General features: G+C 41.0%; 1 protein-coding gene across 10 annotated transcripts; it reads left to right on the top strand.

Moving 5' to 3' along the window:
* Positions 1-3,204: 3,204 nt before the first annotated feature.
* Positions 3,205-48,150, top strand: LOC133577060 (catenin delta-1-like). 10 transcript variants are annotated; one of them, XM_072912477.1, is made up of 23 exons: positions 3,305-3,324; positions 4,131-4,186; positions 23,588-23,708; positions 25,859-26,022; positions 31,495-31,563; positions 31,652-31,771; positions 31,904-32,157; positions 33,608-33,889; positions 33,971-34,211; positions 34,282-34,504; positions 36,565-36,757; positions 36,852-36,969; positions 38,913-39,069; positions 39,205-39,222; positions 39,476-39,544; positions 39,622-39,749; positions 39,881-40,031; positions 42,033-42,219; positions 42,292-42,494; positions 42,581-42,622; positions 42,697-42,764; positions 45,114-45,168; positions 46,806-48,150. In XM_072912477.1, exons 4-23 carry the CDS (start codon positions 25,864-25,866, stop codon positions 46,856-46,858), a joined length of 2,790 nt encoding a protein of 929 aa, XP_072768578.1. In that variant the 5' UTR covers positions 3,305-3,324; positions 4,131-4,186; positions 23,588-23,708; positions 25,859-25,863; the 3' UTR covers positions 46,859-48,150. The 10 variants fall into 10 exon arrangements, with proteins under 10 accessions (XP_072768585.1, XP_072768584.1, XP_072768578.1 ...); XM_061930586.2 differs by having other exon boundaries at positions 3,323-3,462; XM_072912480.1 differs by having other exon boundaries at positions 3,323-3,462; positions 45,114-45,211.
* The last annotated feature ends 15,781 nt before the right edge of the window (positions 48,151-63,931 follow it).

The raw sequence follows: 63,931 nt of genomic DNA, 5'->3' as shown, positions 1-63,931 counted from the left end.
ATATGGGGTCCCACAGTACATTTTTGGGGTTCCACTTTTTTTTGTAAGCGTTTTGAAAACGAATGATAAATGTATGCATTGTCCTGTTATGTCTCACATTCTATATTGTGTTTTGGAAAAAGGTTAATGTAAACCTTACTTCATTCATTACAAAAAATAATACAAAATGCATATGCATACGTAAATGTATTCAGTTATAAACATTAATTCTCTTTCTTCTTTTCTTCATGGATATAAACGTTACTGTTGCCGCCCCAAAATCAAAGTTCTCTGGCTGAGGAGGACACATCTCATCTCTGCATATTTGACTAGAATCCACATTATTTGTATGTAGTTATTAATTGTATGAATATTTGGAATTTCTCCCTTTTATTTAGTGTCAAGTTGAAGAGACTCCAGACATCATTCTGGTCAAGTGTTGGATGAGCATTCCTCAACTTTCTCCGTCTTTTTTGCCACTTGTGCCATCTTTTTTGAAACATGTTGCAGGCATCAATTTCCAAATGAGCTAATATTTGCAAAAAAACCCAAAGTTTTCCAGTTCGAACATTAAATATCTTGTCTTTGTAGTCTATTCAATTGAATATAGGTTGAAAAGGATTTGCAAATCATTGTATTGAGCCTGGTTTTCGTCCTGGTCGTGGAACTGTGGACCAGCTCTATACTCTCGGCAGGGTCCTTGAGGGTGCATGGGAGTTTGCCCAACCAGTCTACATGTGCTTTGTGGACTTGGAGAAGGCATTCGACCGTGTACCCCGGGAAGTCCTGTGGGGAGTGCTCAGAGAGTATGGGGTAACGGACTGTCTTATTGTGGCGGTTCGCTCCCTGTATAATCGGTGTCAGAGCTTGGTCCGCATTGCCGGCAGTAAGTCGGACACGTTTCCAGTGAGGGTTGGACTCCGCCAGGGCTGCCCTTTGTCACCGATTCTGTTCATAACCTTTATGGACAGAATTTCTAGGCGCAGTCAGGGCGTTGAGGGTATCTGGTTTGGTGGCTGCAGGATTAGGTCTCTGCTTTTTGCAGATGATGTGGTCCTGATGGCTTCATCTGGCCAAGATCTTCAGCTCTCACTGGATCGGTTCGCAGCCGAGTGTGAAGCGACTGGGATGAGAATCAGCACCTCCAAATCCGAGTCCATGGTTCTCGCCCGGAAAAGGGTGGAGTGCCATCTCCGGGTTGGGGAGGAGATCTTGCCCCAAGTGGAGGAGTTCAAGTACCTCGGAGTCTTGTTCACGAGTGAGGGAAGAGTGGATCGTGAGATCGACAGGCGGATCGGTGCGGCATCTTCAGTAATGCGGACGCTGTATCGATCCGTTGTGGTAAAGAAGGAGCTGAGCCAGAAGGCAAAGCTCTCGATTTACCGGTCGATCTACGTTCCCATCCTCACCTATGGTCATGAGCTTTGGGTCATGACCGAAAGGACAAGATCACGGGTACAAGCGGCCGAAATGAGTTTCCTCCGCCGGGTGGCGGGGCTCTCCCTTAGAGATAGGGTGAGAAGCTCTGCCATCCGGGGGGAGCTCAAAGTAAAGCCGCTGCTCCTCCATATCGAGAGGAGCCAGATGAGGTGGTTCGGGCATCTGGTCAGGATGCCACCCGAACGCCTCCCTCGGGAGGTGTTTCGGGCACGTCCGACCGGTAGGAGGCCACGGGGAAGACCCAGGACACGTTGGGAAGACTATGTCTCCCGGCTGGCCTGGGAACGCCTCGGGATCCACCGGGAGGAGCTGGACGAAGTGGCTGGGGAGAGGGAAGTCTGGGCTTCCCTGCTTAGGCTGCTGCCCCCGCGACCCGACCTCGGATAAGCGGAAGAAGATGGATGGATGGATGGATGTATTGAGCCAGATGAGGTGGTTCGGGCATCTGGTCAGGATGCCACCTGAACGCCTCCCTAGGGAGGCTGGCCTGGGAACGCCTCGGGATCCCCCTGGGAAGAGCTGGACGAAGTGGCTGGGGAGAGGAAAGTCTGGGTTTCCCTGCTTAGGCTGCTGCCCCCGCGACCCGACCTCGGATAAGCGGAAGAAGATGGATGGATGGATGTATTCTGTTTTTATTTACCATTTACACAACGTGACAACTTCACTGCTTTTGGGGTTTTGTTAAGAGAATGATAATTGCACAGAATAGCCCCTTTTATCGCATAATAATAGTTGAATGTAGTACATACTTGCCAACCTTGAGACCTCTGATTTCGGGAGGTGGGGGGTGGGGGCGTGGTCAGGGGTGGGGCAGGGCGTGGTTGGGGGCGTGGTTAAGAGGGGAGGAGTATATTGACAACTAGAATTCACCAAGTCAAGTATTTCATATATATATATATATATATATATATATATATATATATATATATATATATATACATCCTGAAAATATGCAAACAAAACTGTGTTTAGATAATTGATACTTCAAATTTGCATAAATAAATATTAAGCAATATAACATAACTTGGCTTCTGAGAGCTTCAAAATGTAATGAATAAAATGCTAAAGTTGTTGATACACAAGCAATTATTTTAATAATTAAATATGGTCATTTTAAATGAATTATTATGATCATTTAAAATTTGTTATTTCAAATATGTTTATTTTATATGTATAATTATATGGCTGGATGTAATAAGGAGTCCGGAAAAATACAAATAAAAAAAAAATTCATTTTGATGTTTTTAGCAAAATATATTAAACATTTATTTCGGTTTTTTTTTTTTTTAATAATAAATATATTTATTTTTAGGTAAGATAAACACAATAATACAATTTATCTCTTGTCTGGATGATTGAGTTCTTGTCACCCTGTTGTCCTCCCGTCGTGAAAAAAGGCTGTCTTCACTCAGGTCCGCATGTAGCTGGAGGGGACGTGGACTCCAGCTGCGGCTGAAAATCGGGAGATTTTCGGGAGAATATTTGTCCCGGGAGGTTTTCGGGAGAGGCGCTGAATTTCGGGAGTCTCCCGGAAAATTCGGGAGGGTTGGCAAGTATAAAAAAAACTTGACACAACACTGCTACTTACATTGTAGTAGCAGTGTTGTGTCAAGTTTTTTTTTTTTTTTTTGTCGTGTGGCTGTGGAATGTTGTGTATTTCCAGGCTTCCTCCCAGGCTATTGTTCTTGGGCAATCAATGAAATGACATCAGCGTGAGCTCATGTGGGAGGAGGAATAAGGAGGGAGGCGGACACTTTATTCCGCCGCACAAGCGTTTTTAAATCCCACCAACACGATCGGCGTAGTAAAAATAACAAATAAGGCGGCTTGTGCAGTCACTTGTGGCTCCTGGCAGACAACGCGCAGGGACAAAATTCGGCGTGCGCGGATTTTGCGTGTTTTACGGTAAGTTAGCTCCGCCCCCATTCTTTGATAGAAAACTCTGTGATGTCGCCTGGCCGCTAGACGAGCTTGACCCACACACGCCGAGGCAGGAGCAGCCAAATAAACGGAATAGTCGGACGGGGAGAGACGTTTAAGACGGTAAGCACATGTGGGGAAATGGCGTTAAATTGTTACCGCCATGGCGTCGTTGTGAAAAAGAGTGCGTGCACTGCAGCGTTGATAAAAGGAGTGGTCAGATATTACCCCCCCAACCCCCCCCGACACGACTCACGATAGCTCGCTAACAAAATTCAACCCGTTTTTTGTTTTTTTTAAATTTTAATTTAACTCATTAAACACACTTAGATACCATTAGGCTATGCGGTGTTTACTCAAATAACGGAAAATAGCGAAAAGAGAAGGAAAACCGCAGCGCGGCTATGCTAAGGCTAGCTCGCCGTGCTATGTGGGTTATTGTGATGCTAACTAGGCAGGACGGGCGGAACCAGGTCACACTAAGTGCGGGGCCAGCATTCCACTCAAGTCGGCCCTCATTCCATGTCCAACCTTGTCATTTATCTCGGTGGGAGCCGGGTACGACACCGTGCGTGGCGGTGTTCTTTTGTTCGTGAGTCGTTTTAAAAAAAGAAAAAGCAAAAACAAGTGTCTGTGGACGAGAGTTGTATTGGTAAAGCAGCCCTGCTATTGGCTGAGAGTGCTAACAGTGCAACCGCTTCAAAGACAAACATTCTGCTGCCTTCAAAGAGGATCATGTGACTTGAGCTTTTTTTTTTTTTAACTGAATCTTTTTTTATCGCGTTTCCCAGGACGAGGAAGACCACGCACTGTTTGAAGGAGACCCCCTCCCGGATTGCACTGTCAGGTAAAATGGGACATCTACATTTCTGCCATGTTTCTTTGGGGGTGGTGGTCCTGTTGTGAACCTGTTGGGTGGGTCCCTCTGCTAACTTGTTTTGGTTGGAGATAAGTAAGTAAATAAGGCCGCGTAAGGTTATCCAGGATAAGTCCCACCTATCCGTGTCCACACACAACAACGCCTACCGTTTAAGACCCCCTTGATTGATTGAAACTTTTATTAGTAGATTGCACAGTTCAGTACATATTCCGTACAATTGACCACTAAATGGTAACACCCCAATAAGTTTGTCAACTTGTTTAAGTCCACGTAATCAATTCATGGTACAAATATATACTATCATCATAATACAGTCATCACACAAGTTAATCATCAGAGTACAGTGTTTCCCACAGGACAGGCATCTATTTGTGGTGGTGTGGTTGGGGGGTGGCGGCGGCAGCGGCGATGACAAAGAAGAACGCGGAGTTGGAATATAATTACATTTTATGTACATATTTATATACAGATTTGAACAATTAGTGATTCACTGAAATATATTTATTAATTGTGGTTCTTACAAAAAATATATCTTATCAAATATAAAAGCTAAAATGTCTCTTAAAGCTCTGCCCCTTTAATTAGTGAATACTAAATAATTTAACTTTAGCCTACTACTACAACCATATTATTTACCAGCAACATGAAGTGAAACAGAGGCAGAGGTGTCCTGCCACAGTCAGTCAACCTCCTCCTCCTCCTCCTCCTGCTGCTGCTGAACAGGTCGCACCTGTGGTCCGGACTGTAGGCCTACCTCCTCTCCAAGTCGAGCCCTTTTCGGCCGTTGAAAATATTTTTCTATACTCATCTGTGTGAAGGAGTGAACATCCAGAACCGCTCTATGTACAGTGCCGTCTAACCTTAAGCGGCAGCAGCTCAACACATGCAGGGTTCAACGTTAAGGTTTTTTTCTACTTGCCCGACTTCTCAAATCTATTTGCCCCAATATTTTTACTTGTCCTGCCTAGGTTTTTTTCTGGCTGTGTAGTGCTCATGGCTTATATCTTACTAAAATTCTTCCCGTTGACTATTTACAACACTACACAGTATTTATTATTATTATTATTATTATTATTATTATCTATAATTATATTTAAATGGCATTGCATACATGTAAAATTAAATGCTATTTCACATTATTTGACCAGTAGCAGTTACACCCATCTGAACAGGTCAGCCACCTGTTTAATGGCCAAAACATTAACCTGGACAACATTTTAACAGCTGGTTGGCTCAGATTTTATTCTTTTCATTGCATTCACATGCTGCAGTGGACAGTGGACAATTTAGCTTCAGTCCATGTGTGTTTATTGACAACAGGGTTATAACCTGGACACGTTAGCTCGTCGGTATGAAAACACGTGACTGTTACTACGTGCATGAAGCAGCGTCAGGCTGCTCACCGTCAGTGAAACGCTCGGTGAAATCGCGGATTAACGTTAAATATGTGACGAGCCGCGAGCGATTCAGCTATAACCTATCTACCTATATTACCCTCGTATTTTGATCCCGTCCGTCCCTCTTCTTCTTCTTCTTCTTCTGGCCCACCAGGTGAATTAAGTGCTATTGGCGGAGTTACAATGCATAGTAGGCTACCGCCACCTACTGCGCCGGAGTTGTAACTACAAGCAACATTCACAGACAGTCCCATTGCTTTTATGAGCGGTCGAGCGAGTCAAAAGCCGAAAAATCCATTTGTGGCGGACGTAATTCTTTCATGGCGGGCCGCCACAAATAAATGAATGTGTGGGAAACACTGGAGTATATACATTGAATTATTTACATGATTTACAATCCAGGGGGTGGGATGAGGAGGGTTTGGTTGATAACAGCACTTCAGTCATCAACAATTGCATCATCAGAGAAATGGGCATTGAAACAGTGTACCATATTTCCTTGAATTAGCGCCCGGGCGGTAATTAATTTAAAACCTCTTCTCACTCCGGCGCTTACCAAAGGCATGCGGTAAATGTAGGCATGCGCTTATAAATTTGAGTGCTTAAAGGGGAACATTATCACCAGACCTATGTAAGCGTCAATATATACCTCGATGTTGCAGAAAAAAGACCATATATTTTTTTAACCTATTTCCGAACTCTAAATGGGTGAATTTTGGCGAATTAAACGCCTTTCTAATATTCGCTCTCGGAGCGATGACGTCGCATCGGGAAGCAATCCGCCATTTTCTCAAACACCGAGTCAAATCAGCTCTGAAAACCAGTAACTAGTTACTAGTTACTTTATTTCAAAAGTAATCTAGTTACTTACACCAAAAAGTAATGCGTTACTGTGAAAAGTAACTATTTAGTTACTACTTTCCCCCCCCCTTTTTTTTTAAGGCTCCCATTAATGCCCTTTTAGCCTTCATTTCAGTATTGTTATTGCACTAGAGAATAATACAATGTGTTGATCAACTTGACATGCATTTGCATCACTGAACTCAGAAAGCAATGTGGTCTACATACAACACACAAAGACAAAGATATGTTTCAAAGGGCCAATTTATTTCAGGCCAGAACAAATTGACACAACTATTTTAAATAGCTGCAACATAATGGCACTTTAACTTTAAGTAGATAGGATCTTTGATCCAAGACACAACTTACATTTAACTAAAATGTTATTTTCTTTGTGGTCGACAAAAGAAAAGTATTGAGAATGTCTCCATGTTAAGAAACTCGACTTCTGGCTTCACCATGATGTCTTGTTAGTTGTTATGAGAGTAGCGTATGTGTGTTTGTGTGTGGCCCATTAAGATATGACAGCATGTGAGGTGAGTGACGTCAGTGAGTGAGTGGGCGAGAGAGGTGAGGGAGCGGCCACAGTGAGTACGTGCAGATGCTTTAGCTTGGTGGATGGCTGCGTCCAATAAAGTCACAAAGTTGCAACAAACCGCCGGCCTCGTCATTCACCCTCAGCTGTAAAGACCCACTTCCGGGTAAAGTGACGGTTGTTAGCCTCGAAGTACATAGGCCCTATAGGAACGTCTCCCCCGCCCCCACCCACACAAAGCACGCCTTTTCTTTTCCACCGCAGCGCTCCAATAAAACACACTCAGATCTTCTGTTTCTAGCCGATACTGCGTTATTTTACGTTATTTTTTATGTAGTAACGGTAACTGAGTTACTGAATATAAAAAAATAACGCGTTAGATTACTAGTTACCGCCAAAACTAACTTTGTAACGCGTTAGTCCCAACACTGCTCATGTGAAGCAAAAGGAAGGTCGTGTCAGAGCAATGACTGAGCCAGCACAACACCTGTGTAAAGGTGAATGGCAGAACAGTGCTGTGGAGTTTCTCACTCGGTGTCTCTTGCCGTTGCTGTGTTGAAAGTGATTGTTGTTGTGTAAAAGTGCCGTATTTTTCGGACTATAAGGCACACTTAAAGGGGAACATTATCATCAGACCTATGTAAGCGTCAATATATACCTTGATGTTGCAGAAAAAAGACCATATATTTTTTTAACCGATTTCCGAACTCTAAATGGGTGAATTTTGGCGAATTAAACGCCTTTCTATTATTCGCTCTTGGAGCGATGACGTCACAACGTGACGTCACATCGGGAAGTAATCCGCCATTTTCTCAAACACCGAGTCAAATCAGCTCTGTTATTTTCCGTTTTTTCGACTGTTTTCCGTACCTTGGAGACATCATGCCTCGTCGGTGTGTTGTCGGAGGGTGTAACAACACGAACAGGGACGGATTCAAGTTGCACCAGTGGCCCAAAGATGCGAAAGTGGCAAGAAATTGGACGTTTGTGCCGCACACTTTACCGACGAAAGCTATGCTACGACAGAGATGGCAAGAATGTGTGGATATCCTGCGACACTCAAAGCAGATGCATTTCCAACTGGACTGGCCAGATCAGCTTTCAGGAAAAGAGAGCGGATGAGGGTATGTCTACAGAATATATTAATTGATGAAAATTGGGCTGTCTGCACTCTCAAAGTGCATGTTGTTGCCAAATGTATTTCATATGCTGAAAACCTAGTTCATAGTTGTTAGTTTCCTTTAATGCCAAACAAACATATACCAATCGTTGGTTAATCGCCGAATTCGTCTCGCTTTCTCCCGTGTCGCTGGCTGTCGTGTCGTTTTCGTCGGTTTTGCTTGCATACGGTTCAAACCGATATGGCTCAATAGCTTCAGTTTCTTCTTCAATTTCGTTTTCGCTACCTGCCTCCACACTACAACAATCCGTTTCAATACATGCATAATCTGTTGAATCGCTTAAGTCGCTGAAATCCGAGTCTGAATCCGAGCTAATGTCGCTATAGCTTGCTGTTCTATCCGCCATGTTTGTTTGTATTGGCATCACTGTGTGACGTCACAGGAAAATGGACGGGTGTATATAACGATGGTTAAAATCAGGCACTTTGAAGCTTTTTTTAGGGATATTGCGTGATGGGTAAAATTTTGAAAAAAACTTCGAAAAATAAAATAAGCCACTGGGAACTGATTTTTAATGGTTTTAACCCTTCTGAAATTGTGATAATGTTCCCCTTTAATGCCGCAATAATATTTAAAGCACAATGAATCATCCCGGGAGTTATTTTTGTTTCGGCCTGAAAAGGCAATTAAAAAATAACATTAATACGGCCTGTTAGCAGGTTTTCTTAGCTCATGATTTGTTTCTGAAATGTTACTCGTACAACTGCATCAAAATGACTCATATTTGACACACGCAGCTATATTAATAAAACATCTTTTCAAAATAAAGCGCTTTGAAAGACGCAACTCCAACAACAAAAAGTCAGCTCTCCACCACTACAAACTAACACAATATTAATAATAAGAATTGCAATTATATAAAACGTAGTAGGTACGTGACTTACCCGGCGGGAATTCTAGTCATATGGTTATTATTTTGCGAAACGAGTTTGACCCAGCGGTAAATCGAGGCATGTGCATACTATATACCCGGCGGCAATTCAAGGAAATACGGTATGTCTGACTTGGTAGGATATGTACAGCGAGCAGAGAACATAGTGAGTTCAGATAGCATAAGAACAAGTATATACTTTAGAAATACATTTGATTATTTACATTTGGTTATTTACAATCCGGGGAGGTGGGATGTGGAAGGGGGAGGGTGTTAGTCAAGGGTTGAAGTTGCCTGGAGGTGTTTTAGTGCGGTTTTGAAGGAGGATAGAGATGCACTTTCTTTTACACCTGTTGGGAGTGCATTCCATATTGATGTGGCATAGAAAGAAAATTACGAGAGTTACGAAGCCGCTTTATTATGAAGCTGGCTGTGGCGCTGTCTTTCTGATGTCACTTCCTGTGTGGGCGCGGTCTTTCTGGTGTCACTTCCTCCCTGAACTCAGTTTGTAAACGATCAATGAGTCCATACAAAGCTAAGAGGCGGAGATTCAAGAAATACACGGCGCACTTACCCGTGTAAAAATTTGTCCGAGGAGGGAGACCTTGGTTTAGTGTGGCTGAAACGGGGCTCAGGCTAAATCATTATTCGTTTAAGGGGTTATCCGACTTAGTGTAGACATGGCTTAAGTAAGTACATTTTATTTATAAAGTGCTTTTCACAGATAACATCACAAAGCATAGGTGAAGTAAAACAACAATTAAATTAAAACAACAGGGGCAACGTCATACAGAGTGGATTAAAATGATAGTTAAAAGGTGCATGAACTAAAAGCTTTACGAAAAAGAGAAGTTTTCAGATGTTTCTTAAAAATGTCAACACAGTCAAGATCACGGAGGGACTGGTGCAAGTTGTTCCAGAGTCTGGGAGCTATAGCCTGGAATGCCAGGGTTTTAAAATGAGTCTTTGGGATCTTGGCCTGAAGACCCTGAAGAGTAGGGGCATAACAAGTCAGTGATGTATTGAAGGGGCCCGCCATGCAATACACAGAAAGTCAGGACTAAAACTTTAAACTGTATGCGGAATTTGACTGGAAGCCAATGAAGACTGGATAAAATGGGGGTGATATGGGCTGTTCTGGGTGCACCGGTCTAAAGTCTGGCAGCTGCATTCTGTACCGTCTGAAGTCTCTTTAGCGTTGACTTGTTGAAAAGAGTGAAGAGAGAATTGCAATAGTCAATACGAGATGAAATGAACGTGCCAATGATCATTTCCAGATCCCATTTTGACAGCACATTTCTCACTTTAGAAATATTTCTCAGATGATAAAAACAGATTTTGTTGAGTTGTCAGCAGTGACCCTTTAACTGATCAAACACAACTGTCAAAAGTGTAACAGCATGACCCGCTTCTCTTTTTACAATCTTTCGTCTATAAATATATGATCTTATTGTTTGTGCCCTGCCAGTGTTAAGTAACAGATAACAGTCCGTCAATCCATTTCTGGCCTCATTTAGGGTCTGGGGTGAGCTGGAGCCTATTCCAGCTGTTTTTGAAGATTGGTTGCCAGTCAGTCACATACTGTATAGACACATTCACACTGTGTTGCACTAAATTACATTTTTAAAGTCTGCAATTAGCTTGATATGCATGTTTTTTTAAATGTGGGAGAAAAGTACTCAGAGATAAACCAGGCAAGAACGCATAAGGCATGCAGACTCCGTAGAGCAGGGGTGTCAAACTGGTTTTCATTGAGGGCCACGTGGCAGTTGTAACAGCGAATAATGTATGCATTTGCCGATGGATTTTATTATTCATTATGTACATTGTTTTAAGTAGACTGTCGATTTTACAGTAAAATCTTTACCGGTACATTATTTTTTTTATTTTTATTTTTTACAACATTTTACGGTAAATGGAAAAACAGTATGACTGTTTTTTTGTGGGGGGTTTTACAGAAAAAGCTGGCAGCTTAGTTGCCAGAATTTGTGTTAAATTAACTTTGGTTTTTACATTATATTGTTAATGGAAAACGGTACAAGTTATTTTTTTACTCTGCCAGTTTTTCTACTGTCAAAACAAATGAACCGTCTTTCCATTTACAGTAATAGACCGTTAAAAACAACAACCCTAGATTTTACAGTCAAAAACTGGCAGCCCAGTCAACAGAATTTTAACGCAAAAAACAGTAGTAGTTTTTTTCAATTTACGGTGATATGCTGTAAAGAACAACGTAAAATATATTGTCATTTTGTATTATTTTGATGGGTAGTTTGCTGTAAAGTATTTTTATTTAGACAAACATGTTTGGAAATTAAAATAATATACTGTAATATTTGTTGCAATATTGGATACTGTTAAGGTTTAAAAATGTATGGAATTTCAAGCAGTACATATATTTTTTCTGTCAAAAGGGAAAAGATCTATTACATTAAGTGAGAAAATATGAAGTACTTTATTGACACGTATCATTTCCAGGTGTTTGCGGGCCAGATAAAATGATGTCGCGGGCCAGATCTGGCCCCCGGGCCTTGAATTTGACACCTGTGCCATAGAGATTCAAAACCTAAACCACAACACTGACCCTTTATTGCTTTTTGTACATGAAGTACAACTGTTTTCATTTTAAATTGCGAAAAAAAAAGCAAAATGTTGTGTTTTCCAGAACTTTATTTTTTCATGGAACATTTAGCCCACCGAGAGTTGCTTTGATTGATTGAAACTTTTATTAGTAGATTGCACAGTACAGTACATATTCCGTACAATTGACCACTAAATGGAAACACCCCAATAAGTTTTTCAACTTGTTTAAGTCGGGGTCCACGTTAATCAATTCATGGTACAAATATATACTATCTGCATAATACAGTCATCACACAAGTTAATCATCAGAGTATATACATTGAATTATTTACAATCCAGGGGGTGGTATGTGGAGGGGGTTGGGGGGGGGGGGAGTTAGGTTTGTTTGCTATCAGCACTTCAGTCATCAACAATTATATCTGAGAAATGGACATTGTAACAGTGTAGGTCTGACTTGGTAGGATATGTACAGCGAGCGGTGAACATAGTGAGCTCAGAAAGCATAAGAACAAGTATATACATTTGATTATTTACAATCCGGGGAGGTGGGATGTGGTGGGGGGGAAAAAGTAAACATCTACCACTAATAGCTATTATGTTTTCTTATTTAGTTTACTAAATGTGTGTCTTTTAGTTGTCTGATTGTTGATGCTTGCTCCCGCCGCCGCCCGCAATTGAGGTGTCCAGGTTAAGCCAAAGGGGGCTAATGTCCGTGTGTGCACATGAACATGTACGTTTGCGTGGAACTCACTGGATTAGGGGGCTAACGCTTCAATCCCATTACAAGCCACGCTCTTCTTCACCCAGTGCTAGTGGAATCGCGCCGGCGTGTTTGCAAAAAGATGAACAACCGCTAATTATTGCACAATGGTCAGTGATTTTAAAGGGGAACATTATCACCAGACCTATGTAAGCGTCAATATATACCTTGATGTTGCAGAAAAAAGACCATATATTTTTTTAACCGATTTCCGAACTCTAAATGGGTGAATTTTGGCGAATTAAACGCCATTTTCTCAAACACCGAGTCAAATCAGCTCTGTTATTTTCCGTTTTTTCGACTGTTTTCCGTACCTTGGAGACATCATGCCTCGTCGGTGTGTTGTCGGAGGGTGTAACAACACGAACAGGGACGGGTTCAAGTTGCACCAGCGGCCCAAAGATGCGAAAGTGGCAAGAAATTGGACGTTTGTTCCGCACACTTTACCGACGAAAGCTATGCTACGACAGAGATGGCAAGAATGTGTGGATATCCTGCGACACTCAAAGCAGATGCATTTCCAACGATAAAGTCAAAAGAAATCTGCCGCCAGACCCCCATTGAATCTGCCGGAGTGTGTGAGCAATTCAGGGACAAAGGACCTCGGTAGCACGGCAAGCAATGGCGGCAGTTTGTTCCCGCAGACGAGCGAGCTAAACCCCCTGGATGTCTTGGCTCACACCGTCCCTTATGCCACCGAAGATGATCAAGAGAAGAATATTGACCCTAGCTTCCCTGGCCTGCTGACATCAACTCCAAAACTGGACAGATCAGCTTTCAGGAAGAGAGCGCGGATGAGGGTATGTCTACAGAATATATTAATTGATGAAAATTGGGCTGTCTGCACTCTCAAAGTGCATGTTGTTGCCAAATGTATTTCATATGCTGTAAACCTAGTTCATAGTTGTTAGTTTCCTTTAATGCCAAACAAACACATACCAATCGTTGGGTAGAAGGCGATCGCCGAATTCGTCCTCGCTTTCTCCCGTGTCGCTGGCTGTCGTGTCGTTTTCGTTGGTTTCGCTTGCATACGGTTCAAACCGATATGGCTCAATAGCTTCAGTTTCTTCTTCAATTTCGTTTTCGCTACCTGCCTCCACACTACAACCATCCGTTTCAATACATGCGTAATCTGTTGAATCGCTTAAGCCGCTGAAATCCGAGTCTGAATCCGAGCTAATGTCGCTATAGCTTGCTGTTCTTTCCGCCATGTTTGTTTGTGTTGGCTTCACTATGTGACGTCACAGGAAAATGGACGGGTGTATATAACGATGGTTAAAATCAGGCACTTTGAAGCTTTTTTTAGGGATATTGCGTGATGGGTAAAATTTTGAAAAAAACTTTGAAAAATATAATAAGCCACTGGGAACTGATTTTTAATGGTTTTAACCCTTCTGAAATTGTGATAATGTTCCCCTTTAAGGTGACAAAAGGCAGTCTTGTTGCTCAAATGTGTACAATCACGGATGTCGTCTGGCAGGACTGAGTGAGTCATGCCGACTGGTCACAATCAGGTGAAACTATGAGACTTGTGGTGCGATCAGATGTTTGAGAATTGTGCCTTTTGACCTTTTTTTTTTTTTAAATCTTCTGCTTGACATTTTGAACACTTTGAGCTGTCATCAAAACATTGCCTCATTTTCTTTCTCATTTTTAAGGTGGCAGGAAGTTTACATTTCTATATTTTATAAATGGAGAGGTTGATATGTTCAATGTACTCTATGCCACATTTTGTACAAGCATGCTGGTGGATTCTGTTAATAATGTAAAAAAAATTTCAAATAATTTCCAGTGTTGGCACCAGTTTTAGTGTATTCGAGATCTTCCATAATTCCATGAAGTTTGAAATCAAACCAATGAGGCATGGCACAGAAGTTAACAATAAATCTGTAATCTTGCCTACTTCAAGACATGCTCCAAATTAATTTAGTCACATATTTTTCCTTAGTTACAGGTCACAGGTTTGCCTGAATAGCTTTGCGGAAGTCCGTAATTTTTACCCAGTTGTAGTTTATAAATTCCTTCTTTTTCTCTATTCTCTTGTTGTGAGGCAGACTGGCTTGTACATGCACATGCATGGTAAAAATCCTCTGCTGTTGCAATTTCCAATACAAAGTAGCATAACCTTTCTATCAGTAGACTTTATATGGAAGCTATAAAACATGGCTGACGGGGTGGAGACGCCTCTAGGAGGGGGCTTGACCTCTAGGAGGGCTTTTGTGTGTAAAAACGGCCTTCCACAAAATGGCGTGTCCTGAAGAGACTGTCAGAAAGCGGCTTGAAGATGGTCTGTAAAACACAATACATGCAAAATGTTGACCAAAGCACCAGCATTAAGTGTGATGTAGACCACAAGTAAGTGTTTTCAATGTAGAGGGAAAAAAATCATATCGCTTTTTAAAATTACTCAACACTTAGCCATTGTTGTCTGAATAGCTGCATTTTGATAAGTTTATGAAACTAAGCAAAAGCATAAATTATTGAACAATCAAGACAAAAATTTTTTAAGCTTTTCTACCTAAATGCCTCATGATCAACTGTATTACATCAGCTTTGCAAGGAGAGTCATGAGTCTTTCTTTCTTTAGTTTATTTGGAACATGAACACCCTTACAGCATGATACATCACACAATTTCATATCATTTCACTTTACATCATGTCCGAAAAGGAGTAGGAAGAAGCAAAGCTTATTTAATCCTACCTCTTTCCCCACTTCAGGGCGTTTACAAATACATAACTTCATTTACTGACTTTTTTTTATAGTAAAATGACATCCGTGAATGAGTAATACAACAGTTTTGTAATTAAGTCAGTCATTATTAACATACTGAGATGAAGAATATCTTATTTTCAATAAGGTTGAAAGTATTTCTCATAATTCTTCTTCTTAGTACTTTGTAAGCACTATTAATTTGAACAACCTCTTAAACTGGATCATATCAGTACAATGTTTAACTTCTTTACTTCATCCATTCCATCATTTAATTCCACATACTGATATGCTAAAGGTTCTAGGTGTTATATTTCTCCTCTTTAGTAGAGAAGAATTGTTGTACATTCTTTGGTAGCAGGTTATAGTTTGCTTTGTACAAAATTTTAGCTGTTTGCAATTTTACCAAATCATCAAACTTTAATATTTTTGACTCAATAAATAAAGTGTTTGTATGTTCTCTATATCCAACGTTATGTATCAGTCTAATTGATCTTTTTTGTAACACGGTTAACGAATGTAGCGCACATTTGTAGTTATTTCCCCACATTTCTGCACAATAACTCCGATATGTAACACTAGCGTGCAGTAGAGAATATGAAGTGATTTTTGGTCTAGAACATGTTTTGCTTCATTCATTATTGAAATGTTTTTTGCCACCTTTTGTATATTTTGTATATGAGATTTCCAGTTCATTTAATCATCTATTAATACTCCCAAAAATCAGTTTTTTTACCCTTTCAATGTCTACTCCGTCTATTTGTATTCATGTATGATGCTCTTTTCTACTGTTACCAAATAACATTATTTTAGTTTTACTGAGATTCAAAGTCTGTTTTTGTCAAACCATTTTTTAAATTTGTTAATTTCTTCTGTTATTATTTGTATTATCTTCTGTGTGTTCTCTCCTGAACAGAAAGTAGTTGTGTCGTCTGCAAATAAAACTAACTTTAAGTCCTTTGTAACTCTACAAATGTCGTTTATATAAAGATTAAACAATCTGCGTCTACACAGAAGGAAAAACAATCCACATTAGTCAGCTTCTTCTGACACTTCTTTTATGAAAGCAGAACAGAAATTAATAATATGAGAACAATATTAGAAACAAGAAGCATTTTGTGGTTGCATGATCTACAGTTGGAGCGCGAGTAGCCTGTGAGGTGCAAGAGAGCTTGCACGCTACACGCTCTGATGGTTGATGCCGATATGCAAAAGCGGAAGAGGGTTTCTTGGGCTTCCGCGGTAGCTCTCACACCGCTCACATTCATCTCTGATGTCGAATTCATAACATCCTGTTTGTCAGGATGTGGATCGAAGGGGAATGGTGGGGTGCGGGGGGGGGAGTGGCAGTGGGACAGCAGCAATTGTTTTCATTGTTCGGCGATAATCGCCGCCGAACTCCAAAGCCAGAACCAACACCTGCGAAAGCGGAATAGAGAAGTCTGAGCCACACAAAACATGGATGCAGCTCTGCACGCTTGACTCTTGTGCAGCCTCGCTCTTGTCGTAGTTCATGCTCGAGGCTGCACAAGCTTCTCATTGTTCCACCAATCTCCTCCTTCGACAGACAGCTGCGTGTTCCCTGTATGAACACTGAACACACAACAACTAGCCAGGAAATATCACTGTTTAGAATTCATCTAGTGTGAATGACAGCTATGCTCATTAGTGAAAAAGATAGTGTGTCGCTAACGATGATTGTTTACTCTGGTCTTGGGTTGAGATATGGCAGGAGCCACTGTAGCATTAATGTTTGGTGAACTGGTCACACGAAGGTCGTTTGCCTGTGCATGAGTGGGTGGGCTGTTGGGCCTAATTGATAGAAGACAATGTTAGGAATGCCAGATTAGTGTTTTATCTTTAATTTACTTCAACTTTACTTATCTTCCTCAGCACCTCCCCTTTTTTCGTTTGTTCTGGCCATGTCTCTCTGCTGGTTTGATTTGTTTGCAGCTCCTACTGCCTGTCTGTCTGCAGGGTACAAAAGCAGCCCAGTCCTGGTTGTGACCATACATGGGCATGTGTGGCACTGGATACCATGTATTCCACTCAGGTGGAAGGTCATCGCTCCAGGGCTTTTGCGTGACGTGCTCTTTTGATCATCTGCTACCTCACACATGAGTAGTGGTTTTGGTTCTTCTTGTAGCTTGCAAAGCCACTCCTTGTTTTCTCATCACACCGTCCTGCTTTCCTCTCTCTTCCCGCACTGAGCACACCCCAAGCATGGATTTCTTGGTGTGTTGACTCATTCATTAGACAGATAGACATACAGGAAGAGACACTCAGCTGTCTCCATCTTGACTGATAAATCATTGTTTGGTAATGTTTTGTCAGACGTCATCCCGGGCAGCTAAAACTGTAACTTATTTGTCACCCTCTCATATAAAATTCCCCTACTGTGCACAATTGTGACATTCTAAGGATGTTGTAACATCCTGAGAAGGTCTGTCCCTACAGCCTGTTTATGATCACCAAAATTAAAAAAAATCCGTCATCTCCCTTACTTGTCTGCTACAGTTTTGTACTACACACCCTGTTTCCATATGAGTTGGGAAATTGTGTTAGATGTAAATATAAACGGAATAGGGTTGTAGTTGCCCGGAGGTGTTCTTTTAGTGCGGTTTTGAAGGAGGATAGAGATGCACTTTCTTTTACACCTGTTGGGAGTGCATTCCATATTGATGTGGCATAGAAGGAGAATGAGTTTAGACCTTTGTTAGATCGGAATCTTGGTTTAACATGGTTAGTGGAGCTCCCCCTGGTGTTGTGGTTATGGCGGTCATTTACGTTATGGAAGTAGTTTGACATGTACTTCGGTATCAGGGAGATGTAGCGGATTTTATAGACTAGGCTCAGTGCAAGTTGTTTTACTCTGTCCTCCACCCTGAGCCAGCCCACTTTGGAGAAGTGGGTAGGAGTGAGGTGTGATCTGGGGTGGAGGTCTAGAAGTAACCTGACTAGCTTGTTCTGGGATGTTTGGAGTCTAGATTTGAGGGTTTTGGAGGTGCTAGGGTACCAGGAGGTGCATGCGTAATCAAAAAAGGGTTGAATGAGAGTTCCCGCCAGAATCTTCATGGTGCTTTTGTTGACCAGAGAGGAGATTCTGTAGAGAAATCTTGTTCGTTGGTTGACCTTTTTGATTACCTTGGTTGCCATTTTATCACAGGAAAGATTAGCCTCTAAAATGGAACCTAGGTAGGTGATGTTGATGTATATGATAGATGACATCTACTGTGTTGGACAAGTGCAGAGTTGGTGTCAATGTAAAAGGAGGATAAAGTGCACAATAGCGCTTCTTGGAGACAGGCATGGACAAACAAAGATAATAACCATTAAAGCTACAAACTCAAAAAATGCTGTGTTCCCTGTAATTAGTGCTGTGTGAAATAATCCATTTGATCCATAGTGGATCTATCTGGTTTTTCATTTTGCAATATTGATTCACAAGGTATAATATTGATTAAACCTCGGCAGCAGCAGTGTCACGTGGACTATGCTGACAACAAGCCGTCCAGGGCAAAACGTAAGAAAGTGAGGGACTGACTAGCATAATATTATCACCCGACTCCCAGCGGACCGTGAAGACAAGTAATAATGGAAGCCAGCTTAATTTTTGTTGGCAAAAATGCACGGCTTCAAGCGGCTTGTGCTCCAAGTGAACCACACTACGGAATGATTATCCAACCTACAAATCTGACTGAATCTGAATCCGTACAATTGATTATGTTTGTACAAAGAGTCTTGTAAAATCATCACTGAAGAAAGGATGGCTCGGTGATCTAATCGAAAAAAATTTAAAACTTGACTCAAATCTTGTAACCAAAGACAAACTGCATTATTTTGATTATTTTTTCCCTCCTTTTTGATTGTCTCTCTACTAATGCACCATCACCTTGGAATACAGTACAGATTGTGTTGTTACATGTAGGAAGCCAGGTGTCGCAAAATATGACGGCTACCAGAAACCCAGCAGGAAAGTAACTCTATCCTAAAACTGAATCACTCGTTCAACAGTACAACGCGAGCAGCTTGAACCCCGTAAGAATTTTTTGTTTGGTCAAAATAAGTATGACATTGATCAAATAGTAGAGGAGGAGTTGAATGGAATAATTGTGCATTGGTTGAAATTTAGGTAAAGGGTTCAATTAGTTTTTTGCCCTACACAAGAGGTACTGTACTTTTGTCTACATACTCCATCACCCTGCACGCAGCACTGTTGTCTTGTGCGCCTACAAACCAGCCTTCATAATAAAATTGCTAGCCTGTGCGTTACATCTTGTCTGACTATGAGAAGAATATCTCAAATTTACTGTTATTAGTTACAGAAACAATATCGTAATGCAATTTGTAGTGATGGAGTGTTGCAGTGAAAGTACGTTTTCACTTGCAATTCATTTTTTATTTCAAAACTGTACTTTTAGGACTTAAAGTTTAAACTGTCCAATGTTTAAAAACCCTACTACAGTTGTTTTTTTGTTTTGTTTTTTACAGACTTGAAACATTTTTAATATTTGAGTGCAAATCTAATCTCGATGAATAGGTTTAGAACCATATGAATTTAAATCTAATCGATTTGGGGAATTGGCCGTAATGATGACAGTGTTTCCCACAGGGCAGGCATCTATTTGTGGTGGTGTGGTCAGGAGGCGGGGGGTTGCAGCGGCAGCGGCGATGACCAAGAAGAACGCGTAGTTGGAATATAATTACAACACTTTATGTACATATTTATATACAGATTTGAACAATTACCGTATTTTCCGCACCATAAGGCGCCCTGGGTTAAAAGCCGCGCCTTCAATGAACGGCATATTTCAAAACTTTGTCCACCTATAAGCCGCCCGGTGTTGTAAGCCGCATCTAACTGCGCTAAAGGAATGTCAAAAAAACAGTCAGATAGGTCAGTCAAACTTTAATAATATATTAAAAACCAGCGTTCTAACAACTCTGTTCACTCCCAAAATGTACGCAAATGTGCAATCACAAACATACGTATATCAACATGGACAGAGCTGCGTGAAAAAAGCCACCCGGCCTCTTCGCGTAAACTTAAACTTACCTTAACCACTCGCTCATCTTTTCTTCATCCATCCCTTCGAGTTAGCTTTTATGATGACGCCGGCTGGAAAGGTCTCTTTTGGCAAGGTCTTCCTTTTGAATATCACCATGGGTGGAAGTTTCTGGCCATTAGCATGGCAAGCTAGAACCACAGTGAAGGATGACTTCTCATTCCCTGTGGTGCGAATATTCACCGTACGTGCTCCCGTTGTATCCACAGTGCGGTTCACAGGAATATCAGTTGCTGTGAAATAGTAATCCGTGTGCGGATGGAGAGATTGCGTCTTTTCATGAACCGGATCCCTGACGCTTAGTAGGAGCCATTTTGTGGTCTTTACAGATGTAAACACACAAAGGAAATGAAACGTACGGTATATCCGCGCGCTTTTTCTTCTTCTACGCGGGCGGGTGGTTGCTTACAGTAGAAGAAGAAGCGCTTCCTGTTCTATGGGGGCGGGTGCTTACCTTGGCGGTTGCTTGCGTAGAAGAAGAAGCGCTTCCTGTTCTACCGGGAAAAAAGATGGCGGCTGTTTACCGAAGTTGCGAGATCGAAACTTTATGAAAATGAATCGTAATATTAATCCATATATAAAGCGCACCGGGTTAAAAGCCGCACTGTCAGCTTTTGAGTAAATTTGTGGTTTTTAGGTGCGGCTAATAGTGCGGAAAATACGGTAGTTATTCACTGAAATATATTTATTAATTGTGGTTCTTACAAAAAATATATCTTATAAAATATAAAAGCTAAAATGTCTCTTAAAGCTCTGCCCCTTTAATTAGTGCATACTAAATAATTTAACTTTAGCCTACTACTACAACCATATTATTTACCAGCAACATAAAGTGAAACAGAGGCAGAGGTGTCCTGCCACAGTCAGTCAACCTCCTCCTCCTCCTGCTGCTGCTGACCAGGTGGCACTGGAGCTAGTCGCTCTGTTTTGTCGTGGTCCTCTCTATAAGGCACATAAGAATATAAATTAGGACCCTTTTCATGAGAAAAGTGCATTTCTGATCTGACCCCGCTTTATTTTTCAGTGTTTGCTGAGTCTCACCTGTTCCCTCCGCCCTAATTTTTCTACTTGCCCGACTTCTCAAATCTACTTGCCCCAATATTTTTACTTGTCCTGCCTAGGTTTTTTTCTGGCTGTGTAGTGCTCATGGCTTATATCTTACTAAAATTCTTCCCGTTGACTATTTACAACACTACACAGTATTTATTATTATTATTTATAGTTACATTTAAATGGCATTGCATACATGTAAAATTAAATGCTATTTCACATTATTTGACCAGTAGCAGTTACACCCATCTGAACAGGTCAGCCACCTGTTTAAAGGCCGATCACAGTTGAAATCTTGAAATGAAGGGCCTTTAATGGCCAAAACATTAACCTGGACAACATTTTAACGGCTGGTTGGCTCAGATTTTATGCTTTTCATTGCATTCACATGCTGCAGTGGACAGTGGACATTTTAGCTTGAGTATTAATGTAGTATCTGAAGCACCGTCTCCACGTGTGTTTATTGACAACAGCGTTATAACCTGGACACGTTAGCTCGTCGGTATGAAGCAGCGTCAGGCTGCTCACCGTCAGTGAAACGCTCGGTGAAGTCGCGGATTAACGTTAAATATATGACGAGCCGCGAGCGATGCAGCTATAACCTATCTACTTATAACCTATATTACCCTCGTATTTTGGTCTGTCCGTCTTCGTCTTCTTCGTCTTCTTCTTCTTCTTGCCCACCAGGTGAATTAAGTGCTATTGGCGGAGTTACAATGCATAGTAGGCTACCGCCACCTACTGCACCGGAGTTGTAACTACAAGGTAAATTCACAGACAGAGTCCCATTGCTTTTATGAGCGGTCGAGCGAGTCAAAAGCCGAAAAATCCATTTGTGGCGGACGTAATTCTTTCGTGGCGGGCCGCCACAAATAAATGAATGTGTGGGAAACACTGGATGATATCCAGTTGGACTGGTGGCGTCACGTTCACACCCCAACACTGTTTTACATGACAATGAATAATCATGATTTCAATTTTGATAAAAATAATCATATTATTTTGCCCGTAATCGTGCAGTCCTATGTATAAGATTAGACCTCATATATTAACACTATTTGTATCCGTACGGACAAAAAGTGCAGTTACGTCTTATGTCCGTAAGACGTAGGTGACTGGTGGTTAGAGTGTCTGCCCTGAGATGGGTAGGTTGTGAGTTCAAACCCCGGCCGAGTCATACCAAAGACTATAAAAATGGGAGCCATTGACTCCCTGCTTGGCACTCAGCATCAAGGGTTGGAATTGGGGGTTAAATCACCAAAAATGATTCCCGGGCGTGGCACCGCTGCTGCACACTGCTCCCCTCACCTCCCAGGGGGTGAACAAGGGGATGGGTCAAATGCAGAGGACTAATTTCACCACACCTAGTGTGTGCGTGTGACAATCATTGGTACTTTAACTTTAACTTAACTTTAATACGGTGCCATCTTGCAAATTTTTCAGTTATTTTTATTTATTTATAGTATTATTTTGTTTCTGGCATATTACTTTGTTTATAATGCTTGTGTTGCTTTCATATGCACATTCAACTTTCTACTGGATATATACATTTTGAATGTGTTTTTGAAAATTTTGAGCACATTTAAAATTACCGCGATAACAATGATCATTTTGGTCACAATAACTGAGTGCAAATCAAATCTCGATGAATATGTTTAGAACCTTTTGAATTTAAATCTAATGGATTTGGGAAATTGGCCATAATGATGATACCCAGTTCTACCAGTTGGACTTATACGTTGTCCAAATAGTAATCCTAACCAATGGTTTAACGCACTTCTTGTACATAATTGTGGGATCCCTGAGATTAATGAAAAATGTAATAATGTGTGACCTTTTATTACTCATAGTTGCATTTAAACCTTTTAACACGCCACCTGTCATGCACTCGGACACCTGCTGCCTGGAATGTAATACGAAGCCTCTGTTTGTTGCCTAAATCATTCTGGCTTTACAGTTACCCATGTGTCCCTGTGCGTGTTGGCAAGACAGAGACCCATTGAATATACAAACCCCCTCCTTCCTTCCTTGCTACCTTGTCAAACCAGTCATGCAGGTGTTGGCTGAGCCACAGCTAAGTGGATTCACCTTGTGGAGAGCAGCTGACCAACCTCCTGAGGGTGAATCAGTTCGCTGATAACGGGGTCTGAGCCTCCGTTTGTTGGGCTGTTCTAACAGACTGTCTTGTCACTGAGAGCTCAGGCGAGATAACAACAGCTAGGTCGAGGGATTGTTGAACATTAGGTTGGTCTCCTTTAGAGCAAACACATCCCCCGCTGACACTAGTTTGGCGTTTTCACCGCTTTTCAAACAGCCCTATCCTTTGCTGAAACACTTCTTTGTTTTTTTCCCTCCCTCTCTCTCTCTCTGAGCAGTCCTTTTCTCCCTCCTGTTTCTGGGCTTGGTGCTTCATTGACCTTCTACCAATGAACAACTAGAGCTTGACCCCTGACCTTGGCGTGATCTCTCACCTCTTCTATCAAACCACGCCCACAGGTGTGTATTTCTGTATTCCTGGGTGGGGAGCTTTAACTCTTTGATTGGAAAGGACCTCTATAATACTTTTATACCAGCACCACTATAAAATGCACAGACCTAAACAAATATATATGTTGTAGAAATTGTACATGCCAAAAGTTAGGACACACCTTCTCATTCAATGTGTTATCTTTATTTTCATGACTATTTACATTGTAGATTGTCACTGAAGGCATCAAAACTATGAATGAACACGTGGAGTTATGTACTTGATTACACTCTGATTACACACTCTTGGCATTCTCTTAATGAGCTTCAAGCACACCTGTGAAGTTAAAACCATTTCAGGTGACTACCTCTTGAAGCTCATCAGGAGAATGCCAAGAGTGTGCGAAAAAGTAATCCGAGCAAAGGGTGGCTATTTTGAAGAAACTAGAATATAAAACATATTTTCAGTTATTTCACTTTTTTTTGTTAAAGGGGAACATTATCACAATTTCAGAAGGGTTAAAACCATTAAAAATCAGTTCCCAGTGGCTTATTTTATTTTTCGAAGTTTTTTTCAAAATTTTACCCATCACGCAATATCCCTAAAAAAAAAGCTTCAAAGTGCCTGATTTTAACCATCGTTATATACACCCGTCCATTTTCCTGTGACGTCACATAGTGAAGCCAACACAAACAAACATGGCGGATAGAACAGCAAGCTATAGCGACATTAGCTCGGATTCAGACTCTGATTTCAGCGGCTTAAGCGATTCAACAGATTACGCATGTATTGAAACGGATGGTTGTAGTGTGGAGGCAGGTAGCGAAAACGAAATTGGAGAAGAAACTGAAGCTATTGAGCCATATCGGTTTGAACCGTATGCAAGCGAAAACGACACGACAGCCAGCGACACGGGAGAAAGCGAGGACGAATTTGGCGATCGCCTTCTAACCAACGATTGGTTTGTGATTGTTTGGCATTAAAGGAAACTAACAACTATGAACTAGGTTTACAGCATATGAAATACATTTGGCAACAACATGCACTTTGAGAGTGCAGACAGCCCAATTTTCATCAATTAATATATTCTGTAGACATACCCTCATCCGCTCTCTTTTCCTGAAAGCTGATCTGTCCAGTTTTGGAGTTGATGTCAGCAGGCCAAGGAAGCTAGGGTCGATATTCTTCTCTTGATCATCTTCGGTGGCATAAGGGACGGTGTGAGCCAAGACATCCAGGGGGTTTAGCTCGCTCGTCTGCGGGAACAAACTGCCGCCATTGCTTGCCGTGCTACCGAGGTCCTTTGTCCCTGAATTGCTCACACACTCCGGCAGATTCAATGGGGGTCTGGCGGCAGATTTCTTTGACTTTATCGTTGGAAATGCATCTGCTTTGAGTGTCGCAGGATATCCACACATTCTTGCCATCTCTGTCGTAGCATAGCTTTCGTCGGTAAAGTGTGCGGAACAAACGTCAAATTTCTTGCCACTTTCGCATCTTTGGGCCACTGGTACAACTTGAATCCGTCCCTGTTCGTGTTGTTATACCCTCCGACAACACACCGACGAGGCATGATGTCTCCAAGGTACGGAAATAGAAAGGCGTTTAATTCGCCAAAATTCACCCATTTAGAGTTCGGAAATCGGTTAAAAAATATATGGTCTTTTTTCTGCAACATCAAGGTATATATTGACGCTTACATAGGTCTGGTGATAATGTTCCCCTTTAAGTACATAACTCCACATGTGTTCATTCATAGTTGTGATGTGACAATGTAAATAGTCATGAAAATAAAGAAAACTCATTGAATGAGAAGAAGGTGTGTCCAAACTTTTGGCCTGTGTACTGTATGCAACTTAATTTTGCAGAAAACATTTTTTTTCAGTAGTGTTTGAAAATGCAACAATGGCATGTTGGCCCCAAACATTGTTGTTTGATGTTGTCAAAGCTCCCCTATCATGTGTCCTGTGGCAAAAGCAGGGTAAATGTAGATTTAAAAAAAAAATTTAATCTCATTTATTTGTGTCATACTTCTTAGCCTGTTGCTTTTTTGTCGGTCAATTCCCAAATAGTAAGACAGAAATAAGCCGTATGTACTTTTGGAACCTTAAAATCTTGGTCCTTGAGATTTTATGTGTAACGTATAACGCCCCCCCTTCTCCCCCTGGGGGCCGTGTAGTGTGTATGGAGCAGTGTGAGAGCGCAGCAGCTCTGCTGGAGTCGGTAAGGGAGCAGGAGGTGCAGTTTGAACAGCTGACTCGGGCGTTGGAAGATGAGAGGAGGAGAGTGGGCCTCCCTGCCACCAGCCCTTCAACGCTGGGTCGCTCCCTCCCTCACACACAGGTAACGCCAGCAAAATCACAAAACGCCTAGTCCAGAGCCTCCCATGGACTTTTTTTTTTTTTTTTTGCCTGAACATTTACATGGATCATACTGTCATTGAAATCATCGCCTTTCAGTCATCAGTAAACCTGCTCCCATCTCCGCCCCGCCTTCACTCCACCAGTGCTCCATATGTTTGTCAGTCTGCATTTGCACTACATTGCTATCTCTGAAAATGTATTGCACATATAAAGTTAACATCATCATGCTTGAGGTTGTATCATGCTTGAGGTTGTCACAATACTCCTCATCATCACACTTTTGTCAGCATGCCTTCGCTGCCACTCACCAAATGCACACATCTATTCAACCCCTGATATGGAATCTCAGTTATTTTCCTCTTCCTGTTCCAGCATGCTGTGGAATGCAGCCATCTGTCATGGCTGTCGCATACGCTTTGTCTTCAATTCAACATTATTGTGTTTTGTTGAAAGCTAAATGCATGTGAGTTTATGGTGCATATTGATTGACATCAAGCTCTGTAAATTGGTATAGCCAGTGTTTTATATCATGATTTGCCCCCGTCTTAAAACTTCTGTCAGAAAGCTAAAACCAAACCAATGTAGGTCGATCTAAGCTATTTAAAGAAAACATTGACATCTTAGTAGGGGTGTAACGGTACACAAAAATTTCGGTCCGGTACGTATCTCAGTTTAGAGGTCACGGTTCGGTTCATTTTCGGTACAGTAAGAAAACAATAAAATATAAATTTTTTGGTTATTTACCAAATTTGTAAACAATGGCATAACACATACCTGCCAACTACTCCGGTTTTCCCGTAATTAGTACGGTTTTCATCAACCTATTCCGGGTTACGGTTGCAGTGATAAAAAATACAGGTTTTCATTCATTAAAATTTTTTTTTTAAGTTTTATTCACGAAATCGCGTAACAACAATGACAATCGACACTGCTTTCCGTAACTTCCTATCGAGCCATACCGAATGCCATGCGCGAGGCTATTTATAGCACCGCTGCCAAGCACGAGGCCATTGTTTCCAAACGAGCGAACGATCATGGAATCAGCCGGAGAAAAATCGCATACGAGTCTTAAACCGAAAAGAAAACTGCAGTCATTCCGTGAAGAATATTCAAAAGCCTATCCGGGAATAATTATCCGTTCCAAAAAGGGTGAAAACAATGCGAATTGCACCTTGTGCAGACAAGACTTTTCGATCGGACACGGAGGAATTAGCGATGTAAAAGACCACGTTGGGACAAAAAAACACAAGTCTAATGCCGTTGCTAGCGATACAAGTGGAAAACTTTCAACGTTTTTCGTCGCCCAAACAGATGCTTTGGATGTGATAAATGCCGAAGTTTTATTTACGGAGGCAATAATTGAGCAAACAAAAAGGTAATGACACCAATGTTATCTATTGGAATTGTTTAGTACTGTTATACTGTTAAAAGTGTTTATACTATTTATGCTTTCAAGTCCAAGTTGAAGAAATCTTGTTAAATGTTGACAGCATAACTACCAAAATACAGAAGTATGTCCTTAATACTTTTGCAGTGCTATTTCTGTTGAAAAGTTAAAATGATTACATTAGAGATGTGATGTGCCACTTTTCAAGTGTCTGATGGCTTAAATTAATTTTCATTAATTTTTCATATTTTGAGTTCTTTTGAAAGGCTTACAAAAAAACTACGTTTGAATTGTAATTCCATGCTATTGACAGGACTATTAATTTTAATGAAGTTAGCTTACCATGTTTACAGTATGATAATTGTGATAGAAATGTGAATTTTAGGCACAGAATATTTTTTACAATTGAACAAGGCAGTAGATTATACAAGCTTGGACAGAAAGTTAATGACACCAATTTTTTTTTAAATGGAATTGTTTAGTACTGTTTTACCATTTGTTTACTGTAAAAAGTGTTTATACTGTTTATACTTTCAATTAACAAATTGAAGTCTTGTGAAAGGTTGACAGGATAACTGGCATTAACTGTCAAAATAATTTCAAACTATTGAAGTTAGTTTACAGATTAAACATGTCAGTCAACCCATATGATTTTTGCTGTAATATTTTTGTTTTGAAAAGTCACTGTGACTGATAGAAAAGTGATGGTTTTAGCAACATTTTAACCTGTCTGAATGCTAATAATCATTTTGCGTCGGGGGGCGAAGTGAACCCCCCACCAGGACTTTGTCCTGGACCTACCGGGGCCTGCGGCCCCTGTACCCTGGCTACTAGGTTTTTCTGATTTCAAAAGTTGGCAGGTATGCATAACATACATATACACGCAGGGTCCATTGCCAGGGTTAATGTGGTCAACATATATAAAATAAAAACTAAATAAAGTAAGGCTCAGAATGGTTTCTTAACAAAACCTTTCAACATATAAAGTGCTTTTTTTGATTGATTGATTGAGACTTTTATTAGTAGATTGCACAGTACAGTACATATTCCGTACAATTGACCACTAAATGGTAACACCCCAATAAGTTTTTCAACTTGTTTAAGTCGGGGTCCACATTAATCAACATTAAACTGCCTCAAGTTGTTGCTCAGATTAAATAAAATGACAAAACTTTTCTTTTACATATAAAAAGTGCAACATTGAACAGTTTCAAGTCAACTCAGCCTTTAGATTAACTTTTCTTTTCCCCCCCAGCCTGGCTAACTTGGCAGTAAGAGGACATATGGGCTTACTGTTCTTCCACCATAGAAGTGGGTCAAAATCTAGTTTCTAATGCAATATGGACTTAAATCTGCTGCTATAAAAACATTTGTTATTGCTTTAGCCCTGCCTGACTCGCCGAGGAGAGGCTGCTTGAATGCGGTGGTGACACTTCAAATGGGTTAGCATGTTTGAAGTGTTGTCAGAAGCAGCTGCTGAACAATGTCGGCAAACCTCCGTCCTCCATTGTTGTAACGCGCAGCCAAAGTGTTCCCAAACGGGAGATCTTAACGAGGCGGGAGGGTCTTCCAGCTCTGGCTTTTACATGTTGTCGTAGCCCGGTCGCTGCTAGCATGCCGTGTGTTGTGCCTCGGTGTGCATTGTTTACACAGCGTGCGGTACGCTACTTAATATGTCCGTGTGGAAACTCGTTCGGTACACGTCCGAACCGTACTGAAACGGTTCAATACAAATACACGTACAGTTACACCCCTAGTAAATTGGTATAGCCCAGGGGTCGGCAACCTTTACCAGTCAAAGAGCCATTTTGACCAGTTTCACAAATTATAGAAAACAATGGGAGCCGCAAAATTTTTTAGAAATTTTAAATGAAATAACACTGCATACGAAGTTTTTTTTTTTGCTTTGTGCTATGTATAACCAGGGGTCTCAGACACGCTGCCCACACCTTTTATGTGGAATTTGAAAGCTGGTGCGGCACGCGGGTTGTAATTGAATGGCGCTTGTCAGCGTCATGCGTGCCGTGATGGTACAGCATATAGAACCCACTACAGTCAGTGTGCCTGATCAGCCACGCATTGTACGGGGCTTTCGCTTTGCTCACGTAAGTTACAGCTAGGCATACTTGGTCAACAACCACACAGCTCACACTGACGGTGGCGGTATAAAAAAACAACTTTAACACTCTTACTAATAATGCGCCACACTGTGAACCCACACCAAACAAGAATGACAAACAAATTTCGGGAGAACATCTGCACCGTAACACAACATAAACACAACAGGACAAATACCCAGAATCCCATGCAGCCCTAACTTTTCCGGGATGCATTATACACCCCCGCTACCAAACCCCGCCCACCTCAACCGACTCACAGGGGGGGGGGAGGGATGTGTGAGGGAGCAGGGTTGGGGTGGGGGCGGGGTTTGGTGGTAGCAGGGGTGTATAATGTAGCCCGGAAGAGTCAGGGCTGCATGGGATTCTGGGTATTTGTTCTGTTGTGTTTATGTTGTGTTAAGGTGCACATGTTCTCCCGAAATGTGTTTGTCATTCTTGTTTGGTTTTGGTTCAAAGTGTGGCGCATTATTAGTAAGAGTGTTAAAGTTGTTTTATATGACCACTGTCAGTGTAACCTGTGTGGCTGTTGACCAAGTATGCCTTGCTGTCACGTACGTGTGCAAGCAAAAGATGTATATTGTATAACAAGTGTTGGGCTGGCACTCTGTTAATACAGATTGTAGAGGGCGCCAAATGTTGTATCATCATGGCACGCCCTTATTATAGTCTTACGGGTGAAAATCGGTGAATATTAATCCCGGGAGTTTTCTGCGAGAGGCACTAAAATCCGGAAGTCTCACAGGACAATTGGGGGGTTCAGCAAGTAAGCTGCTGAGCCGCATCAGAGTGATCAAAGAGCCGCATGCGGCTCCGGAGCCGCGGGTTGCCGACCCCTGGTATAGCCAGTGTTTTATATCATGCTTTGCCCCCGTCTTAAAACTTCTGTCAGAAAGCTAAAACCAATCCAATGTAGGTCGATCTACTAAGCTATTTAAAGAAAACATTGATATCTTAGTGTTTTATTTGACATAGCAAATATAGCTTTTTAATAAACATTTTTTACAAACATGCAGAGGACCAATAGCTGTGGTCCCCGACCTGGCTAATATGTTTGGGTTGACATTTTTAAAGATAGCTTGTAGTTGTGTTAGTGGCGTTCCTTCTCAACAAGTGTAGTTCATGTCTGGAAACGACATATGTTCACCAAACTCCAGTTACTGTCCATGTTGTCTTTGCCTGTAGGCTGTTAATGATCAGTGTATCTTGTGTCATTGTGCCTTTGGATCATGCTGTTCAGGCATCTCTTGGCAGCGGAGACTGAACGTTATTTTAAATTCTACGTGTAAATATTTGTCTTCCTTTTGGGCTCACTTGACATTCATTAGAATGTTTTGACTGTGAGAAACCTTGGACAGGCTTGATTAGTGTCGCCCAAGTGTATTTTATTTCCAGCGAGAATAACAATCGTGCCTTGCATCCGAATACTGCTCTAAAAATTCAGCGAGTTGATGAAGATGTTATGGGAAGAACTCGCTTCCAGGGAAAGCTGCCCTTCTCGTACAACCTGCACTTCCCATTTTCAAAGAAAAAAAATACCCCTTTGCTATTACAGTGCAACTGTTTCCATAGAAGAGGCTTGGAAATACGAAAGCTGCATGCTTACACAGTAACTGAGGCTGTTGTGTTGCATCAAGCCGAGTGTTAGTCAGGGTTAATAAAGTCTATACAAGATGACAGACATTGATTATGTAACCGATTTTCAAGGGAGGCCGTGGAGGAAATAGGGTGTAAAAGATGCACGGCTGCATTCCAAAATGTCCTCCCTCATGCCTTGCAGTGATTCACAGACCATAAACACTTAGGCATGGGTGAACGAGCTTATTCTTATTGTTTCATAAGAGACTAGACTGTCAGAAAGAGCCATAACCTCACATTTAATGCTGTTTCAGTAAATATGCAGTTGGTTGTTCACCAATTTACACTCATCTCTCTTGTCACATTCCAGAACGGGCGTTTAGGGGATGCAGACATAGAACGACTGAAATTGACAGACTCCTACCTTAACGGCACACAGGTACTTGTTTTTAAGAGTAATTTGACAACTTGTTCAATCATTTAGTTGGTGAATATTTGCATTCATACACATTGTCTGTCTGCTATAGTACAGGATGGTGGACCCAGCACACAGCACTCTAGATGAGAGCTACACACCAGAGGATGACTCCCATGAAGCACACTCAGTTTTTTCTGAAGAAGGAACCACACGACGGCCGGACAATGGGGTGGGTTATGTGTGCCATTCTCAAGAAAAATTTCACCTGAAGACGACCGTTGTTCAAATGTTGTGATCCGGATTTTTACATATTGACATTAAACCTAGAGCGCTAACATAATTGTCTAAATCTCTTCCACAGCTGAAGAAGCCAATCTCACGCACAGTCATGCCGACAGACTCCATGTCCATTGACGGCGGCATGTCTATGGGTGGCTACAGCGCCACACTGGACCGTCCATATAGGCACATGGGAGGAGGAGACTACCCCACTGCCACGGTGCCCAGAAACTACCACTACAGCCCTGTAGGGGCTTACGATGACTACAGGGCAGGACCACCATCAGAGGCATACACAAGCTTAAGCCGGGGCTCACACATGGATGAACGCTACAGGTACCACTTTTCTTAGTACAGAGAAGGAGTTTTCAAAGTGTGAGGTTTCAGACTATTCAGGGATTGGGAGAGCAGCTGGATAGAAAATAATGATAATAATAATAGATTTTATTTGTAAAAAGCACTTTACATTGAGTAAACAACCTCAAAGTGCTACAGTGTATTAAAAAATAAATACATTAATAAATAAATTAAAACTAGAACAGCCAAATAGCTAAAACTAGTATGCATATATCTAAAAAAAAAAGAGGCTTTTTTTTAAAAAGAAGGGTTTTTAAGCCTTTTTTAAAAGCATCCACAGTCTGTGCTGCCCTCAGGTGGTCAGGGAGAGCGTTCCACAGACTGGGAGTGGCGGAGCAGAAAGCCCGGTCTCCCATTGTTCGTAGCTTTGTCCTCGGAGGTTGGAGGAGGTTAGCCTGTCCAGAAGAAAAATGTCTTTCAAACCTGTTTTGCTAGCTTTATTATTTTTTTTTTAGCTAGCGCAGTAAGTTCCTCTTTAAGACCAAAGCAAAATACAACAAATGCAGTAATGAAATGTGGGCAAAAAACTCATTTCCCCACTGCAATGTTTGTTCATGTCATGGAAACGGTCACTTTTGTTGCCAGGAAGTCTGAGTCAAAGTAAGTTTGAGGGAGTCAGACAACTTGTTTCTATTGGTACACTGCAAAAAGTCAGTGTTCAAAAACAAGAGAAAAAAAATACAAAAATTATGGGTATTTTACCTGAACTAAGGAACATTATCTGTCAATAGAACAAGAAAATTCGGCTTGTCAAGACTTTCCAAAACAAGTAAAATCAGCTAACCTCAATGAACCCAAAAATACCTTAAAATAAGTATATTCTCACTAATAACAAGTGCACTTTTCTTGGTAGAAAAAACAAATATGAGACTATTTTTCTCAATATGTTGAAAAATATTCTTTAATTAAGTAAATGCTAGTGCCATTATCTTGACATAATGATATGCGCTCGGCATCATGATTTTTTTTTTCATGCTTGAAGTAGGAAATTATTACTTTAAAAAAGTAGTTTTATACTTGTGAGTGTTGATGACACAGCTTTGCATCAGTTGATATTCTAGTTTCAAGCATGTTTTACTCAATATAGGTCATAAAATCTCAGCAACAAGCTGTAATATCTTACTGAGATCATTTAGGACCAAAACCCTTAAAACAAGTAAAACACTCTATAACATAAAATCTGCTTAGTGAGAAGAATTATCTTATCAGACAGAAAATAAGCAAATATCACCCTTATCTGAGATATTTAATCTTACTTAGATTTCAGTTTTTGCAGTGTAGCATTGATGTATTGTGAAGATACTCTTTAAGTCAAGTGTGAAGAAGCATAACATGAATCAAAACTTCAATTCAACAGTAAAAAGATCACACAAAATTGTATTCCTTAGTATTTAGAATCCAAACATTGCCATATTGTGTCTTTCTATAGGCCAGTTGATGGCTACAGAACTCTGGATTCTGGTTATCGGGCCCCAAGCCGCCAGCAGATGGACCCCTATGCGGCACAGCCCCAGGTGGGCAGGGGAATGAGGGCCATGGGCTCTGCAATGGAGATGCGATACAACCATGGTCATTACGGTCTGGAAGATGACCAGCGCAGTGTGGGATATGACGACTACGGCATGGGGCCTCCACCCATGCACCCCGGCGGTTATGGCACCATGCCACGGCTGGGACATGGCCCTGGTGGTATGGATAGACGACGACTCAGGTAAAACATTGAAGCCAATGCAGCACGGACACACGTTTTGTTTTCACACAGAACATAAACATTTGCCTCCTTGTGATACAGAAGTTGTGAAGATACTCTGGATAGTGATATGGGGGGAGTTGACCCATATACATGGGTTGTTCCCATGACCATGGAGCGAGGAAGCATGGCTTCATTAGACAGCACCCTAAGGAAAGGTCCTCCTGCCTCATGGCGACAACCAGAGCTGCCTGAGGTGATTGCCATGTTGAACTACCGCTTGGATCCTGTCAAAACCAACGCAGCTGCCTTCCTCCAGCATCTCACGTTCAAAAATGACAAGGTGAAAGGTCATAATCATTCAGTCGTTTTCCTCGATTTTACGGTGCTAATGTAATGTTCATTATGCGCAGGTTAAATCAGAGGTGCGCCGCCTAAAGGGTATACCCGCCTTAGTGTCGCTGCTGGACCACCCCAGCAAAGACGTGCACCACTCGGCCTGCGGGGCACTAAAGAATATCTCATATGGACGAGACCAAGACAACAAGATTGCCATCAAGAACTGTGATGGTGTGCCAGCTCTTATTCGATTGCTGAGGAAGACCCGTGACCAGGACCTCACGGACACTATCACCGGTACTTGTCACCATGCTTTTCTCACGTGATGTGTGAACATTTTAGTATGCATAATTATGTGATCCTTTTCCCAGAACTTAATTAGTTTCCAGATAGGAACCTTTATTTATCACTCTTTATACTATTTCCCCGATATGTTTTTTTCATCGATTTATAGCAGGATTACGTTCTGGACACCCCTGCCCGGGGTCGGTGAAATTTTGCATGTTATTCAGGATTGTTTATTATTTTATACAAATTTAACGTCATTATAACCACTCTACACAGCTTGCACACACATATACAGTACAGGCCAGAAGTTTGAACACACCTTCTCATTCAATGCGTATTCTTCATTTTCATGACTATTTACATTGTAGATTGTCACAACAAAGCTATGAATGAACACATGTGGAGTTATGTAATTAACAAATAAAGGTGAAATAACTGAAAATGTGTTTTATATTCTAGTTTCTTCAAAATAGCCACCCTTTGCTCTGATTACCCACTTTTGGCATTCTCTCGATGAGCTTCAAGAGAGAAATAGTTTTCACTTCACAAGTGTGCTTGAAGCTCATCGAGACAATGCCAAGAGTGGGGAATCAGAGCAAAGGGTGGCTATTTTGAAGAAACTAGAATACTGTATAAAACATGTTTTTAGTTCTTTCACCTTTTTTTGTTAAGTACATAACTCCACATGTGTTCATTCGCATTGAATGAGGAGAAGGTGTGTCCAAACGTTTGGCCTGTATTGTATATACTAGGGGTGTAACGGTACACAAAAATTTCGGTTCGGTACGTACCTCGGTTTAGAGGTCACGGTTCGGTTCATTTTCGGCAGAGTAAGAAAACAACAAAATATACATTTTTGGGTTATTTATTTACCAAATTTGCAAAATCTTCCACCAAAAATATTTTTTTTAATGGAATATTTGATGTGAAGTAATAGGAACCTTGGATAGGTCAATAATTCATAATAACATTGATTTTGATTCAATATTATGTTTTGAGCAATGACAGTTTGAAAGAAAAAAAAACAGCTTTGTTTTATTAGTCAACATTGCAACTTTTTCTAAATTACATTTAACCTTTAAGCTTTTTTATTTCACTTTTGTTATGTTTTTGTTTATTTTAATAGTATTTTTAGAATGTGCCGTGGGCCTTTAAAACATTAGCTGTGGGCCGCAAATGGCCCCCGGGGCACACTTTTGATAGATAATAAAAAATTAAATCTGATAAATCTATGGATAAAAAGCAGAGCCTGGCGACGCATGCGCGTTTATCATAACTCTCTCTCTCTCTCTCTGTCTGTGCCCCTCCCTCACCAATGCTGCTGCACGCACAATTTGTTTTGTTTTTAACCCCTTCTTAACCCTGAACGTACATTGAAAATACACGCAACTGCTAACGGGCTACGATAGACTGACCATACGTCCTCTTTTCACCGGACATGTCCTCTTTTGCGGAGCTGTCCGGGCGGAGTTTCGGTGTGCATTGTTTACATACACAACGTGCGTTACGCTACTTAATATATCCGTGTGGAAACTCGTTCGGTACACCTCCCAACCGGAACCCTCGTAATGAAATGGTTCAATACAAATACACACGTACCGTTACACCCCTAGTATATACAGTAAACACTTCTAGGCTGTTAAATCACTTTATACACTTGAACTGCTGTAGGTTCAACATAAAACTTAATTGGGTAATCAAATCTCAACGTACTCAATGGTACTTTTTAAAATCTAAGATGCACTGAAAGCACAATAAGTGAACTGCAAAGTGGCGAGGAAAGACTATTTGAGTCTTGCTGCGTATTTCCCCACATGTAATTGCATTTAGTATCAGACTACCGCTAATGTCTCATACTGCTAGAAAAGGGAAGTATGTTTACTACATGAGTTCAAGTGCAGGATACAAACCCAACACTAGAGGCCGTTAAATCTTGCTGAAGCCTGTTTTTCTTACCCCAAAGGGCTTGGTCTGCAAAACCCTATAATGGCACCGTTTCATGTCTAGGTGTAATCTTTATTCTATTGCCAGCAATGCAATCTAATATTGGAACACTGATGTCATTCCAGGCACACTGTGGAACCTTTCATCCCACGACTCCGTCAAGATGGAGATCGTGGACCACGCCCTGCACGCTCTGGCAGACGAGGTGATAGTGCCTCACTCGGGCTGGGAGCGCGGGAGCAACGGAGGAGAGGAAAGCTGCAAACCACGCCATCTGGAGTGGGAAACCGCTTTGACCAACACTGCTGGCTGCCTGAGGTACGAACATGAGCAGCAGAGGAAAAGGCTGCGGCCAGGGCCGCATTTAAACAAATGTGTAATTAAATGTTCAAATTTGTCCTCTGTGCGACAGGAATGTGAGTTCAGAGCGCAGCGAGGCACGGCGGAAGCTAAGAGAGTGCACAGGATTAGTCGATTCGCTGATGTACATTGTTCAGTCACAGATCAACCGCAAAGATGTGGACAATAAGGTAACTTCTCCCCCTTGTTAAGTCATTTTCATTGTCACTAAAGCAGTGTTTTTCAACCACTAGTGTGTCGTGAGATACAGTCTGGTGTGCCGTGGGAGATTATACAGTTTCACCTGTTTGGGTTAAAAATATTTTTTGCAAACCAGTAATCATAATCTGCAAATAATGTGTCGGTACTGTCTAGAGCTCAGCAGAGTAACCATGTTATACCATACCATATCAGTAGGTGGAAGCTGGTAGTTAATTGCTTTGTAGATGTCGGGAACACGTCGTGTGAGACGAGGATGGTTTGTCGTGATCACAATAAGCAGACGACAGCGGGAGGCACTGTGCAGGTAAAAAGGTATCTAATGCTTAAACCAAAAATAAACAAAAGGTGATGCCCCTAAGGAAAGGCATTCAAGCTTAGCGATGGCTATGCAGAACGAAACTAAAACTGAACTGGCTACAAAGTAAACAAAAACAGAATGCTGGACGACAGCAAAGACTTACTGCGTGTGGAGCAGAGACGGCGTCCACAAAGTACATCCGTACATGACATGACAACAATGTCCACACAGAAAAAGATAGCGACAATTTAAATGTTCTTGATTGCTAAAAGAAAGCAGATGCGGGGAATAGCGCTCAAAGGAAGACATGAAACTGCAACAGGAAAAGCCACCAAAATAGGAGCGCAAGACAAGAACTAAAACACTACACACGGGAAAACGCCAAAAAAGTCAAAATAAGTCAGGGTGTGATGTGACCGGTGGTGACAGTACACCTACTTTGAGACAAGAGCCATAGTGATACATGGTTGGTTGTGGTTTAAATTCATATCCAACAATTGCGACAACCAATGTTCCCTCTAATTGTTCATGTGTGTGAGCAAACACAAAAACTCCCTGAGCATTCAGTGGAGCACATGTGAGCAACATCACACGTGGCAATACCAGCGGCACACCTGTCTCAAACCAATCTTTTATTATAACACTCAAATGAGAGGAGTCATTTTCATGAGATTATTTAATAATATTAGTGATTTGGCCCACTTGTAATGAAAATAAAATAAATCTTGTTTTTCATAAGCTATGGATTAGTATTGTATAATATGTCTGGGTGGGGGTCCTGCTTTGGAAATCATTTATACCCCTATCAGAGATCACATTTAGTTCCCCTTAAACATCCTCATGTTGCACAATGAAATGTAAGCATAGGATGAAGTGTCCATTCCTGTAACTTTCTCTAGTAACAGCATTTCATGGTTAATATAAATAAATTAACATTAATAATAAATGACAGTAGAATAAGCACACGTATGACTGAGGAGTCATAGTGTAACTTTGTGTGGTGTTTGAGTTGTCCAACTTTTTGTGTGGCCATAAACGCACCAGTGGCTTAGTGGTGTGCGTGTTGGTGACAGATGACAAGTTGCTTTTGGCCTGGTTTGTACGGCAGAAAATGACTAGTTTTTCGAGATAGAAGTTTTTTTACTCATGTTGTGGTTATGGCCGAATATAAACAGTTTTGTTCAATTAAGTGATCGATATAATTCCTGTCCTTGAAGCATCTCGATAGACGTTACAATAATTGAATGGTGTTCAATTGAACGGTGTTGATTGTTGACGAACACCGTTAGGGCCGCTTGTTGTCACTGTCACTCAGAGTTGCATTGCAAAATTACACAGAATAAATTGTGTTTATTTTGTTTAGAATTCAGATGGGTTTGATTTGGTGCGCGGCATATATTTGCTGTGCGCAGAGGACGCTTGAGCAGTGCGCAATTGCGCAGGCGCGCACCTTAGAGGGAACGTTTTTTTATTGTCTACTGACTTTGATTTTTTAATGATTTCTGCTGGTGGTGTGTTTTTTCAATGGAAACAAAATGTGCCTTGGCTCAAAAAAGGTTGAAAAACACTGCACTAAAACATCACTAAACATTTGATTGAAATGCTTGTGTGCAGTTGGTGGAGAACTGCATGTGCCTCTTAAGAAATCTGTCCTATCAAGTTCACCGTGAGGTCCCCAGCTGTGATCGCTACGCTGAAAGCGCGCCGATCAACCAGGGACCTGCACCTGGATCCAACAAGGGTGGCTGCTTTGGCTCTCGGAAGGGCAAAGGTCAGTATGCGGAGACCTGAAGGTCAATTACAAGGTGTCTGGGCTTGTTGGTGGCAGTTTTTCACTCTCCTGCTGTTTCTTTTTCTCCTCTCCTCCCTCTTTGCTCTCTCCTTGTTTCTCCTCGTCCTTTTTTAGATGAATGGTTTTCCAAAGGTAAGATTGTCATGCGTTTCTGTGGTCATTGTTCCATCTGTCACCACTAACACCAAATGTTATTTACTACAATTGAATTCCGATTGCACATGCATGGTGCTTACATGAAAACCATCGCATGCCGACTTTGCTTGTTTCACTGCACATGTGGTTGCATTTGACAACACACTGAGCATCAATATAAAATGATCTTTTTAACATTTTTATATGATTGTTCCTTAACTGTCATGTCTTTCCTTATTTGTTTCTGCAGGAAAGAAAGAAGGCGATGATGGAAGTGCAGACCAGGTTGACATTCCAAAGAGGACAACGCCTGCCAAAGGTCTGTCTATATACACTTACCGGTAACTATGTGTACTATGGATACATGTTTATGAATAAATAATATCTCTGTCTCAGGTTATGAGCTGCTGTTCCAACCAGAAGTTGTTCGACTTTACACATCGCTGCTAAGAGAGAGCAAGAACCCCTCAGTACTGGAAGCTGCTGCCGGGGCCATCCAGAACCTGTGTGCAGGCCGATGGACTGTTAGTACTTTTACAAATTAGTAGTATTGCCGTTTGTTGTTTTTGTACTTTCAAGTCATATATTCTCTGATTCTGCTGATAAGACAACAGCAAAAATTATATTCACAATTTTCCTCTGATTCCCTCTTCAGTTTGGCCGTTACATCCGCGCTACTGTGCGTCTAGAGAAGGGTCTCCCTATGATGGCTGAACTGCTGGCTCACAGCAATGATCGTGTGGTGAGGGCAATGTCCGGAGCCCTAAGAAACCTCGCCATCGACAACCGGAACTGTGAACTTCTTGGTGAGATTGGACATCAACGGTCCTTTTTTTCTGTTGGTGTTAAAAGGCATTCCGGTACTAATCAATTGAAATCGGTACTATACCGGTACCGTTCTTTCATCTGAGTGCCTCTTTGCGGCGGTGACTACAGAGCCGAGGCGCATGATGTTGTGTGTCAAAATGCACACACAAAGTGCATGCAAGTAATAACATCTTGTAGAGGAAAAATTACAAAAAACTACAATTCTACTGGTTAATAAAGAGGGTGGGAAAGTACAATATGGAGGGATTTGGGCTTCAAAGGTGACACTTTAAACAGGGAGGCACCGCGTTGCAGATACTGTCTTACACCTTTCCTGCTTGTCGGCTCCCAGACCGTGGTCGAGGAGAGCAGGGGAGACCTTTCACTTCGCAATGTGTCCGTAAAGCTCCGGTCTAAACCGGATTGACGAGGCCGTCGATTAGTTACTGTTAACAGGTTTTCCCATGTACACTCCAAAAGGGACAAGCGGTAGAAAATTGATGGATGGGTTCACGCATGCGCAGTGTTTTTGGACGGGAAGTATGGATTGAGTGTTTCCGGTTTTTCCTCTGAGATTAAAAGTTGTGAACGAGAATAAACGTTGTTTATTCATCTGCACTTAACAGTTACAACTTGGTCACTTTATTGATCATTTCCACAGGGCACAACCGGACATCCACCATGCTATTGACACTCCTGCACATGCTAGCGCTACCTCTCCTAACTTGCCCACTCACTTACTCACACTCACCCCACATACTGCCATTCTTAAAAGAGCACACACATACGCTACTCTCATGACAGCTGCTTTAAAACACGCCTCGCCAAATGTGGCGATTAGTATTAGCACCTTTGCTTCAAACTTAGGTTAGACATTTAAAGAATAAGCGTCCAGATCTGCACAATAGCGGTATAGCTCGGTTGGTAGAGTGGCCGTGCCAGCAACTTGAGGGTTCCAGGTTCGATCCCCTCTTCCGCCATCCTATTCACTGCCGTTGTGTCCTTGGGCAAGACACTTTACCCACCTGCTCCCAGTGCCACCCACACTGGTTTAAATGTAACTTAGATATTGGCTTTCACTATGTAAAAATGCTTTGAGTCACTAGAGAAAAGCACTCTATAAATATAATTCACTTCACTTCACAGTGATTTATAAAGAGTGACAGGTACCGTCTTTTTCGGACTATAAGTTGCAGTTTTTTTCATAGTTTGGCGGGGGGTGCGACTTATACTCAGGAGCGACTTATGTGTGCAATTATTAACACATTACCGTAAAATATCAAATAATATTATTGATCTCATTCACGTAAGAGACTAGACGTATAAGATTTCATGGGATTTAGCGATTAGGAGTGACAGATTGTTTGGTAAACGTATAGCATGTTCTATATGTTATAGTTATTTGAATGACTCTTACCATAATATGTTACGTTAACATACCAGTTGGTTATTTATGCCTCATATAACGTACACTTATTCAGCCTGTTGTTCACTATTCTTTATTTGTTTTTAAATTGCCTTTCAAATGTCTATTCTTGGTGTTGAGTTTCATCAAATAAATTTCCCCCAAAAATGCGACTAATACTCCAGTGCGACTTATATGTTTTTTTCCTTCTTTATTATGCATTTTCGGCCGGTGCGACTTATACTCCGGAGCGACTTATACTCCGAAAAATACGGTAATAATGTAGTTGTTACACCTGTCCTGCTGTTCGGTCCGGTGCAGACTGTAGTCGAGGAGCACAGGGCAGACGTTCCCTTCAGGGTCGATGCCATTTCAATGCCTTTTAATTTATATTTTAACCTTGTAAAATTGTTCTTTGACTGAGTGTTTAATGTAGTGTAAGAGATTCTGTTAAAATGAAGCCGATATTGACATTTTTTGTAGTTCCCTTTATTTGGAAAAGTATCGATATACATTTTGGTACCGGTACTAAATTATTGGTATCGGGACAACCCTAAAAGGCATCCTTCTGATGTGTGCTGTGTTTCTTGTGCAGGTTTGCATGCGGTGCCCCACCTTGTAGCAAATCTTCCCGGAGGCCAAACTGGGCGTGCTCTATCAGAGGAGACTGTGGTGTCAGTACTAAGCACCCTGGCTGAGGTGCTAGGCAGCAGTTTGGAGGCGGCAAAGACCCTCAGGGCCTCGCAGGGCATCGAAAGACTTGTGCTTGTTAATAAAAACGGGTACGTAAGAAGCATGTTCACTTTGTTCATCCAATTAAATGTCAATACATCTTTGAACATCTCGTTGTACAGCAAGCGCTCTGATCGTGAGGTTCGAGCGGCAGGTCAGGTGCTGCAGCTGGTCTGGGCCCACAAGGAGCTGCGTCGGCCTCTTGAGAAAGACGGTTGGAAGAAGTCGGACTTCCAGATCAACCTGAACTCCATCACAGCCAACGGCCCGAGCACTCGAGTCAACGGCACCTATGGAGAGACCACCACGCCACTGCTGGACAGAGGTGTGTGTTGCTGCCTATGACACCATTCACGTTCCTAAGAAGAGGATCAAAATGTGGGAGTTGACGTTGTTTTTGTCCCACCACAGGAGAGAAGCGAAACATGATTCCACTTAATGACCTCGGCTCTGGTGGGTGTGACTTGCTTTTATACAACATGTTAAAAGTGTGTCCCTTTTCGCTCATTCGTGTCATCCTTCTCCAGAGGCTTACTCAACACTGGACCAGAGGGAGAGGAGACACACTCTCGACGACACGACAGACACTTTACCGGTACTTTTTAAACACTGATCATCAAATTGTGAAGCAAAATTAAATCTAGTAGAAATTTATAGTGTATGAAACTAAATTCTTGGGAATAATAATTGACCATAAATTATGTTGGAAACCGCATATTGACTATATACCGTATTTTTCGGACTATAAGTCGCAGTTTTTTTCATAGTTTGGCCGGGGGTGCGACTTATACTCAGGAGATAGATAGATAGTTGATTGATTCCTTCAGGAGAGTTCCCTCAGGAAAATTAAAATTCCAGCAGCAGTGTACAGAATTGAGATAGAATTTAAAAAGTAAATAATGGTGACTTATGTGTGAAATTATTAACACATTACCGTAAAATATCAAATAATATTATTTAGCTCATTCACGTAAGAGACTAGACGTATAAGATTTCATCGGATTTAGCGGTTTGGGGTAGAGATATTATCGGCCGATAAATGCTTTAAAATGTAATATCGGAAATATCTGTATTGTTTTTTTTATTATCGGTATCGTTTTTTTAATTTTTATTTATTTATTTATTTATTTAAATTAAATCAACATAAAAAACACAAGATACACTTACAATTAGTGCACCAACCCAAAAAACCTCCCTCCCCCATTCACACTCATTCACACAAAAGGGTTGTTTCTTTCTGTTATTAATATTGTGGTTCCTACATTATATATCAATATATATCAATACAGTCTGCAAGGGATACAGTCCGTAAGCACACATGATTGTGCGTGCTGCTGGTCCACTAATAGTACTAACCTTTTACACTTAATTTTACTCATTTTCATTAATTACTAGTTTCTATGTAACTGTTTTTATATTGTTTTACTTTCTTTTTTATTCAAGAAAATGTTTTTAATCTATTCATCTTATTTTATTTTATTAATTTTTTAAAAAAGGACCTTATCTTCACCATACCTGGTTGTCCAAATTAGGCATAATAATGTGTTAATTCCACGACTGTATATATCAGTATCGGTTGATATCGGTATCGGTTGATATCAGTATCGGTAATTAAAGAGTTGCACAATATCGGGATATCGACAAAAAGCCATTATCGGACATCCCTAATTAGGAGTGACAGATTGTTTGGTAAATGTATAGCATGTTCTATATGTTATAGTTATTTGAATGACTCTTACCATAATATGTTACGTTAACATACCAGTTGGTTATTTATGCCTCATATAACGTACACTTATTCAGCCTGTTGTTCACTATTCTTTATTTATTTTAAATTGCCTTTCAAATGTATATTCTTGGTGTTGGCTTTTATCAAATAAATTTCCCCCAAAAATGTGACTTATACTACAGTGCGACTTATGTTTTTTTTTTCCTTCTTTATTATGCATTTTCGGCCGGAGCGACTTATACTCCGAAAAATACGGTAAAGGGAAAAATATCCAAATCCATTGCTATTCTTTATAAAGTAAAGCACATGCTGAATAAGACATGTCTGCATATGTTATATTATTCTTTAATTTTTCCATATTTAACATATTGTGTTGAAGTTTGGGGAAATGTTTATAAAACAAACAGAGCCAATAATTAAACTTCAAAAAAGGGTCATTAGAATAATACACAAAGCATGCTATTATGAACATACCTATCCATTATTTATAAGTTCTAATGTGTTAAAATTTTCAGTTATTGTGTTTTTTTAAAAACAATGGAAATGATGTTTGGAGTAAAGAACAACAACCTTACAGCTTGCATTCTTAGCTTATTTCAATTAAGAGGAGAAAACTATCATTTACGGGGGATATTGATGTTTGAAATAGGTAAAGTAAGAAGGAATATAAAATACAAATGTATTTCAGTTTTAGGAGTTAAATGGTGGATCAAGCTCAGTGATGAGCTGAAGACATGTAGTTCTTTGTTAAGGTTTAAGAAAACCTTGAAAGGTGAAATAATTTAAAATTCTAAAATATAGTAACAATTACTTTCATCCCATTGATTTTTTTTTTTTTTTAACGATGTTCCAGGCAATATAATTTTCAGTGAAGGTATAGGATAGGCAAATATAAGCTTTGGCTTCAGCCTATTCCTTTTTCGGTCATTCTTTTTCTTTTCTTTTCTTTTTGTGTGTAAATGTGTATGATTGTTAAATATGTCTAATCTGTACTGTTAAACTGCTCACACAAAATGGTTGATGGTTGATTATATGACCGAAATAAACTTAGTTCATTCATTCATTCATCCTCGTGCTGGACCGCTCGCTTTAACAACACTAAACCCAGTCACTTTTTTTTTGTACTTTTTTACAACCTCACTATTAACCTGTTTCACTTAACACTATCTACCCTCCCCCCCCTCTTCTCTTTCTTTTGCTGTGGTTGTCTCTCAGAGAGGGGTGTATGGGGGAAGAAAGGGCTCCCTGCCTCTGTTGGACTCCTATGATGGTTAGCCCTCCCCCTCTACCCCCCTTCTGCATGTAACAGCATGGTATGTCCTACTGACTTCTCGTCCTGCATGGACACGTACCAATGTTCCTTTGCTCTGTTACTACCTCAAAATGAGGGGGAAACCTCTTTACTTTGTGTAATGATGTAACTGAAGTAGGGCTGGACAATTAATCTAGTGTTGTCCCGATACCAGTATTTTGGTACCTGTACCAAAATGTATTTTGATATTTTTCTAAATAAAGTGCTCCACAAAAAATGTCATTATTGGCTTTATTTTAACACAAAAATCTTAAGTTACATTAAACGTATGTTTATTATTGTAATTTAGTCCTTAAATAAAATAGTGAACATACTAGACAACTTGTCTTTTAGTAGTAAGTAAACAAACAAAGACTCCTAATTTTGGTGCTGACGTATGCACTACAGGCAGGCCAGTCTAGTACCCGCACTCTTTTACTATGAAGCCACGTTGATGTAACACGTGGCTTGGCATTGTCTTGCTGAAATAAGCAGGGGCGTCCATGGTAGCATTGCTTGGATGGCAACATATGTTGCTCCAAAACCTGTATGTACCTTTCAGCATTAATGGCGCCTTCACAGATGTGTAAGTTACCCATGTCTTGGGCACTAATACACCCCCATACCATCACAGATGCTGGCTTTTCAACTTTGCGCCTATAACAATCCGGATGGTTCTTTTCCTCTTTGGTCCGGAGGACACGACATCCACAGTTTCCAAAAACAATTTGAAAAGTGGACTCGTCAGACCAATGAACACTTTTCCACTTTGTATCAGTCCATCTTAGATGAGCTCAGGCCCAGCGAAGCCGACGGCGTTTCTGGGTGTTGTTGATAAACGGTTTTCGCCTTGCATAGGAGAGTTTTAACTTGCACTTACAGATGTAGCGACCAACTGTAGTTACTGACAGTGAGTTTCTGAAATGTTCTTGAGCCCATGTGGTGATATCCTTTACACACTGATGTCGCTTGTTGATGCAGTACAGCCTGAGGGATCGGAGGTCACGGGCTTAGCTGCTTACGTGCAGTGATTTCTCCAGATTCTCTGAACCCTTTGATGATATTACGGAGCGTAGATGGTGAAATCCCTAAATTCCTTGCAATAGCTGGTTGAGAAAGGTTTTTCTTAAACTGTTCAACAATTTGCTCAAGCATTTGTTGACAAAGTGGTGACCCTCGCCCCATCCTGACTGAGCATTTCATGGAATCTACTTTTATACCCAATCATGGCACCCACCTGTTCCCAATTTGCCTGCTCACCTGTGGGATGTTCCAAATAAGTGTTTGATGAGCATTCCTCAACTTTATCAGTAATTATTGCCACCTTTCCCAACTTCTTTGTCACGTGTTGCTGGCATCAAATTCTAAAGTTGATGATTATTTGCAAAAAAAAAAAAGTTTATCAGTTTGAACATCAAATATGTTGTCTTTGTAGTGCATTCAATTGAATATGGGTTGAAAATGATTTGCAAATCATTGTATTCCGTTTATATTTACATCTAACACAATTTCCCAACTCATATGGAAACGGGGTTTGTAAATAATACACTGAGAGAGACAGTTTATAAGCTAAAATCTCACTAATCAATATTTATTTTTGTTTTTTTGTCCTGCAGAAAAACTGATCGTGTGCATCACCCAGACTGGGCCATCCCTGCCCGGCTACTAAGGGAAGGATGGTCCACATGCACACACTCTCCTCGTGTGTGTGTGTGTGTGTCCCCTTATCTTTCTCTTCCTTGTACCATCTCCCAGCGGACCAATGAGACGACTGTTTGGCATCCAAAGAACGTGGTCGTGTTGCAGCTGAATTAAGTTGCAACACCAAGACATACACTTTTCTTTCTTTTACATTGTACTATTTGACCGTAGCAGCAGAACTCTTTGTATTAAGTTATAAATCTATAGAGGCAATCACCTCTGTTGACAATCATTTAAAATGCTGGTGTTTTTGCCCTCTTTGCTATTTTCAACATTATTTTTCTGCTTGCATCCTAACAATGAGATTGTGTGTGCGTAGACCTCTCAGTGTAGGATATATACTGTACATATACAAAGAAAACGGGATGACCGCGTTAGTTTTGGCTTTTATTTAAATCGTCCCTTCAAGGGGATATTGTCGGGATGCGGCCCGTCAGACCCGACGAGTCGCCCTGTAGATGGAGAATGTTTGTATAGAAGTGTTGTGTAGAATTATTGTCTCCGCTTTGGGGTTGGCACAGGTGTACACAAGAAAAAGCAGACGTGTGTGTATGTGTGTGTGTGTGTGTAAGGGGAGAAACACCTATGGACCTTTTTTTTTTCGTTAAATTTTTGTATGCAAGTGCAGACACATTGTTTATTTTTGTGCTCATGTCTGTCAATTTTGTTCTTAATATTTTTTCCTGGTTTTTTTTTTTTTCAATGTGTAAGAAATTTAAATGTTTGGTTTTATTCCAAAATTCCACATCTGGCTTGATTGGTGGGAAGTGAAGCTGGCAATAAGTGCTCATTTGAACCACTTCCTGTTTAATCACTTTTTTCTTGTGTCCGCTATTTAGGATGACTTCACCTTCTAGTCGACTGAATGCTCGCGTTCCAACCCGCCGACGGGGGTGAGATAGTACGAGGTGTATTTGCTTAGAGGAGACTCGAGTCAGTACGGTTTTGTTATAGTAGGCGGACAAGATGCATATTTTTGTCATCCATTTGGTTTCTTTCTTTACCGCCCTTTTTCTGTCTAGTTTATTTGTATTTTGAGTGTTGCAATGGTGGGTAAGATCATTATGCAATTTTTTTTTTTTTAATTGTTCTTTCCGGTTCTCTACACACATGATATATTTGTAATGTTGCCTATCCATGTACCATTCATACCTGCCTTGCCTCTGACAGTTGCTTTTTTTTTTAAAGAGAAAAAAAATATGAAGTTATGTAACTGGTCATACTGATGTTTTTTATAAATAAAGATCATTTCTTAGACAACGTTTGCTCACGTCTGCTTGTTTTCAACTATCAATGTTTCAAATGGAACTTTTGACTGTTTCTCATTTTTATTTGCCTGTTTTACAGCAACAGAAACGTGCACACCGTGGCTTTGAAAGCCGTGGAGGCGGACCGGTGCCTAAACGTGATCCAAATCCTCCCTCTGGAAACGCTGGATTGTGAAAGGTGCGGCGTGCATGTTTTATGTGTCATCTGCAGCAAGTGGGTAGCATCATTTCATCCTGTTTCACGGCACAAAGTGGACGGACTCTCACAAACCCCGTTTCCATATGAGTTGGGAAATTGTGTTAGATATAAATATAAACGGAATACAATGATTTGCAAATCATTTTCAACCCATATCCAATTGAATGCACTACAAAGACAACATATTTGATGTTGAAACTCATAAACTTTATTTAATTTTTTTGCAAATAATTAACTTAGAATTTCATGGCTGCAACACGTGCCAAAGTATAAACCCTGTTTCCATATGAGTTGGGAAATTGTGTTAGATCATACTTGCCAACCTTGAGACCTCCGATTTTGGGAGGGGGCGTGGTCGGGGTGGGAGGGGGGCGTGGCTAAAAGGGGAGGAGTATATTTACAGCTAGAATTCACCAAGTCAAGTATTTCATATATATATACACATATACATAATAAATACTTGAATTTCAGTGTTCATTTATTTACACATATACACACACACATAACACTCATCTACTCATTGAGTTAAGGGTTGAATTGTCCATCCTTGTTCTATTCTCTGTCACTATTTTTCTAACCATTCTGAACACCCTCTCATTGATGTGTGGCACGCACAAAAGTGCTTTCATCAAATGCACTAGATGGCAGTATTGTCCTGTTTAAGAGTGTCACAACATTGCTGTTTACGGCAGACAAACTGCTTTACGGTATACAAAAACGTGACTGCTGTTGTTGTGTGTTGTTGCCGCGCTGGGAGGATGTTAATGAAACTGCCTAGCAATAAACCCACATAAGAAACCAAGAACTCGCCCTCCATCATTCTACAGTTATAACGTGATTGGGCAGGTATGCTGGTTATATTGTGGGTTAGCGGACTCAGGTCCATGACCTGAATTTCGGGAGATTTTCGGGAGAAAATTTGTCCCGGGAGGTTTTTGGGAGAGGCGCTGAATTTCGGGAGTCTCCTGGAAAATCCGGGAGGGTTGGCAAGTATGTGTTAGATATAAATATAAACGGAATACAATGATTTGCATATCACTTTCAACCCATATCCAATTGAATGCACTACAAAGACAACATATTTGATGTTGAAACTCATAAACTTTATTTTTTTTTGCAAATAATAATTAACTTAGAATTTCATGGCTGCAACACGTGCCAAAGTAGTTGGGAAAGGGCATGTTCACCACTGTGTTACATCACCTTTTCTTTTAACAACACTCAAACTATTGGGAACGGAGGAAACTAATTGTTGAAGCTTTGAAAGTGGAATTCTTTTCCATTCTTGTTTTATATAGAGCTTCAGTCGTTCAACAGTCCGGGGTCTCCGCTGTCGTATTTTACGCTTCATAATGCGCCACACATTTTCGATGGGAGACAGGTCTGGACTGCAGGCGGGCCAGGAAAGTACCCGCACTTTTTTTTTTTTACAAAGCCGCGCTGTTGTAACACGTGCTGAATGTGGCTTGGCATTGTCTTGCTTAAATAAGCAGGGGCATCCATGAAAAAGACGGCGCTTAGATGGCAGCATATGTTGTTCCAAAACCTGTATGTACCTTTCAGCATTAATGGTGCCTTCACAGATGTGTAAGTTACCCATGCCTTGGGCACTAATGCACCCCCATACCATCACAGATGCTGGCTTTTGAACTTTGCGTCGATAACAGTCTGGATGGTTCGCTTCCCCTTTGGTCCGGATGACACGATGTCGAATATTTCCAAAAACAATTTGAAATGTGGACTCATCAGATCACAGAACATTTTTCCACTTTGCATGAGTTCATCTTAGATGATCTCGGGCCCAGAGAAGCCAGCGGCGTTTCTGGGTGTTGTTGATAAATTGCTTTCGCTTTGCATAGTAGAGCTTTAACTTGCACTTACAGATGTAGCGACCAACTGTATTTAGTGACAGTGGTTTTCTGAAGTGTTCCTGAGCCCATGTGGTGATATCCTTTAGAGATTGATGTCAGTGCCGTCTGAGGGATCGAAGGTCACGGTCATTCAATGTTGGTTTCCGGCCATGCTGCTTACGTGGAGTGATTTCTCCAGATTCTCTGAACCTTTTGATGATATTATGGAGCGTAGATGTTGAAATCCCTAAATTTCTTGCAATTGCACTTTGAGAAACGTTGTTCTTAAACTGTTTGACTATTTGCTCACGCAGTTGTGGACAAAGGGGTGTACCTCGCCCCATCCTTTCTTGTGAAAGACTGAGCATTTTTTGGGAAGCTGTTTTTATACCCAATCATGGCACCCACCTGTTCCCAATTAGCCTGCACACCTGTGGGATGTTCCAAATAAGTGTTTGATGAGCATTCCTCAACTTTATCAGTATTTATTGCCACCTTTCCTAACTTCTTTGTCACGTGTTGCTGGCATCAAATTCTAAAGTTAATGATTATTTGCAAAAAAAAAAAAAAAAAGTTTATGAGTTTGAACATCAAATATGTTGTCTTTGTAGCATATTCAACTGAATATGGGTTGAAAATGATCATTGTATTCCGTTTATATTTACATCTAACACAATTTCCCAACTCATATGGAAACGGGGTTTGTATTAAAGAAGTAAAAACGTTTTACTTTTAACCCCCGGGGGACAAGCGGTAGTAAAAGGATGAATGGATTTTTTTTAAAACGCATAACTACAACTAGACCGCAAACAATTTCAAAGAGTTCTAGCAATTCTGCAAGAAGAGCGGCTGAAAACCACAATCGTGCCAAAAGCTTGTCAGTGGCTACAAAAAACATGCGGTCGAGATGAAACTAACATTTAACCAATTATTACTAAAGCCTTTGTGAGCGTTCCATCACTTTTTCAGTGTTTTGCCAGCATTTGAATCATTTCAGTCGTGCATATCAATAATGTATCTCATCTTTATTAAATATCATACGTTTCTTTTTAAATAAAAACAAGGAAAGCAATTATACAGATTCTTTATTTGTTGGGGATGAGAGATGTCCGATAATATCGGCCGATATATGCTTTAAAATGTAATATCGGAAATTATCGGTATCGGTTTCAAAAAGTAAAATGTATTACTTTTTTAAAACGCCGCTGTACGTAGCGGTACACGGACGTAGGGAGAAGTAAAGAGCAGTCGTGTCTCCCAGTCAGCAGCCCCTCCCCTCTCCCACACACAACACATATTTTGAGTTTATTGGTGTTTTTCTGTGTGTAGTCTTTTAGTTCTTGTCTTGCGCTCCTATTTTGTTGTTGTCATGTCATTTACGGATGTACTTTGTGGACACCATCTGCTCCACACGTTGTAAGTCTTTGCTGTTGTCCAGCATTCTGTTTTTGTTTACTTTGCAGTCAGTTCAGTTTTAGTTTTGCATAGCCTTCCCCAAGCTTCAAGGCCTTTTCTTAGCGGCACTCGCCTTTAGTTTGTTGTTGGTTCAAGCTTTAGATACCTTTTTTCGTTTCCGACATCTACAAAGCAATTAGCTACCTGCTGCTACCTACTGACATACTTGCCAACCCTCCCGGATTTTCCGGGAGACTCCCGAAATTCAGCGCCTCTCCCAAAAACCTCCCGGGACAAATTTTCTCCCGAAAATTTCCTGAAATTCAGGCGGTGCTGGAGGCCACGCCCCCTCCAGCTCCATGCGGACCTGAGTCCGCTTTCCCACAATATAAAGAACGTCTACAGTAAAGCAGTCCGTCTGTCGTAAACAGCAATGTTGTGACACTCTTAAACAGGACAATACTGCCATCTAGTGCATTTGATGAAAGCACTTTTGTGCGTGCCACACAGCAATGCATAATCAGAGGGTGTTCAGCATTGTTAGAAAAATAGTGACAGAGAATAGAACAAGGATGGACAATTCTACCCTTAACTCAACAATGAGTAGATGAGTGTTATGTGTGTGTATATGTGTAAATAAATGAACACTGAAATTCAAGTATTTATTTTATTTATATATATATATATATATATATATATATATATATATATAGCTAGAATTCACTGAAAGTCAATTATTTCTTATATATATATCCATCCATCCATTTTCTACCGCTTATTCCCTTCGGGGTCGCGGGGATATATATATATATATATATATATATATATATATATATATATATATATATATATATAGCTGCTTCTCCACATCGAGAGGAGCCAGATGAGGTGGTTCGGGCATCTGGTCAGGATGCCACCCGAGCGCCTCCCTAAGGAGGTGTTTAGGGCATGTCCGACCGGTAGGAGGCCACGAGGAAGACCCAGGACACGTTGGGAAGACTATGTCTCCCGGCTGGCCTGGGAACGCCTCGGGATCCCCCGGGAGGAGCTGGACGAAGTGGCTGGGGAGAGGGAAGTCTGGGCTTCCCTGCTTAGGCTGCTGCCCCCGCGACCCGACCTCGGATAAGCGGAAGAAGATGGATGGATGGATATATATATATATATATATGTATATAAAATACTTGACTTGGTGAATTCTAGCTGTAAATATACTCCTCCCCTCTTAACCACGCTCCCCCCACCTCCCGAAATTGGAGGTCTCAAGGTTGGCAAGTATGCCTACTGATATGATAATAATGATGACTTAGATTTATATAGCGCTTTTCTAGACACTCAAAGCGCTTCACAGAGAAGTGAGAAGCCATCATTCATTCACACCTGGTGGTGGTAAGCTACTTTCATAGCCACAGCTGCCCTGGGGTAGACTGACCGAAGCGTGGCTGCCAATTTGTGCCTACGGCCCCTCCGACCACCACCTATCATTCATTCACCGGTGTGAGTGGCACCGGGGGCAAGGGTGAAGTGTCCTGCCCAAGGACACAACTGCAGCGATTTTGGATGGTAAGAGGCGGGGAGCGAACCTGCAACCCTCAGGTTTCTGGCACGGTTGCTCTACCCACTACGCCATACCGCCCCATATGGAAGAGTATTACACGGCTACTCTGCCGAGCTCTAGACAGCACCGACACTCAACAACTGCACATTTACGCATTATAATTACCGTATTTTTCGGATTATAAATCGCTCCGGAGTATAAATCGCACCTGCCGAAAATGCATAATAAAGAAGGAAAAAAACATAAGTCGCATTTTTTGGGGAAATGTGTTTGATAAAAGCCAACAGCAAGAATAGACATTTGAAAGGCAATTTGAAATAAATAAAGAATAGTGAACAACAGGCTGAATAAGTGTACGTTATATGAGGCATAAATAACCAACTGGTATGTTAACATAACATATTATGGTAAGAGTCATTCAAATAACTATAACATATAGAACATGCTATACGTTTACCAAACAATCTGACATATTTCACCACTTCCAGCTTGTAACCTGCGGTATATGATTTCCTTTTCGGTGCCATTTTTGTTTCAGCCCTTCTCAGTTTTTATAAGTTACCGCCAACGTTGAAATGATCATTTTTCATTGGTACGGAAGTAGTAGCAGGTAGCATCTTTTTTTTCACAGTGCACTTCTGCCATGACCTGCCCCCGCCAAATTTTTATTGGTTGACGTGTGTGTGTGTGTGTGACGATTGCTGAAATACGCCTAGTCTCTTACGTGAATGAGATAAATAATATTTGACATTTTACGGTAATGTAGGTGTGTAACGGTACGTGTATTTGTATTGAACCGTTTCGGTTCGGTTCGGAGGTGTACCGAACGAGTTTCCACACAAACATATTAAGTAGCCGCCTTCGCTTCCTTCTGCCTGTCTGTCAGTCCTCTACACAGCACCCAGTATTGTCCCACCCACACAACCATCTGATTGGTTACATACAGAGCGGTAACAGCCAATCAGCAGTGCCTATTAAGAGCGCATGTAGTCAGTGCTTAGCGTTTAGCAGGTAATCATCAGGCAGCGGACTCTCCCCAAATGATAATGAACACCTCCCAGTCAACTACTAGTAACATCACTATGAGCCCGTTGACCTTCTAGAAATATAAAAGGCAGCTCAGCTCGCTCGCAGTCCTGGCTTGAGGTGAAGGCTAATTCGCTTTTAGCGTAACGTTAGCTAATTTTGCGGTGTGTGTGTGTTACGGACAGCAAAGCCCTGTCTGTCTGTTATTTCACTTGACCTTTTTCTGTGTTGATTGAGCTGTGTTGAAGCAGCAAAAAAGGATATGTTAAATGAAGAGTTTCTGTCTCTTATAGTTGATATAATAATGTAACTGCATCATTAAAGGGGAACTTTATCACAATTTCAGAATGGTTAAAACCATTAAAAATCAGTTCCCAGTGGCTTATTATTTTTTTCGAAGTTTTTTTCGAAATTTTACCCATCACGCAATATCCCTAAAAAAAGCTTCAAAGTGCCTGATTTTAACCATCGTTATATACACCCGTCCATTTTCCTGTGACGTCACATAGTGAAGCCAACACAAACAAACATGGCGGATAGAACAGCAAGCTATAGCGACATTAGCTCGGATTCAGACTCGGATTTCAGCGGCTTAAGCGATTCAACAGATTACGCATGTATTGAAACGGATGGTTGTAGTGTGGAGGCAGGTAGCGAAAACGAAATTGAAGAAGAAACTGAAGCTATTGAGCCATATCGGTTTGAACCGTATGCAAGCAAAACCAACGGACACGACAGCCAGCGACACAGGAGAAAGCAAGGACGAATTCGGCGATCGCCTTCTAACCAACGATTGCTATGTGTTTGTTTGGCATTAAAGGAAACTAACAACTATGAACTAGGTTTACAGCATATGAAATACATTTGGCAACAACATGCACTTTGAGAGTGCAGACAGCCCAGTTTTCATCAATTAATATATTCTGTAGACATACCCTCATCCGCTCTCTTTTCCTGAAAGCTGATCTGTCCAGTTTTGGAGTTGATGTCAGCAGGCCAGGGAAGCTAGGGTTGATATTCTTCTCTTGATCATCTTCGGTGGCATAAGGGACGGTGTGAGCCAAGACATCCAGGGGGTTTAGCTCGCTCGTCTGCGGGAACAAACTGCCGCCATTGCTTGCCGTGCTAGCGAGGTCCTTTGTCCCTGAATTGCTCACACGCTCCGGCAGATTCAATGGCGGTCTGGCGGCAGATTTCTTTGACTTTATCGTTGGAAATGCATCTGCTTTGAGTGTCGCAGGATATCCACACATTCTTGCCATCTCTGTCGTAGCATAGCTTTCGTCGGTAAAGTGTGCGGAACAAACGTCCAATTTCTTGCCACTTTCGCATCTTTGGGCCACTGGTGCAACTTGAATCCGTCCCTGTTCGTGTTGTTACACCCTCCGACAACACACCGACGAGGCATGATGTCTCCAAGGTACGGAAAACAGTCGAAAAAACGGAAAATTACAGAGCCGATTTGACTCGGTGTTTGAGAAAATGGTGGATTGTTTCCCGATGTTCCGAGAGCGAATATTAGAAAGGCGTTTAATTCGCCAAAATTCACCCATTTAGAGTTCGGAAATTGGTTAAAAAAATATATGGTCTTTTTTCTGCAACATCAAGGTATATATTGACGCTTACATAGGTCTGGTGATAATGTTCCCCTTTAAGCCTACATGAACTCCATGGTGTTCAGGGATGAATAGTCTCTTCCTATTGCTATTGTACCATTTTTTTCAGCTATAGTTACATTAATCATTAGTAATGCAGCAGCCTAGTTTTGAATGGCAGGGTCCCTGCTATCACATGTTGATACAAATATAACATTTACATAATAAAAATCAACTACAGGCTTCCCAAATGCTGTAATAAATCAAGCATGATGAGTTGACTTGAAACTGTTTAATGTTGCACTTTTTATATGTAGAAGAAAAGTGTTGTCATTGTATTTAATTTGAGCAACAACTTGAGGGAGTTTAATGTTGATTAACGTGGACAGAATTATTATAGTGTTCCCAATGTTAAAAGGATAAAGCCATTGTTTACAAATTTGGTAAATAAATAACCAAAAAATGTATATTTTGTTGTTTTCTTACTGTACCGAACATGAACCGAACCGTGACTTCTAAACCGAGGTACGTACCGAACCGAAGTTTTTGTGTACCGTTACACCCCTACGGTAATGTGTTAATAATTTCACCCATAAGTCGCTCCAAAGCATAAATCGCACCACCGGCCAAACTATGGAAAAAAAACTGCGATTTATAATCCGAAAAATACGGTACTGGTTTGCAAAAAAGTATTTTTAACCCAATTAGGTGAAATGACATAAGCTCCCACGGCACACCAGACAATATCTCACGGTACACTAGTGAAAAACACTGACTTAGATATTGGGTTTCACAATGTAAAGTGCTTTGAGTCACTAGAGAAAATCGCTATATAAATATAATTCAATTCAAAAGGAGTTATCCTACACAAACAAATTCTGTATTAGTTATTCTTCCATGTGTTGCCAATGACATACTTGCCAACCCTCCCGGATTTTCCGGGAGACTCCCGAAATTCAGCGCCTCTCCCGAAAACCTCCCGGGACAAATTTTCTCCCGAAAATCTCCCGAAATTCAGGCGGAGCTGGAGGCCACGCCCCCTCCAGCTCCATGCGGACCTGAGTGACGTGTTGACAGCCTGTTCTCACGTCCGCTTTCTCACAATATAAACAGCTAATGATGGAGGGCGAGTTCTTGGTTTCTTATGTCGGTTTATTGTTAGGCAGTTTCATTAGTGTCCTCCCAGCGCGGTAACAACACACAACAACAGCAGTCAAGTTTTCGTCTACCGTAAAGCAGTTCGTCTGCCGTAAACAGCAATGTTGTGACACTTTTAAACGGGACAATACTGCCATCTACTGTACATGCATATGTGACCCACCCATAATGTGTCACATTTTTGTGTTGATTTATTTATTTTATTTTGTGGTTTGAATTCGTTTTTGGAGCTGTCATTACACATTTATCAGTATTTACATTGGTCAGTAGGGGGCAGTAGGGCGTTTCTTCCCAATTGAATGCTATCACCTGCAGACCGGAAGTGTCTTGTCATTCTGATGAGCGCGACCAGTCTGTGAACAATTGAAATGTCCTGTGTGCTTTTTCCTCCTGTATAACAGGTTCGTTTTGGTGAATCAATTCACTGAATAATATCCATGTGATCTTTATAAGTTTAAGTACACATTCTGATGGTGGAGCCTAACTCTAAAGTGTTTGTGAGTTGTAGTTTGTATTTGTGAATGAATCCAGTGCACAGCTGCAGTAATCAATACAAAAAGGCGACGTGAGTGCGCAATGTTTATATAGGAACTTCTGATCTTAATTCAGACTCCCAAATTAGAGCTCCCGTTTTCTTATTGATTTTATAATGTATATTTGTATAATGTGTGTGTTCTGAAATAGTGACAGAGAATAGAACAAGGATGGACAATTCAACCCTTAACTCAACAATGAGTAGATGAGTGTTATGTGTGTGTATATGTGTAAATAAATGAACACTAAAATTCAAGTATTTCTTTTATTTATTTATATATATATATATATTATATATTATATATATATATATATAGCTAGAATTCGCTGAAAGTCAAGTATTTCTTATATATATATATATCTTAACCACGCCCCCAACCACGCCCCCCACCCCCACCCCCCACCTCCCGAAATCGGGGGTCTCAAGGTTGGCAAGTATGGCCAATGAGCACTTCAGCACCGCAGCTGCTGCTCAGTCAGCTCTCGTGTGTTGACGTCACTCGCTGTCTACCACGTTGAAGCATTCCCCTCCCAAAACTTGAGACCGTGTTCCCCGCGCCCCTCTGTGTCATGTCTATTTACGGGCCGTCCTGCGGCTGGTCTCAACATTTTTAGTAACGGCCACATTTGAAGGGAGACACGTGTGATCTGAGGAAACTGCCGGAAGGACAAACGATAATGGAGCCGCAGTTCATGTGTGGGTTTGAGGCCTGATGGTTGGAAAGTTGTCTTCAGTCGGATGGCTTCACTTGAACCTGCTACTTCCTGCTCGGATGACAGGTCTCTCGATCCGTCTACCGATCCGGACTGGGTTCAGGTCACCTGCCACAGGAAGGATCGAGGTGGGATGAGCAGTTTGGGCTACGGGCTCTGTGTGGCCTGGCGCCATGTGAGGCCCTTCATCCCTTTCTTCCTCATCTTCCTCGTGGTGGTGGTTGTGGTCTACCTGATACTCGCCGTCATCTTCGGGGGGCCGCTCAAAGACCCGCACTTTTTTGTCAAGTTTAACCAGCGCTGGCCCAGGCCTACACCAAACCAGCAAGACTCTCTTTCTCCCACCTAGTAGACCTGCATGGACACAAAGACTATGGACTGCTTCTGTCTCCTGAGATGCAGCAACCGGGTTTAAAGGGGAACATTATCACCAGACCTATGTAAGCGTCAATATATACTTTGATGTTGCAGAAAAAAGACCATATACCGATTTCCGAACTCTAAATGGGTGAATTTTGGCGAATTATACGCCTTTCTAATAGTCGTTCTCTATCGGGAAGCAATCCGCCATTTTCTCAAACACCGAGTCAAATCAGCTCTGTTATTTTCCGTTTTTTCGACTTGTTTTCCGTACCTTGGAGACATCATGCCTCGTCGGTGTGTTGTCGGAGGGTGTAACAACACGAACAGGGAAGGATTCAAGTTGCACCAGTGGCCCAAAGATGCGAAAGTGGCAAGAAATTGGATGTTTGTTCCGCACACTTTACCGACGAAAGCTATGCTACGACAGAGATGGCAAGAATGTGTGGCTATCCTGTGACACTCAAAGCAGATGCATTTCCAACGATAAAGTCAAAGAAATCTGCCGCCAGACCCCCATTGAATCTGCCGGAGTGTGTGAGCAATTCAGGGACAAAGGACCTCGCTAGCACGGCAAGCAATGGCGGCAGTTTGTTCCCGCAGACGAGCGAGCTAAACCCCCTGGATGTCTTGGCTCACACCGTCCCTTATGCCACCGAAGATGATCAAGAGAAGAATATCGACCCTAGCTTCCCTGGCCTGCTGACATCAACTCCAAAACTGGACAGATCAGCTTTCAGGAAAAGAGCGCGGATGAGGGTATGTCATACTTGCCAACCCTCCCGGATTTTCCGGGAGACTTCCGAAATTCAGCTCCTCTCCCGAAAACCTCCCGGGACAAATTTTCTCCCGAAATTCAGGCGGACCTTGAGGCCATGCCCCCTCCAGCTCCATGCGGACCTGGAGGGTCCGCATGGAGCAATGTTGTTGTAATATATTGAGTGGGAGGCAATAAACAGGCGAGGTGATGAAGTACGTCTCTTTACTGTAGACTTCAGAACAGACTCACACACTTTACGTCAGGTGCGCAACACCACGTAAATCGTTGGCCAACCAAAAAGTAACCCCAGTACGCTATAGCCAACATTCACCAGGAGATGGCAACAGACAAACATAGATCACTCTATTACATTCCTCCCCTTTTAGAATTGTAGAAATTACTCAAAAGAAATAAACAACCCAACCAAAAAATGCAGCAGCTCATTTAAAAAACTGTACTTAAGCCACATTCTTTTTTTTTTTTTTTTTTTTAGTACTGAACTCTTAACCCTCATTTGTAAACAATAACATGCTTATTATACAAACAGTATTTGTACACCTTTAACACAGATTTTTATGCTGTCTTCAGAGATTCAGTTTTTTTGGTGGTACTCGAAACCTTTCTGGGTACCTGCGGATCACTGGTGGGGTTTTTGTTGTGGGTGATCTGGGTTCTGATGATGGCAACTCAGCAGCCCTTGAATCTGGTTCAATGATGAGACTAGTTTGTGTCTGACTCACTGATGGTCCTGGTGATGGAACTGAAACCGCACTGTCCAGTTGTACTGATGGCACATTTTCTGTAACTGGTGGAGACTAGATAAATGGCAGTCTCTCCATGTTTTCTCGCCATGGTAACATGTGATCCACATGCACTGTGTGCTGTCTCTGTCCCTCTTGATAGATACATAGATTGATGTATGTATATATATATATATATATATATATATATATATATATATATATATATATATATATGAAATACTTGACTTGGTGAATTCTAGCTGTAAATATACACCTCCCCTCTTAGCCACGCCCCCACCCCCCACCTCCGGAAATCGGAGGCCTCAAGGTTGGCAAGTATGGGGTATGTCTACAGAATATATTAATTGATGAAAATTGGGCTGTCTGCACTCTCAAAGTGCATGTTGTTGCCAAATGTATTTCATATGCTGTAAACCTAGTTCATAGTTGTTAGTTTCCTTTAATGCCAAACAAACACATACCAATCGTTGGTTAGAAGGCGATCGCCGAATTCGTCCTCGCTTTCTCCCGTGTCGCTGGCTGTCGTGTCGTTTTCGTCGGTTTCGCTTGCATACGGTTCAAACCGATATGGCTCGATAGCTTCAGTTTCTTCTTCAATTTCGTTTTCGCTACCTGCCTCCACACTACAACCATCCGTTTCAATACATGCGTAATCTGTTGAATCGCTTAAGCCGCTGAAATCCGAGTCTGAATCCGAGCTAATGTCGCTATAGCTTGCTGTTCTTTCCGCCATGTTTGTTTGTGTTGGCATCACTGTGTGACGTCACAGGAAAATGGACGGGTGTGTATAACGATGGTTAAAATCAGGCACTTTGAAGCTTTTTTTAGGGATATTGCGTGATGGGTAAAATTTTGAAAAAAACTTCGAAAAATAAAATAAGCCACTGGGAACTGATTTTTAATGGTTTTAACTCTTCTGAAATTGTGATAATGTTCTCCTTTACCGATGGATGCACCAATATTCTTTAAACATCCTGAGTCATGAACTTGACTCGGGAACAAACTCGTTCATACCAATCTGTAACTTAAAGCCTTTGTGAGCGTTCCATCACTTTTTCAGTGTTTTGCCAGCATTTTAATCATTTCAGTCGTGCATATCTCAATAATGTATCTCATCTTTTTTAAATGTCATATGTTTCTTTTTAAATAAAAACAAGGAAAGCAATCATACAGATTCTTGTTGTTGTTTTTTGTTGGGGACGGGACTGAATGCTATATCTATTAAAATACGTAAATTGTATTTTCGTGTAATCTGGATAGTTCCCAAATTAAAACTATCAATGTTTAGACATTTCCACTAATGTAAAATTGAATGATTTCTCAAAAAAAAAAAATTGATGTCGCAGATCTGATTTGTGTGGCCCCCGAAAGCGTGGAAATGTGTAAATAAAGTACGTTGTCTTTTCTTAATTAATGTATTACAAAAATAAATGTACTGTGTACAAGTACATATATTTACACTTTAAAAACTTCTTAAGGACCATGCTTTTTTTTTTTATTTCTCTTTGCTATTTGGACTTATTGGACCCTAATTAGATTAAAAACTAAGAATCATCTTTTGATATGATGTACTTAGACCATAAGTACACAAACGTGTACTTATACATGCCATTCGACTGTACAACTCCTCTCTGGGGGGTAGGGGGGAACTAGGATGACAGGGGATGCAAAACTAACTTTTTCATAACATGGTCACAACTGTCTAGTTTCTCTTGTTATATTCTTATTTTACTGTTATATTTTTATTCTCATTGTTGCTTTTTATTTTTATTCTAATTGTACTATTTTTCTATTTTGTTTCCATTTATACCCCCATTATTTACTTTTTAAATTCGATCTCAATTTTGTACACTGCTGCTGGAATTTTAATTTTCCTGAAGGAATCAATAAAGTACTATCTATCTATCTATCTATCTATCTATCTCTATCCATCTGTCTATTTATCTATATTCATGTTTAGTGACATGCTAATTCTTATTTTTACACTTTTTTTTCTTCTCCAAATTCCATCGTATGTTATACTCTTCTGACACCACCAGATGGCAGTATAAGTGTCCACATAAGTGGCCATAAGACCCCAATTCAGTAGTGTACACAATTTTGCAAAATAAGAGCTAAAAGGTGCTGTCCACGCATGTGGCCACTAAGCCTTTAGAGGTTTTAATCATCTTTAATAATAAAACTTGAACATTTCAAAACAATGCTATTGTTCAAATAAGGATACATACTTAAATGTCTGCTTGACTTATGATTTCAAAGCAAGTAATCCCAACAAACTGTTCATGTAAACGCCACTTTCAATATAGAGTAATACACTATAAAACACAACAACCGTAGATTTTACACTTATAAAAAAAACTTACATGAATTTTTACGTAAAAAAACAGTGGTACCGTTTTTCCATTCCATCCATAAATTTTCTACCGCTTGTCCCTTTTTTGGGGTCGGGGGTGCTGGAGCCTATCTCAGCTGCATTCGGGCGGAAGGCGGGGTACACCCTGGATTTAATTTAATTACATGTATTTTTTTATTTTATATGCTGTGAAAATAAATGTACAAATATTAGGGTAAAATTGTGGCGACTGAGATGCCTGTTTTATACAGTACAATCTAAAGATTTGGTTTTGTACAGCGTACGTGAATAAAGAGACTGTTATACACACGTTTTACACAGCTTGGATGATTCCTTAAAATGTTCCAGTTCCATTAACACATTTAAAAAACCCTTAAAGACCAATGTCTTGGAAAACTATATCACTCTTGACCAGTGTTGGGTTAGTTACTGAAAACTAGTTACAGTTACTAGTTACTTTATTTCAAAAGTAACTCAGTTACTTACACCAACAAGTAATGCGTTACTGTGAAAAGTAACTATTTAGTTACTTCTTTTTTTCCTCTTTTTTTTTTAAGGCTCCCATTAATGCCCTTTTAGCCTTCATTTCAGTACTGTTATTGCACTGGAGAATAATACAATGTGTTGATCAACTTGACATGCATTTGCATCACTGAACTCAGAAAGCAATGTGGTCTACATACAACACACAAACAATGTGGTCTACATACAACACACAAACAATGTGGTCTACATACAACACACAAAGACAAAGACATGTTTCAAAGAGCCAATTTCAGGCCAGAACAAATTGACAAAACTATTTTGAATAGCTGCAACATAATGGCACTTTAACTTTAAGTATATAGGATCTTTGATCCAAGACACAACTTACATTTAACTAAAATGTTATTTTCTTTGTGGTCGACAAAAGAAAAGTATTGAGAATGTCTCCATGTTAAGAAACTCGACTTCTGGCTTCACCGTGATGTCTTGTTAGTTGTTATGAGAGTAGCGTATGTGTGTTTGTGTGTGGCCCATTAAGATATGACAGCAAGTGAGGTGAGTGACGTCAGTGAGTGAGTGGGCGAGAGAGGTGAGGGAGCGGCGACAGTGAGTGCGTGCAGATGCTTTAGCTTGGTGGATGGCTGCATCCAATAAAGTCACAAAGTTGCAACAAACCGCCGGCCTCGTCATTCACCCTCAGCTGTAAAGACCCACTTCCGGGTAAAGTGACGGTTGTTAGCCCCGAAGTACATAGGCCCTGGAGGAACGTCTCCCCTGCGCCCCTCAACTACGGTCTGGGAGCCCCGCCCCCACCCACACAAAGCACGCCTTTTCTTTTCCACCGCAGCGCTCCAATAAAACACACTCAGATCTTCAGTTTCTAGCCGATACTACATACAAAATAACGCAATAACGCATCATGTAGTAACGGTAACTGAGTTACTGAATATAAAAAAATAACGCGTTAGATTACTAGTTACCGCCAAAACTAACTTTGTAACGCGTTAGTCCCAACACTGCTCTT

Source organism: Nerophis lumbriciformis, linkage group LG36 (assembly GCF_033978685.3).
Source record: "Nerophis lumbriciformis linkage group LG36, RoL_Nlum_v2.1, whole genome shotgun sequence".
Lineage (NCBI taxonomy): Eukaryota > Metazoa > Chordata > Actinopteri > Syngnathiformes > Syngnathidae > Nerophis > Nerophis lumbriciformis.
Note: the sequence above shows the minus strand (reverse complement) of the source record. Positions and strands in the feature narration are given on the sequence as shown.

What these genes read in the sequence shown, in the direction of transcription:
- LOC133577060 (XM_072912477.1), top strand. Translation starts at nt 25,864, where the DNA reads ATGGAGCAGTGTGAGAGCGCAGCAGCTCTGCTGGAGTCGGTAAGGGAG. An exon ending in GTGCTTGTTAATAAAAACGG is followed by an intron (nt 42,220 to 42,291) that starts GTACGTAAGAAG and finishes CTCGTTGTACAG; the next exon opens with CAAGCGCTCTGATCGTGAGG. An exon ending in CACGCCACTGCTGGACAGAG is followed by an intron (nt 42,495 to 42,580) that starts GTGTGTGTTGCT and finishes GTCCCACCACAG; the next exon opens with GAGAGAAGCGAAACATGATT.